At 43.1% G+C, this 72,089-nt stretch overlaps 1 protein-coding gene and 2 long non-coding RNA genes across 6 annotated transcripts; 2 read left to right on the top strand and 1 right to left on the bottom strand.

Annotated features, from left to right (window-relative positions):
• Positions 1–2,499: 2,499 nt before the first annotated feature.
• LOC117548912 lies at positions 2,500–10,023 on the top strand. Its single transcript, XR_004569394.1, has 2 exons — positions 2,500–2,782; positions 8,781–10,023. It is a non-coding gene; the product is annotated as an uncharacterized LOC117548912 (long non-coding RNA).
• Positions 10,024–18,391: 8,368 nt separating this feature from the next.
• Positions 18,392–20,282, bottom strand: LOC117548922. The gene is made up of 2 exons (XR_004569397.1): positions 18,992–20,282; positions 18,392–18,432 (listed from the first exon to the last, which is right to left on the bottom strand). It is a non-coding gene; the product is annotated as an uncharacterized LOC117548922 (long non-coding RNA).
• Positions 20,283–20,430: 148 nt separating this feature from the next.
• Positions 20,431–49,236, top strand: LOC117548917 (calmodulin-regulated spectrin-associated protein 3-like). Of its 4 annotated transcripts, XM_034220448.1 has the most exons (19): positions 20,431–20,591; positions 27,394–27,668; positions 28,251–28,391; positions 28,625–28,705; positions 28,953–28,988; positions 32,218–32,265; positions 33,415–33,553; positions 33,932–34,071; positions 36,511–36,604; positions 36,687–36,738; positions 37,155–37,216; positions 37,356–37,386; positions 38,556–40,899; positions 41,524–41,645; positions 42,042–42,298; positions 42,456–42,549; positions 43,015–43,112; positions 43,200–43,318; positions 43,875–49,236. In XM_034220448.1, the coding sequence occupies exons 1-19, from the start codon at positions 20,456–20,458 to the stop codon at positions 44,238–44,240; spliced, it is 4,635 nt and encodes a 1,544-aa protein (XP_034076339.1). In that variant the 5' UTR covers positions 20,431–20,455; the 3' UTR covers positions 44,241–49,236. The 4 variants fall into 4 exon arrangements, with proteins under 4 accessions (XP_034076339.1, XP_034076340.1, XP_034076341.1 ...); XM_034220449.1 differs by lacking the exon at positions 28,953–28,988; XM_034220450.1 differs by lacking the exon at positions 32,218–32,265.
• Positions 49,237–72,089: the final 22,853 nt, after the last annotated feature.

Raw genomic sequence — 72,089 nt, 5'->3', positions numbered from 1 at the left:
ACCTAATCACATCCTACCTCACCGTACCGTACCGTATCTAATCACATCCTACCTCACCGTAACGTACCTAATCACATCCTACCTCACCGTACTGTACCGTATCTAATCATCCTACCACCTCACCGTACCTACCCATAAAACAGGGAAAAGTACCCAAAACTTCAAAATTGCAAGAGTAACCCCCCCCCTGCACAAAAAGGGCAGCAAATTGGACCCAGGCAACTACCGCCCTGTTTCTATACTTACCTCCATCTCGAAAGTCATGGAAGAAATAGTATATGAACAGGTCGAAAAGTACCTCGCGGAAAAGAAACTAATCTATGAATTTCAATCTGGCTTTAGAACATCCCACTTCCACTGACCACATGCCTTCTTTATTTGAGCGACCACCATCAAACAAGAGGTGGACGAGGGCAAGTACTGCGGCATGGTGATGCTGGACCTACAAAAGGCTTTCGACACTGTCAATCACCCCATTCTGATTGACAAGCTAAAAAGCAATTGGTTTTGATAAACTATCGGTGAGCTGGATGCAATCCCACCTGGAGGGGAGAGAACAGATGGTGGAGGTAAACGGTACTCTGTCCCCCCCCCTCCCAGTGAGCTGTGGTGTTCCACAAGGAAGCATATTGGGTCCGTTACTGTTCCTAATTTATGTAAATGACATGTCATCAGCATGTGACTGCAACTTGTTCCTGTTCGAGGACGACTCAGCCCTGCTGGTCTCTGACAGGAGCAGATTGCAGGTTGAAAAAAACCCTCAGCTCCGAGCTCGGCAGAATCTGCACCTGGCTCGCCGATAATAAATGATCATTACACCTGGGTAAAACAGAGTCCATTCTCTTCGGTTCGAAAACATAATCTCAGCAAATCCGACGACTTCTCAGTTGCAGTGGGCGACATTATTGTCACAAGTAAGAAGGAAATTACATACCTAGGATCTATTCTTGAGGCAAACCTCTCCTGTGACAAAATGGCATCCAATGTAATAAAAAAAGTCAATCAAAGAACTAGATTCCTATACCGAATCCTCCTCTCTGGTAAACAAGAACCACCCTGAAGACTCTGGCAGGAGCACTCATTCAAGGGTACTATGACTATGCTTGCACGTCATGGTACCATAGCACCTCCAAGGCGCTACAAATAAAACTTCAAACATCGCAAAATAACTGGTCAGACTAACTGCTTGGACCTTTCATCTAGAACCCACCTCACCTCTGCCCACTTTGACAACCTAGGATGGCTTAGAGTAGACGACAGAGTACAGCTACTTGCAATGGGCCTGGGTCTACAAGATCCACTCACCTCTATGGTACCATGTACATGTCAAAACTCTTCCCAAATAGGTCAAGGAATACCATGATCATAACACCAGAGGAGCTCCCACAAATCATGTGAAACCCAGATTTGGCACAAAAAAGGGGGAATACACGTTTCGCAATTATGCCACATCAAGGTGGAACGCTCTTCCCACAACTGTAAAGGAAAGTAAAACTATTACTTACCTTACCTTCAAAACCTCTCTTAAAGAGCACTTCGGGGGAGAGCATTGCAAAAAACTGGCCCCGGGTAATGGTACACATCTCAACCTGTCGTTCAATGGACAGCTTCCCCCCCCCATCTATGTATATACTCGCATTTTAGACTCTGTTACTAACTGTATATCCTGTAGACTTGGTATGTCTTAAATGTCCGCTGTTAGGATGTATTAGAACGAAATCTAAAATGGAAAATTGTAAACAAGCAATCTGTATGTAAAAAACCACCTGTATGTAAATTGTAATAAGCCATCTGTATGTCAAATATGTCTTATATGTCTTAAATGACATGATGAATTGGAAATGGGGGACCCTGATGTAAACAAGACGAAAGTCTTTCTCTGGTCTGCATCCCCTTAACAATTGTTATGTTTTGAGCTGTACTGTACTGTACCCAATATACAAGCTGTTATAAACTTTTCAATCAATCAATCAATCAAACCGTATCTAATCACATCCTACCTCACTGTACCGTACCGTATCTAATCACATCCTACCTCACCGTACCTTATCGTACCTAACAGTTCCTCTGTGTCCCGGTTTAAATCGTCCTCCTGTACCTCCTGAGCACTAACAAGTTCCTCTGTGTCCCGGTTTAAAGCGTCCTCCTGTACCTCTGAGCACTAACAGTTCCTCTGTGTCCCAGTTTTTAAAGCGTCCTACTGTACCTCCTGAGCACTAACAGTTCCTCTGTGATCCCGGTTATAAAGCGTCCTCCTGTACCTCCTGAGCACTAACAGTTCTTCTGTGTCGCGTGGTTTAACAGCGTCCTCCTGTACCTCCTGAGCACTAACAGTTCTTCTGTGTCCCGGTTTTAAAGCGTCCTCCTGTACCTCCTGAGCACTAACAGTTCTTCTGTGGTCCCAGGTTTTAAAGCGTCCTCCTGTACCTCCTGAGCACTAACAGTTCTTCGTGTCCCGGTTTTTCAAGCGTCCTCCTGTACCTCCTGAGCACTAACAGTTCCTCTGTGTCTCCGCAGGGTGCTTTGTGATGTGCTGGACTCCGGCCCTGGTGGTTCTGCTTCTGGACGGCCTGGGCTGCGAAAGATGTAAAGTTCTGCGCTACGAGAAGTACTGCCTGGTTTCTGGCCGAGTGCAACTCCTTCGTCAACCCCATCATCTACTCCTTCAGGGACAAGGACATGAGACGGACCTTCAAGGAGATCCTGTGCTTCCTGTGCCGCAGACGAGACGAAGACAAGATCCCCTCCTCGGGGGTGCACTTTAAACACGATGGAGCACGAGGTACTGTCCGAGAGTAACGGAGAGAAAACACGCACGCCCCTGAACGCACCACCCCGCTAAACAGATGATCTGCTCCGAAGCTGCGACTCTCTTAGAGGTTGCATTCAGGGCCACTCTGTACCTTTACCTATCACAAGAAATACCCCCAGAAAGTCACGGTTTAAAACCTTGCGGTGCTAATCTGATTAAAACAGGGTCAAACTCTACCACTCTGTCCCTTTTTGGGCTTTTATAGGGATATTTTCACAATAACACGGGTCCGCTGCTACACACTAAATGTTGCATTTCAATTGGACTCGTTATTAAAGAAAATCATGGTTCATTTTTTTTTTTTAATATATCTTCTTCAAAAAACACCCAGGTGCAAATCCGATAAAACGGGGTTCATTTAAAAATAAATAAAATCGAACTACCCTTAAAGCATATAGCTGATATTTTCACAATAAAACACTGACAAACTAAAGGTTTAGTTATTTAAAAAACCGGGGTGCCCACAGGGTTCATCTCGACCACAGAATAATCTGATATGTTTGTCCTTAGTTCCCTTAAAGCAGGGGTGGGGAACCTTTTTCCTCTCAAGGGCCATTTCAATGTTGACAACATCCTCCGGGGGCCGTGCAAATGGTTGACCTCTGCTTCCATCCATCCATCTTCTCCCGCTTATCCGTGGTCGGGTCGCGGGGGTAGCAGTTCCAGCAGAGAGCCCCAAACTTTCTTTTCCCTGGCGACATCAACCAGCTCTGACTGGGGGATCCCAAGGCGTCCTCCCAGGCCAGCGAAGAGATATAATCCCTTCCACCTGGTCCTAGGTCTACCCCTTGGTCTCTTCCCAGCTGGACGTGCCTGGAATCACCTCCCTAGGGAGGCGCCCAGGTGGCACCTCCTAACTAGGTGCCCGAACCACCTCAAACTGGGCTCCTTTCGACGCGAAGGAGGAGCGGCTCAACTCCGAGTCCCTCCCTGATGACCGAACTTCTCACCTTATCCCTAAGGGAGACACCAGCCACCCTGCGGAGAAAACCCATCTCGGCCGCTTGTATCCGCGTTGACCTCTGCTTAAAAAACTAAAATCACAGCCCATTCATTTGGCCTTTCTTTCATGCTGTGCAAAGAAAAAGCAACCTCTGAATCCAGATATCTCACCATGACTCGTGCATGCACGTGCACGGTGTGGCTTGACCACCAAAACAGAAAGATATGGACACAATATGTTTGCAAATTTATTTAGTTTCCTATCCATGTGGACATGATTTAAGTGGGGGGGGGGTCCTAACCTCCTCTAGGGGGGTCCGGGGGCATGCTCCCCCGGGAAGATCTTTTTGAATATTGAAGTTAAAAGCATCAATCAAAAGCAAAAATAATTGGCGTGTGTTTTATAAATGACCTCGAAGGCCGTATCAAATGTCCCGCGGCCTTTATACGGCCCGCGGGCCGGAGGTTCCCCACCCCTGCCTTAAAGCATAGTTGAATATTTCACAATAAAACCGGTTTCTACACACTGACTAAGTAATGGATGCATTTCAATGGGGCTCATTGTTATTTTCCCATTTACTTTTCACTCAAAAAAAATGTATGTGAAAATCAGATGAAAAAATAAAGAGGCTAACGAGTCCGCGCTTCACTTTTGAAACGTGAGACGTTAGCGAGCAGGTTTGCGGCCGATGGGATGCTGTGCGAACAGACGCTCACTTCCTGTCTCACAGTCGTTTATGACCTGAAACTAGAACGGGCTTTAAGGAGGACTTCCTGTGACTGTTCTGCAGAGAGAAGACGGAGACTCTGCAAACCTTTTCACCGTTTGTGGCTTTTATGTTTTTCACTTTCAAATGTGTTGCATTGCGGTTTGTGTCTGGGCAGTGCACGTGACATTTTTAAACGTGCACGTGACATTTTAAACTGCATGTGACATTTTAAACGTGCATGTGACATTTTAAACCGTGCATGTGACATTTTAAACGTTTGCGCACAAAACAATAAATGTTTGTCGTGAAATGTTGATTTTATTGTTTGCCAAATCTAAACCTTGCACAGTTTTGCTCAGTGTGACTCCAGCTTCCTCACGTCTGCGGCCGTGCGCTCCACTCACCAAACACGCTTAATGTTGCGGGTGCGTTGTCTGCGGCCGTGCGCTCCACTCACCAAACAACGCTTAATGTGCGGTGCGTTGTCCTGCGGCCGTGCGCTCCACTCACCAACACGCTTAATGTGCGGTGCGTGTCTGCGGCCGTGCGCTCCACTCACCAAACACGCTTAATGTGCGGTGCGTTGTCTGCGGCCGTGCGCTCCTACTCACCAAACACGCTTAATGTGCGGTGCGTTGTCTGCGGCCGTGCGCTCCACTCACCAAACACGCTTAATGTGCGGTGCGTTGTCTGCGGCCGTGCGCTTCCACTCACCAAACACGCTTAATGTGCGGTGCGTTGTCTGCGGCCGTGCGCTCCTACTCACCAAACACGCTTAATGTGCGGTGCGTTGTCTGCGGCCGTGCGCTCCACTCACCAAACACGCTTAATGTGCGGTGCGTTGTCTGCGGCCGTTGCGCTCCACTCACCAAACACGCTTAATGTGCGGTGCGTTGTCTGCGGCCGTGCGCTCCTACTCACCAAACACGCTTAATGTGCGGTGGCGTTGTCTGCGGCCGTGCGCTCCCACTCACCAAACACGCTTAATGTGCGGTGCGTTGTCTGCGGCCGTGCGCTCCACTCACCAAACACGCTTAATGTGCGGTGCGTTGTCTGCGGCCGTGCGCTCCTACTCACCAAACACGCTTAATGTGCGGTGCGTTGTCTGCGGCCGTGCGCTCCCACTCACCAAACACGCTTAATGTGCGGTGCGTTGTCTGCGGCCGTGCGCTCCTACTCACCAAACACGCTTAATGTGCGGTGCGTTGTCGGCGGCCGTGCGCTCCACTCACCAAACACGCTTAATGTGCGGTGCGTTGTCTGCGGCCGTGCGCTCCACTCACCCAAACACGCTTAATGTGCGGTGCGTTGTCTGCGGCCGTGCGCCTCCACTCACCAAACACGCTTAATGTGCGGTGCGTTGTCTGCGGCCGTGCGCTCCTACTCACCAAACAACGCTTAATGTGCGGTGCGTTGTCTGCGGCCGTGCACTCCACTCACCAAACACGCTTAATGTGCGGTGCGTTGTCCTGCGGCCGTGCACTCCACTCACCAAACACTCTTAATGTGCGGTGCGTTGTCTGCGGCCGTGCGCTCCTACTCACCAAACACTCAGTAAAACGGTGAAACCATTAACAAATATAAAAACTCTAAATAAATCACAAAGCACAAGAAATATAAATAAACAATGCAGTGTATAAAGAATAGGGGTTTCCTTTAAACACACTCAAAACTTGAAATCACAATTGTGTTAAAGTGAGACAAAGGTTAAAGAATAGGTGCACAGTTTTAAGAGTGAAAGCGTCTCTTTTATCAGAGGGCTGTTTAAAGCACTCATCCAGGTGCATGGGGGGGGTTAGGGTTATATATATATACGGTTATATATACAGTCTATGGTTATCCCATTGGACTACCTGATGCTGCCTTCAGGGACCAACACAAACACAATACAATGTAATATATGTTAAAGCATAAAGTGACACTCGTCCAATCCGCTCTCAGAGATCAGACACATGTATGATTGCATGAGAATGACAGGATGTGAAAGGTGTGTGTGTGTGTGTGTGTGTGTGTGTGTGTGTGTGTGTGTGTGTGTGTGTGTGTGTGTGTGTGTGTGTGTGTGTGTGTGTGTGTGTGTGTGTGTGTGTGTGTGTGTGTGTGTGTGTGTGTGTGTGTGTGTGTGTGTGGTGTGTGTGTGTGTGTGTGTGTGTGTGTGTGTGTGTGTGTGTGTGTGTGTGGTGTGTGTGTGTGTGTGTGTGTGTGTGTGTGTGTGTGTGTGTGTGGTGTGTGTGTGTGTGTGTGTGTGTGTGTGTGTGTGTGGTGTGTGTGTGGTGTGTGTGTGTGTGTGTGTGTGGTGTGTGTGTGTGTGTGGTGTGTGTGTGTGTGTGTGTGTGTGTTGTGTGTGTGTGGTGTGTGTGTGTGTGTGTGTGTGTGTGTGTGTTGTCTTAAAGCAGTCCAGATGTGTGTGTGGTTACACTGGGTCATGATCCTCGCCACATTTCCTCTGACTTGTTACTCTGGTATGTGTGTATGTTGCGCTTTATCTCCCACACACACACACACACACATGCAGCCTGTTATAGCAGGAAGTGTGTGTGCGGTGTGTTGTTCCCATGGTTTTTTGGGTTACATTTGAACGGAGACAATGTGGACTCTTAAAGGGACAGGCGCGCATTTTAAAGTGATGACTTTATATATTCAGTCTTTATTTTATATGTGTCCAGACTTCCATTCGATCAGCGGTTTGTTTTTCACATTCTAGGTTTGCTTTTTCAAAACATTTATTTGGGTTTATTTTTGTACAAAGATTGTTTAAAGTTTGATGAATAAATGTTTGAACCTGCTGCTGTGCGTCCGCTCCGTGTGCTTTGTTGTCCTTCTGTGTTTTTATTTGCATTTTATTTTGGTAGTGTGTGTTCCTCACTTCCTGGCCTCTGATTTGAATTAGTCTTTAAGGTGTTTTCAGGTCCTTTACTTCAGTACAAGTACTCATACAACACCGCTCATACTACATTATATATTTACTCTATATTATATATATATTAGCGTCTCGCTCTCATGCTTTTGAATAGCTTGGATTGCCGCCTGGAGGAGCCATTTCCATGTCAGTGTACTTTATTTATAATGCAATATAATTTAGAACACTAGGTGGCGACGATTAGCTGCACCGGGTGTATACACATATAAATCGGTCCAAACTGTTTTTGCTAAATGTATAACCTAATATATTTTATAACTCTGGGCTATATAAATAAACATTGATTTACTAAAAATAGTAATTAAAATTGGGGTCCTCAAACTACGGCCCATTTCTAAATGTCCCTCAGCTCACACCTGAAGCCTGCTTCTCTTGTACTTATATGTAAACAGATATGACAGAGCAGTATTCATGTGTCAATGAGTCCACTTTTTAGATACATTCAGTCAATTAAAACGCTTTCTAACAGATCTTAGTTGGTAAGAGAAAAGCCCAATAACTTATTCACATAACCAGCTTTAAATAAACCTTCATATTTCCCCTTCAGTCAATCTGAGGGTCTGTGTAAGGGATGAGCTGCAACAGGAGAAAGTAGACCCTCTGGAGAGCTGGGATGTTTCTCAAAGCTTTCAAGACTCATTGACCTACATTTGATTGGTTTGCTGAATTATGAGGCGATATACCCCCCCTCTAGTGGGGGTCCGGCCCCTCAGATGTTTCTCTGTGTGTGGCCCTCAGTGAGAACAGTTTGGACCCTCTTGATGTACATTATACAAGTTTAAATACGAGGTAAAGTGTGAATCCAGTATTTAAAGTTTAAAGTGGCATGAGAAGAAAATACTGTAGAACAAATATGTCACATTTGCATTTAAGTACAATATTGTTTCCTTGACTTCGTATTTAAACACATGATGTTATTATAATTCTGCGTCTATTTGGGTTTTTACTGATGCATTATTTCAGATTTAGCCCACGTTGCTGCCCGGTTGATATTAACCCGTACCTGAAGTACACGCTCGGGTTAAGGACTATTTCTCCTCGATGCTAACGGGTAATAAACATTAGATTCCTCTGGCTTTTAATTGGCTCTTCACTCAGGCACTTCACGTTACATTTAGGTATCTCGGATACGTTTTTATTTGCCAGAACGTGTCATCATTAAAACCCATTGTTTTGCATTCATTCAACCCGTTTAATATCGTACAGCCGATAACACTTCAGTACAATGCTTACAAATAAATGTGCTTTGAATGTGTATATACAGTATTCATTATAATCCCCACTCGTATCTGTATGACACCCTGCTCCTGTGGTACACCTCATCCTGTTGTTGTTGTTGTTGTTGTTGTTGTTGTTGTTGTTGTTGTGTGTTAACCCCCACTGTCTCCTCTGTCTGTAGAACTATAAGTCTCGTACTGCAGACCCCAAACTGAGCAGCACCAACGGGACGCCTCTAATCCATCGACAGGAAGCCCCGCCCCCTTCAGAGACCTGAGGAGGAAGAGGAGGAAGAAGAGGAAGACAGAAGCATTTTGAATCAGTTGTTAGAGTCCCGTTTCCTGTCTCTAAAAGGGGTTTTATTCCACGTTAAAGTGAACATCTTTGAACTCTGAGACCCTGTGATTGGTCCAGAGGACAGTCTGTGGACTCAGATCCTGTGATTGGTCCAGAGGACAGTCTGTGGACTCAGAGACCCTGTGATTGGTCCAGAGGTCTAGTGGAGGGTCTCCAGTCCTCCTCTGTTTACCTGCAGAACAAACAGGGACATGTTTCTATATTTTCCGACAGGAATGAAAGGCGTCCTGTGGGTTGCCAGGTTGGAAGGATGTGCAAACTGCTCTGTTTTCTTTGCAGAGCTGCATCCAGTCTTTCCTTATTGTTTAAAGCTTTGGTCCAGTCTCTACCGTTTTGTAATTAACATGTTTTTATTTTATTTTAAATTGCCTCCACTTTTGTGCGTCCTTCTCATCGTCCTGTTTATAGTGCGATCATGTTCCTGCATTTCTTGGATTGTAGTTTAACTTTCTGATTTAAAGACATATTGCAGATTGATAAAGATTAAAGTGTTTCTTCCCCTGCCAACATTAATACCATGTTTTAAATGTGTGTTTTATTCGCACACAGATGAGCAGTTTGTGGGTGAATTATTTTTGTTTTTTTAAACCTGTGACTAAAACAAAACTCTGAAACACCAAATCAAACCTGGCAACCCGTTCTCATTAACAGCTGATCTGAAAAGCCTTAATTATCATCCTGTTCAAACTGTAATAAGCTGCTTCATGAGACCATTTTAATTGATGTGTTTATAATTAGTTTTTACCTTTTTATTTTAATAATCATTTTTACAAAAATGCTCTGAAATTTCCTCCAAAATGTTTCCTGTAAATTCAATTTTTGCACTTTTTTTTTGACAATTGGAAATTAAGCTTTTATTTTAATTTTGTTGTGGCTGTTTGCATCTTTATGAAGAATATTTTTGTAAATTGTGATATAAAAGGATATTTATAATGTACAGTCTGTGGTGCGACTCAAAGCAAAGCTTTAAAGGTGTTCTCACTTTAAAGGGAAATAATGCAGCAGCTTTATTTTAATAATGAAAATTAAAGATGTTTTTAATATTGAACATTAAAGATGTTTTTTGACTCGTGCTTCAGTGTCCGTCCATGATCATCAGAGAACACATAATCTATCATTATATTTAATTAATTATTAATGCTTCTCTCAGATCTGGAGATCCTTTCTCTGTTTTAAACCTCTGACCAAATGTTAGAGGCAAGGCCGGATTAGTAAGGGAAGTGAGGAAGTGAAAAGTTCCTACTAGCGTCTCGCGCTCATGCTTTTAATTAACTTGGATTACCATAGGAGCCATTTCATGGGTGTTGTTGGCATGTCAGTTTACTTTATTTATATTTATAATGCAATATTATTTAGAACACTTTGTGGCGGGGGTTAGCTGCACCGGGGTGTATAAAGGGGGTCAAAGGTCACGGGAAGAGCGAGGACACAGGAGGAAGAGCACACCGATCTAACCAGCGAATGAACAGCCCGGCAGATGCTTAACATACTACAACCATTCATCAGTCATGTTCTGTATGTACAGCTACCTGAGGACATTATACGCAGGGTCCTTATCCTCGTTGTGCTTGAGGACGGGGATCCTGCCATCTGCACGCTTGCCCTAAGCTGCAAACAAATCAGTGACACTGTGAGCCAGCAGTCCTTTCAAGAGGAGGCCCACTTCAGCTGGCTGGACAGTCAGTTCTATAAGTGTCTCTCCCCCCCGTAATGTGTGTGACAAGATAATACTCCTTGGAGTGACTTAGTGGACTGAAAAGGTCATTGACTAAGACTGAGATCAGCTCAGTTGAAGTTCTGTGCATTTTCTGTCTGAATCATATTTGTCTTTTGACACTTCAATGCAGGCGTGGTGAACTGGAGAAACACTTCAGATGAGCACAAAGGGAAACACAGGAGGGCCTACAACATGTCAATGTGCAGCAGACTACAGTGCAGCAGTCTGCATGAAGACTGTGGAGCAGGCTACCGAGGAAGAGGACGAAGAGGAATCCTTCAGGGCTTCTACTTTGAGGACCACTTCCCCGGGTTCTGCAGCTGGTGACGGAGACACAAGTCTGAGAGGGGATGGAGTGGAGACACAAGTCTGAGAGGTGATGGAGACACAAGTCTGAGAGGTGACGGAGACACAAGTCTGAGAGGTGACGGAGACACAAGTCTGAGAAGTGATGGAGTGGAGACACAAGTCTGAGAGGTGACGGAGACACAAGTCTGAGAGGTGACGGAGACACAAGTCTGAGAGGTGATGGAGTGGAGACACAAGTCTGAGAGGTGACGGAGACACAAGTCTGAGAGGTGATGGAGTGGAGACACAAGTCTGAGAGGTGATGGAGTGGAGACACAAGTCTGAGAGGTGATGGAGTGGAGACACAAGTCTGAGAGGTGATGGAGTGGAGACACAAGTCTGAGAGGTGACGGAGACACAAGTCTGAGAGGTGATGGAGTGGAGACACAAGTCTGAGAGGTGATGGAGTGGAGACACAAGTCTGAGAGGTGATGGAGTGGAGACACAAGATCTGAGAGGTGACGGAGACACAAGTCTGAGAGGTGATGGATGTGAGACACAAAGTCTGAGAGGTGACGGAGACAGAAGTCTGAGAGGTGACGGAGACACAAGTCTGAGAGGTGATGGAGTGGAGACACAAGTCTGAGAGGTGATGGAGTGGAGACACAAGTCTGAGAGGTGACGGAGACACAAGTCTGAGAGGTGATGGAGTGGAGACACAAGTCTGAGAGGTGATGGAGTGGAGACACAAGTCTGAGAGGTGATGGAGTGGAGACACAAGTCTGAGTGGTGACGGAGACACAAGTCTGAGTGATGACGGAGACACAAAGTCTGAGAGGTGACGGAGACACAAGTCTGTGAGGTGACGGAGACACAAGTCTGAGAGGTGATGAGTGGAGACACAAGTCTGAGAGGTGACGGAGACACAAGTCTGAGAGGTGACGGAGACACAAGTCTGAGTGATGACGGAGACACAAGTCTGAGAGGTGACGGAGACACAAGTCTGAGTGGTGACGGAGACAAAAGTCTGAGAGGTGATGGAGTGGAGACACAAGTCTGAGAGGTGATGGAGTGGAGACACAAGTCTGAGAGGTGATGGAGTGGAGACACAAGTCTGAGAGGTGACGGAGACACAAGTCTGAGAGGTGACGGAGACACAAGTCTGTGAGGTGACGGAGACACAAGTCTGAGAGGTGACGGAGACACAAGTCTGTGAGGTGACGGAGACACAAGTCTGTGAGGTGACGGAGACACAAGTCTGAGAGGTGACGGAGACACAAGTCTGAGTGGTGACGGAGACACAAGTCTGAGTGGTGACGGAGACACAAGTCTGAGAGGTGACGGAGACACAAGTCTGTGAGGTGATGGAGACACAAGTCTGAGTGGTGATGGAGACACAAGTCTGAGAGGTGACGGAGACACAAGTCTGAGAGGTGACGGAGACACAAGTCTGAGAGGTGATGGAGTGGAGACACAAGTCTGAGTGGTGACGGAGACACAAGTCTGTGAGGTGACGGAGACACAAGTCTGTGAGGTGATGGAGACACAAGTCTGAGTGGTGATGGAGACACAAGTCTGAGAGGTGACGGAGACACAAGTCTGTGAGGTGATGGAGACACAAGTCTGAGTGGTGATGGAGACACAAGTCTGAGAGGTGACGGAGACACAAGTCTGAGAGGTGACGGAGACACAAGTCTGAGTGGTGATGGAGTGGAGACACAAGTCTGAGTGGTGACGGAGACACAAGTCTGTGAGGTGACGGAGACACAAGTCTGTGAGGTGATGGAGACACAAGTCTGAGTGGTGATGGAGACACAAGTCTAAGAGGTGACGGAGACACAAGTCTGAGAGGTGACGGAGACACAAGTCTGAGAGGTGACAGAGACACAAGTCTGAGTGGTGACGGAGACACAAGTCTGAGAGGTGACGGAGACACAAGTCTGAGTGGTGACGGAGACACAAGTCTGAGTGGTGATGGAGTGGAGACACAAGTCTGAGTGGTGACGGAGACACAAGTCTGTGAGGTGATGGAGACACAAGTCTGAGTGGTGATGGAGACACAAGTCTGAGAGGTGACGGAGACACAAGTCTGAGAGGTGACGGAGACACAAGTCTGAGAGGTGACGGAGACACAAGTCTGAGTGGTGACGGAGACACAAGTCTGAGAGGTGACGGAGACACAAGTCTGAGAGGTGACGGAGACACAAGTCTGAGAGGTGACGGAGACACAAGTCTGAGAGGTGACGGAGACACAAGTCTGTGAGGTGACGGAGACACAAGTCTGTGAGGTGACGGAGACACAAGTCTGAGAGGTGACGGAGACACAAGTCTGTGAGGTGACGGAGACACAAGTCTGTGAGGTGACGGAGACACAAGTCTGAGAGGTGACGGAGACACAAGTCTGAGAGGTGACAGAGACACAAGTCTGAGAGGTGATGGAGTGGAGACACAAGTCTGAGTGGTGACGGAGACACAAGTCTGTGAGGTGACGGAGACACAAGTCTGAGTGGTGACGGAGACACAAGTCTGAGTGGTGGAGACACAAGTCTGAGTGGTGACGGAGACACAAGTCTGAGTGGTGATGGAGTGGAGACACAAGTCTGAGTGGTGACGGAGACACAAGTCTGTGAGGTGACGGAGACACAAGTCTGTGAGGTGATGGAGACACAAGTATGAGTGGTGATGGAGACACAAGTCTGAGAGGTGACGGAGACGCAAGTCTGAGAGGGTGACGGAGACACAAGTCTGAGAGGTGACAGAGACACAAGTCTGAGTGGTGACGGAGACACAAGTCTGAGAGGTGACGGAGACACAAGTCTGAGTGGTGACGGAGACACAAGTCTGAGTGGTGATGGAGTGGAGACACAAGTCTGAGTGGTGATGGAGTGGAGACACAAGTCTGAGTGGTGACGGAGACACAAGTCTGTGAGGTGACGGAGACACAAGTCTGTGAGGTGATGGAGACACAAGTCTGAGTGGTGATGGAGACACAAGTCTGAGAGGTGACGGAGACACAAGTCTGAGAGGTGGACAGAGACACAAGTCTGAGAGGTGACGGAGACACAAGTCTGAGAGGTGACGGAGACACAAGTCTGAGTGGTGACGGAGACACAAGTCTGAGTGGTGATGGAGTGGAGACACAAGTCTGAGTGGTGATGGAGTGGAGACACAAGTCTGAGAGGTGACGGAGACACAAGTCTGAGAAGTGACGGAGACACAAGTATGAGAGGTGACGGAGACACAAGTCTGAGTGGTGACGGAGACACAAGTCTGAGAGGTGACGGAGACACAAGTCTGAGAGGTGGATGGAGAGGAGACACAAGTCTGAGTGGTGATGGAGAGGAGACACAAGTCTGAGAGGTGACGGAGACACAAGTCTGAGAGGTGATGGAGAGGAGACACAAGTCTGAGAGGTGACGGAGACACAAGTCTGAGAAGTGACGGAGACACAAGTATGAGAGGTGACGGAGACACAAGTCTGAGAGGTGACGGAGACACAAGTCTGAGAGGTGATGGAGTGGAGACACAAGTCTGAGAGGTGACGGAGACACAAGTCTGAGAGGTGACGGAGACACAAGTCTGAGAGGTGACGGAGACACAAGTCTGAGTGGTGACAGAGACACAAGTCTCCATCATCAGTTAAGCTTGGTACTGCACACTGAATCGCGTGGTACTTGTACAATGACAATAAAGATATCTTATCCTTCCCTACATATAAACAATGCATGTCAACTCATCATCCTGTCACCTTCTGCAGCATATAGTCACATCACTTTGTATTGCTATCAGTGAGTGCATGAGCTCTGTTATCAGTCTGTCATTATAATGTCATAGTACTGGGATGATATATACTAATACAATATATACAACTCATGCTAATGTCATAGTACTGGGATGATATATACTAATACAATATATACAACTCATGCTAATGTCATAGTACTGGGATGATATATACTAATACAATATATACAACTCATGCTAATGTCATAGTACTGCGGCACTCGCCCTACGGCCAAATCACAACCGTGAGGATATATCCTTTACCAACCCCACTCTCACCCGTGCCATATGCTGAAATATATTATTCATGTATTCAATTATATTTCCCTATGAATGTTATGTGTTCTGAGAGTTGATGGGTTGGGTTGACAGTGAGGGTTAGGGTGATGCTCAGCAGGGCCCAACAACCATAGTGGGGAGAGCCCTTCAGCAGTTTGGTCATAACGTCATTTTATTTGTAAAAACTGTTGTCTGGTATCTTCATGCCAATGCATCGAAACCAAGTGATTTCCATTCGTTAATAACTCAAATCTATTTAAATAGACTCTAGCATTAAGATGTCTTTAAACTAGTTGTTTGTGGTTGCTACGGCAACGTAATTTCCTGTAAAGTCCGCCATTTTGCCAGCGTCACTAGAGCTCCAGAGAGGCGGAGCTAGAGCTCCAGAGAGAGAGGTGGAGCTAGAGGTTATGGCTCTGCAGTGAGCACCACTTGACAGATCAATCAATCAATGTTTATTTATAGCCCAATATCACACATTTTACATTTGTCTCAGTGGACTTCACGGTTTGTACAGAATATCAGTATGACAATACGACACCCTCTGTCCTTAGACCCTCTGTCCTTGGACCCTCTGTCCTTAGACCCTCTGTCCTCAGACCCTCTGTCCTCAGACCCTCTGTCCTTAGACCCTCACATCGTACAAGGAAAAACTTCCGGAGAAAACCCACAGTTTAAAGGGAACATGGGAGAAACCTCAGGGAGAGCAACAGAGGAGGGATCCCTCTCCCAGGACGGACAGACGTGCAATAGATGCCGTGTGGAAATTGAAGAGATAATACATTTATAACATAGGTAGACCAAATGTTAGGAAATGCATGTGTCTGTAATAAGAATACGAATCCACGAGGATGTCAACAATCCTGTGGGAGCCATCAGGGAAGTAGTATGGTGAGAGTCTGGCAGGACCGCAGAGACAGGTTCAGCCACGACTCGAAGTCCAGGACTCAGATCCAGTGCTCAGGATAGAGGATCCAGGACACACGACCACAGCAACAGGATCAGCCTCGACTCAGGATCCCGGCGTATATATGGACAGAAAAAAGAGATTTGGGGGAAGCTGGGTTAATCGGAACATGAGAGTACACAGGTACAGACAGCCAGAAGGAAGAAGTAAGGTGTCCCCGACAGTCTAAGCCTATAGCAGCTAAACTAATGTGTCTACGTACATGCACTCCCTTAGGATAGGGTGAGGGAAAAGAGTAGGAACTAAGATGTATGCGTCACATCTATACCATGAACGCATTGCTCCTAAAAAGTTTTTTGGCACTGACACCAAGCAACAGTTGTGCGTCGACTCGGCAGGGATCAAGGCACGTGTATGCCTCTCCCTGCTTCCACTGTCTACACACACAACCAATTTACATCTATACCATCAGTAAGGAAGAAGAGTAAGAACTAAGATGTATAGGTGAAGAGGCACAACGTATCTACGTCAATGCACTCTTATAGATTATTTTATCACTATAAGCTTTATCAAAAAGGAAGGTCTTAAGCGCACTCTTAAAAACGGATAGGGTGTCTGCCGCCCGAACACAAACTGGAAGCTGATTCCACAAATGTGGAGCTTGATAAGAAAAGGCTCTGGCTCCCATTGTACTTTTAGAGACTCTAGAAACAACCAACAACCCTGCATTCTTGGAACGCAATGCCCTAGTAGGACAGTAGGGTATAATTAGTTCTTTACGGTAAGATGGTGCCTGCCCATTAAGGGCTTTGTAGGCGAGAAGAATAATTTTAAATGATATCCTGTGTTCTATAGGGAGCCAGTGTAAGGCAGCCAGAACAGGAGTAATGTGGTCCCTTTTCCTAACTCTGGTTAGTACACGAGCTGCAGCATTTTGAATCAGCTGAAGCGACTTGACTGACTTCTTGGTACACCCTGATAATAAAGAGTTACAATAATCCAGCCTTGAAGTAACAAATGCATGGAATAGTTTCTCTGCATCGTTTTGAGGCAAGATATGCCTAATTTTGGCAATGTTACGTAGATGGAAGTAGGCGGTCCTTGAAATTGATTTTATGTGGGCGTTAAAGGATAAATCCTGATCAAATATAACACCAAGATTCCTTACAGTCTCACTGGAGGCCAAATTAATGCCATCCATAGTTAGTATATCTTTAGATAGTTTGTTTCGTAGATTCTTCGGGCCGAGTACAATAACTTCAATTTTGGTCATGTTTAACATCAAAAAGTTTAAGGTCATCCACGTTTTTAAGTCCTTAAGGCAGTCTTGAATTTTATTTAGGTGATTGGTTTCATCAGGCTTGATTGATAAATATAGTTGAGTATCATCCGCATAACAATGAAAGTGTACAGAATGATTCCTTATAATATTGCCTAACGGAAGCATATATAATGTGAACACAATAGGTCCGAGCACTGAGCCCTGTGGCACTCCATGGCTAACTTTGGTTTGCGTGGAAGATTCATCGTTAACACGTACAAACTGAGAGCGTTCAGATAGATAGGACAAGCTGCCCTGCAGTATACAAAGTCATTCAAACTAGCTGCACCTTTACCAGCTTTGAGAACACTTTAATGATCAATCATTATAAAACATATCATATATATTATTCTGAAATGGACCAATCTGCACAACGACTACTTTTATGATGCACAATGATGTCGGATGATAGAGGATTTGAAAATGTAAAACGTCCTGCCGATAAAATGATGCTTTAAAGCTGTTTCTGTGATGCAGAAGAGTTTAAATGAGAAGGTGGCGCCCCCTGCTGTGCACCGACCTGCAGGACAGAGCTGTTTCTGTTTCAGCCGGAAAACAGTTTCAGATTTATTCAGATATTTTGTTTGTTATTGAGACCATCAGGCCCATTGAGTCCCTTTGGACGCCACCACTTTTATATATACATTATTGAGAGTTTACACACACGCACGCACGCACGCACGCACGCACGCACGCACACACACACACACACACACACACACACACACACACACACACACACACACACACACACACACACCTCTCATTCTGTGAGAAATTGTTTTTTTACATCAGTGCGTAAACAAAGCAATGCATACAATAAAATACTAAATAAAATGTAATATAAAGAAATATAATAGATAGAATGGGAATGGGGCGTCTCTCATATCTTGCAAGCCTTTATTATGGTGCATCCCTACTTCCTGTTTCCTGTTGTAGTCTCTTTACTCTCGCCTAGTTTGCTCACCCACAGAGAGGGTCTCTTCTCTCTCTCTTCCCCCCTTCCTCCCCCCTGCTGAGGGACTTCTTCTTCTCCTTCACACTCAATTTGTTCAGAGACAGCTTCTTCTTCTTTGGTTTTATGAACGGCAGCCCCCCCCTCAGCTGCTTCCAGGTGCTGCTCAGAGACTTCTTCTTCTGCCAAATAAAGGTACGCTTGGAGGAGGCGGCCCCAATACCTGCTGGAACAACAACAACGACAAGATTAAAGGGGCCGTCTCCGGCTGAGGTTCAGGTGTATATTTACAGGTGCAATACTTTAGTACTTTTACTTGTACTCTGGTACTTTCAGTTTTACTGAGATCTGAGTACTTGGGTTTAAAAACATGTGATATGAAAATAAAACCAGATAAAGCTAAAAAACATATTTTTAAACACAATAAAATACGATCTTAACATTTGTTTTACTAGCATCACTTAGAAAATAAATGTTTCTGTTGTCTTACTCTTTAGTTTTAAACATCTTCAGTCTTAACTAATTCTGTTTTAAACCAGCAGGTTCTTACACAGTGCCAGCGATAAACAAAGGGCGTATATCTTTACTTCATGAAACAGTAGAGAAGCATTGTTGAAATAAATGGCACAAAATAGTTAGTAGACTCAAAAGTAAACTACTCTAAAATAACTCCTTAAATGTTAAAGATAAATGAAGTTTGAATACCAGCAGGTCCGAGCAAAGTGTAGAAAAATATGAGTCAAAGTACAGCATAATTTCTCCTCAGCACACACAGATACACACACCTGATTTCCTCTCTTCAGTGTGTGTCCAGAAACAGAAGCCGGGTCCTTCTTTATCATCGTTTATATTATCAATGATTTCCTGTTCAACATCTCTGACAGAAGTGTTGCCCTCTTCCTGATTCTCTAAACAGGTTCAGTCACATTCTGAGAGGCCGACGCTGCGTTTGAAGACTCAGGCAAAAAGACCTAGAAACTATAAAAAAAACACTACACCCTAAAAAATACCGCCCAAAAAGTACACCCTAACAAGTACACCCTCAAAAATACGCCCCAAAAAGTACACCCTCAAAATTACACCCTAAGAAATACGACCTCAAAAAGTACACCCTAAAAATTGCGCCACAAAAGTACACCCCTAAAAAATACGGCATAAAATAATGCCCTATAAAGTACAGCTTATAAAGTACACCTTATAAAGTACGCCCTCAAAAGTATGTGGTAAAAAATACTACATGAAAATGTCATGAAAGTACGCCCTAAACCCTAAAAAGGATGCCATCAAAAGTAGACCCTAAAAACTATGGACTAAGAAATACGTTGTAACATTTTTAAATAAAAAGAGTTGTGCAGGAAAAATAAAATATAAGCAAGTAAAACATATTATGTTTCTGTTGTCCCGCATTAATAACTGGCAGCAACTAACCAGCATACCCTAAAAAGTGTACCCTGAAAAATATGCCAATAAAGTCCACCCATAAAGAGTGCTCAAGAAAGTACCCTCTAAACGTACAACTTAAAATGTATGCCTTCAAATATATGTCCTAAAACAGGGTTGTCAAACTCAAGGCCCGCGGGACAAATCCGGCCCGCGACTTCATTTTCTGTGGCCCCGCAAGAGTTTGCAAAGAATATAATGCGTTTATTATACGGTTACATGCCGATTTACAGGAGCAGGTTGCCCATAAACTACATGTCCCACAATGCATCTCATCTCATTACATCTCAATGCATCTCATTTTGTGACATGCACGCTGAAGAGTCTTGCAATTATTTGCCCTAGACTTCTGCTTTCAGATGGAGTTAATTATGAAGTTATTACCCTATCTGATAATAATCCAAATTAGCGGCAATAATGTAATATAATACATTATTTTATATATATTATATATTTATATATGTATATTTATATAGTCTTAAAATTACGACCGTCCCTTTGAGTGCATACATTTTTTCAAATAATTTTATGTTGGAATTTTGTATTGACATTAGCCCCCCAGTAACATCAGTCTAGATCCGCCCCTGCAGAATCTGCATCACAGGGTGGGTCCTCTCTCTCTCTCTCTCTCTCTCTCTCTCTCTCTCTCTCTCTCTCTCTCTCATCTCTCGCTCTCGTCTCTCTCTCTAGCTCTCTCTCTCTCTCTCTCTCTCTCTCTCTCTCTCTCTCTCTCTCTCTTCTCTCTCTCTCTCTCTCTCTCCTCTCTCTCTCTCTCCCTCCCCCCCCTCTCCTCCTCTTCTCTCCCGGTCATGGTGGATTCTCCCGGTGCGATGAAGAAGAGCCTCCCGGTTCCGGAGCTCCAGCCTCTGGACCGGTACGACCTCAGCCGGGCGAAAACCTCCGCGAGTGTCCGCTGGCTGCTGAACAAAGCGTACGGATCTGCAGGTAACCTTCCTCCTCCAGGCTCCTCTTCCTCCGCTCTCTCCCCGCTCTGAGGCTCCTCTGGGTGGGGCTCCGTCCTGCATCCTCCCGCTAAAGCTCCTGCAGCCTCAGCACCGCTCGGATCCTTCCGCGGTTTCAGGCTGCAGGATAACAAAAACGTGTTTAAAATCATATAAATGTGACGGTGCATGTGGGTGTCGTCGTCGTCGTCGTCGTCGTCGTCCCTGCATGCTGTCATTGCTGCGGCGCAACAAAGCCTTCTGTCGGGGAGGAGGGGGGGTGTGTTCGGCCTGCGGAGTCTCCAGCAGCGGAACAACACCTTTCATATTCACAGAAATATAAAGCTATTGGGCCATTTGGCCTTTATTCTATCTCAATCTCAAGCTGGACTCGAACCTCTGCAGCTGGTGCCCGATCCCAGCCTGACATCACATTAATATGGATATTATGGGAAGTGGATTGACTGTAAAGGGTCTCAGTGTGTGTCAGCAGAGGGAGAAAACACCTGGAGTATTAAGAGCTATTTTATTTAAGCTACTGGACTATTTCCATTTTATTTTACTTTATATTTTTACTGCCCTACATTTATCTGAAACTTTATTTATTTTATTTATTTATTTTTGCATTTTAAGAAATTATTATGTTACAGGGTATGCACAAACAAATGAAATACATTTAAAACTATAATACAAATATTTCTATATGTTGAAAATACTGTGTTGATTACATTTCATTCATTAAAGTCTATAACTAAAGGTATTAAATAAACGTAATGGAGTAAAAGTACACCATTTACCTCTGAACTGATTAGAAGTACAACGAAGCATAACATTTAAATACTCAATTAGAGATACCTCAAAATTAATTAAGTAGAGAACTTGAGTAAATGTACTCTGTTACTTTCTGCAGTTCTACAAAAGTGTCCTAGTTTATGTAATAATTCAGATTCCTGTTATATTAGTGTCTCAGCTTCACTGGAAAAAGCCCTCAGTGCCTCATTTAATATGAATGTTCACCCTTAAGAAAGAGTCCTCTCCTGCTGATGTTCAGGTGTATATCAGTATGTAGTGTCTCTACTTTAAAGAGTCCTCTCCTGCTGATGTTCAGGTGTATATCAGTATGTAGTGTCTCTACTTTAAAGAGTCCTCTCCTGCTGATGTTCAGGTGTATATCAGTATGTAGTGTCTCTACTTTAAAGAGTCCTCTCCTGCTGATGTTCAGGTGTATATCAGTATGTAGTGTCTCTACTTTAAAGAGTCCTCTCCTGCTGATGTTCAGGTGTATATCAGTATGTAGTGTCTCTACTTTAAAGAGTCCTCTCCTGCTGATGTTCAGGTGTATATCAGTATGTAGTGTCTCTACTTTAAAGAGTCATCTCCTGCTGATGTTCAGGTGTATATCAGTATGTAGTGTCTCTACTTTAAAGAGTCCTCTCCTGCTGATGTTCAGGTGTATATCAGTATGTAGTGTCTCTACTTTAAAGAGTCCTCTCCTGCTGATGTTCAGGTGTATATCAGTATGTAGTGTCTCTACTTTAAAGAGTCCTCTCCTGCTGATGTTCAGGTGTATATCAGTATGTAGTGTCTCTACTTTAAAGAGTCCTCTCCTGCTGATGTTCAGGTGTATATCAGTATGTAGTGTCTCTGCTTTAAAGAGTCCTCTCCTGCTGATGTTCAGGTGTATATCAGTATGTAGTGTCTCTACTTTAAAGAGTCCTCTCCTGCTGATGTTCAGGTGTATATCAGTATGTAGTGTCTCTACTTTAAAGAGTCCTCTCCTGCTGATGTTCAGGTGTATATCAGTATGTAGTGTCTCTGCTTTAAAGAGTCCTCTCCTGCTGATGTTCAGGTGTATATCAGTATGTAGTGTCTCTACTTTAAAGAGTCCTCTCCTGCTGATGTTCAGGTGTATATCAGTATGTAGTGTCTCTACTTTAAAGAGTCCTCTCCTGCTGATGTTCAGGTGTATATCAGTATGTAGTGTCTCTACTTTAAAGAGTCCTCTCCTGCTGATGATCAGGTGTATATCAGTATGTAGTGTCTCTACTTTAAAGAGTCCTCTCCTGCTGATGTTCAGGTGTATATCAGTATGTAGCATCTCTACTTTAAAGAGTCCTCTCCTGCTGATGTTCAGGTGTATATCAGTATGTAGCATCTCTACTTTAAAGAGTCCTCTCCTGCTGACCAAGTTAAATCTTCCTACTTTGACCTAAATCATAACAACTATTACGTTATTGCATTCGTTTTCAACCCTTTAATGGATTGAATTCTTTATGATAACCAACAACATTCATTTGACCTGATTTTAGTTTCTTCCTAATGTGGTTCTCTTTGATGGAGGAGTTCAACCCTCAGCTGGTTCCTGCTCTGCAGTCCAGTCTCATCCACTCTCCCATTATTCCCATGCTTCCCATTATCCTCCCTGGTGACGACAGCCTCTTCCTGCAGAGCTGCAGAGCGTTTAACCCCTAACAGTGTGTGTTACTGCAGGAGTGTGTGTTATTACACTGACTCAGAGAGTGTGTTTAATGTGGGTGTTGGAGCTATATATTGCTTTATAGTATTTAATAGTTAAAACATTATGTTCTTTCTTTTATCGTTTATAGTAAATGTATTCTTAGTTATTGTTGTTATTGCAAGTTAAAATAGTTTCTATGCTTTTATTTTGATGGCATGTTTGGGCACCTGGTGTAATTGTAAACATTGGAGACAGGTGGAGAAGGGAGTAGAGCACTAGGAGGCACATGGTTCTTTTTACCAGGGTGTTTCAAGCCACAAGAAGGAAAGCTAAAGGAAAGAAATATAGGAAACCTGTTCTTTGTAAATGATATTGGATCATTGCCCTGCGTCAGATTTGCTAACTGGTGCCTCAGCGTCAGTGTTACTTTAAAGGGGACCTATCATGCAAAATGCACTCTTGTACGTCTTTTATACGTGAAGATGTGTCCCCGGTGTTCCAGGGACCTCACCAAGTGTCAGAAAACACAACCCTCTCTCTTTTCCTCCATACCCAAATCTCTAAAAAAGGGGCTGCAACGGATCTGATACAGACTGATCCAGATTTGAACACTGTCCTGACGTCAGGACGGTGGTGCTACGGCTATTGGTCAATTCTCCACCTATCAGGGGAATGAGAGGTTGGGCCACGGCCGGCCATTGCCGCTCGAAAGCGCTGGAGACGCTGTAGTACATATGCCAGGCCTGTAAGTGGCGCTGTAGTCTGCCACAAAAGCAGTGAAGAAGACTTCCCTTGCATGGTTGCCATGGTTGCCCTTCTGTTTATTCTCCGCTGTGGCTTTTTTCTCCCTCCCCGAGGCAAGCGGTTGCGCCTGCTTTAAAACAAATGAATAATGACTCTATATAATCATATGTAAGGGATAATGTGCAGCGACGCGGTCATTATGGGGAGAAGAACACCGACAGGCTGATCAGGAGCCCGACGCGAGGCGGAGGGATCTAGATCGGCATGAAGGCACATTATGCAATGTGCACGTTATCCCGCTTATTACACGGCCACATTCTCAACAAAATAACGACATGACTCCCAATATTAATTGAAATGCTTTTATGGATTTAGAAAATGATTTTATTGATTTAAAAAATAGTTGTATTGATTTAAACAGCGCTGGAAAGAGCAAATAGAGCTAAATGAGGCATGGCTAAAATGCAGGACCTGTTTGGTATTTTGAAAAAAAAACTATATTTATATACTTTATATAGGTATGGCCCTACAATATATTGTTCAAATATAGCATGATATGTCCCCTTTAAGTTAATTATCTGTTTTATTTATATATGTATGATTTTGGCCGCTACAGTGGGAGTCAGAGGACCTGAGTTAAGGTGTTTTAGAGATGTTTGTGGGAGTACAGTTTGTTTATCATCAGAACAGTTTGTGCTGTGTTTTCACCACGCTGGGTCACAGAGAGAGAAGTCATTAGAGTCTCAGTGAGATGTGATAATCGTTCAGACCTCCAGAGAACCACTGCAGACTCTGGTCTCTGAGAAGTCCTCCCACATCTCCAGGATTATCCTCCTGCTCTGGAATATGGGTCAGCCAATGGAGTGTGTGTTTCTGTGTCCACAGTAGATGTACACACACACACACACACACACACACACACACACACACACACACACACACACACACACACACACACACACACACACACACACACACACACACACACACACACACACACACACACACACACACACACACACACTTGTTCATGCAGAAGAGGACATTATCTCGTCCTGTAGGCTCTCTGCTGTCACTTCCTGTCAGAGACTTTTTAAGACTTGCAGACCATAATGACCTGAGACTTGGTTTTGAAGAGACGAGGATTTAAAAAGGTTTACTGTTGGTAATGTGGACAACCCAGAGTCTGAAGGAGTCTCCCCTGTCTTATTCATTTATTCAATACACTCAATTAAAACGGATAGAAATCAACATTCATGTTTTTTTGTTTTATGTCTAATCCACGCTAACAACACGGCTGACAGTCAGTTTCGTACCGTAACACACCGTTTCGTAACACACCGTTTCGTATCACACCGTTTCGTATCATACCGTATCGTATCGTACATTATCTTATCGTATCGCACTGTATCTTACCTTTATCGTAAAGTATTGTTTAGTTTAATATCGATGTCTTTAGTTTTTATATCGTTTCTTCTTGAATCGTATTCTACTGTAGTGTATCATATGGTATCAATGTTGTATCACGTTACATCGTCCTGTATCTTATTGACTTGTATCATTTTGTATCGTCTTGTATCGCAGCGTTGTGTACTGTATCCTATCATATTTTTGAATCGTTGTGTACCATATTGTATCATATCGTATCTTACTGTTTTGTATCGTATAGTATTGTATCCTTTCTTATCTTATAGTTTCACAGTGGATTGTATCGTACTATAGTATGGTGTGGTATTGTATCATTCTCGTTTCATATGTTATCGTATCTAATCGTAAAGTATTTTATCTCATTGTGTGGTATAGTACCTCATTGTGTGGTATAGTACCTCATTGTGTGGTATTTTATCTCATTGTGTGGTATAGTATCTCATTGTGTGGTATAGTATCTCATTGTGTGGTATAGTATCTCATTGTGTGGTATAGTACCCCATTGTGTGGTATAGTACCTCATTGTGTGGTATAGTACCTCATTGTGTGGTATAGTATTTCATTGTGTGGTATAGTATCTCATTGTGTGGTATAGTACCTCATTGTGTGGTATAGTACCTCATTGTGTGGTATTTTATCTCATTGTGTGGTATAGTATCTCATTGTGTGGTATAGTACCTCATTGTGTGGTATAGTATAGTACCTCATTGTGTGGTATAGTACCTCATTGTGTGGTATAGTATCTCATTGTGTGGTATAGTATCTCATTGTGTGGTATAGTATCTCATTGTGTGGTATAGTATCTCATTGTGTGGTATAGTACCTCATTGTGTGGTATAGTACCTCATTGTGTGGTATAGTACCTCATTGTGTGGTATAGTATAGTACCTCATTGTGTGGTATAGTACCCCATTGTGTGGTATAGTATCTCATTGTGTGGTATATTATCTCATTGTGTGGTATAGTACCTCATTGTGTGGTATAGTATCTCATTGTGTGGTATAGTACCTCATTGTGTGGTATAGTACCTCATTGTGTGGTATAGTACCTCATTATGTGGTATACAGAGTTGGGTGTAACGCGTTACTGTAATAATATTACTTTTGTCGGTAACAGAGTAGTGTAACGCGCTACTTTTATAATTCAGTAATCACACTACAGTTACTAACATTGCCCCAACACGCGTTACTTCGTTACTTACTAAAATCAGTCATAATCACACTGACAGACAAGAGGGGTTTCTGCCGCAGGTTTATATGTACGTAATCTGTGCGACTTGCGCGTCCACATCTCCATGTGCAGGGCTGCATAAACATGGCTGAGTCAGCGATAACTTTCGAGGGGGGGAGGTATGCCCATTACTTTGAGTTCGTCCGAAGAATAGACAGGAATGTGACAGTGAGGTGCAAACTGTGTCCAGGACAGAAGCTGTTATCCACTGCTGTAAACACCACGTCAAACCTCAACAAACACCTGCAAAGAACACATGCTAAGGTGAAGCTAATTGCTAAGGACCCCCGAACCCAGAGTGAGGATGTTGTGAGTGCGCCGCCGACCCCGAAGCAACACAAATTAGAATTTGGAGGACCGGAAACCAAAGCAGAGATGGACAGGCTTGTAGCATCCTTCATAGTAGAGGAAATGTTGCCCATTTGCACAGTGGAATCACCATCGTTCAGAGATATACTTCTCAAAATACAGATAGCAGGAGACAGAGGACAGCCACTGTCAGATAGGAAAACATTCATGAGCTATCTGGATCAGTCTTATGCGACAATTGAAACTGAACTAAAGAGAACATTTGAAACTTTAGCAGTCTGCGTGATCTGCCTGCAGGGAAGGGCGGGCCGGCCCTGCGAGTGAAGTAATGAGTAAAGTAACGAGTAAAGTAACGAGTTACTTTATGTAGAGAGTAACAAAGTTGTGTAATATATTACTTTTTTTTAGTAACGACCCCATCTCTGGTGGTATAGTATAGTACCTCATTGTGTGGTATAGTATCTCATTGTGTGGTACAGTATAGTATTGTTGTGTATCCTTTCTTATGTTCTCATATCGGATCGAATCGTTTTGAATCACCGAGTATATTTCCATATCATTTTGAATCGTGTTGTTAATTAAATCCTCTTGCATTATATCTTTAATAATATTCTCGTTTCCCTTTGCTTTTCCCCAGAGAATGTTCCGGTGGAGTATAGGGAGCCGTGTTACCGGGACCAGTACCTGCAGCAGCACCTGAAGCCGGCGCTGGCCCAGCTGCTGGTCTCTCCTGAGATCTACTGCCGGGCCCGGGCGCTGCAGCAGGCGGAGCACGGGGTCTCCCAGCCCGCGGCGCAGGGGCAGGCAGATAACGGCGCCCTGCTGCAGCTGCTCGTTAAGAAAGGCTTCGGTCCAAAGGTCCAGGATGTAGACGTCACAGAGGACGACCTCAGCGCTGTGCCCATCAACACGGTGATTAATTTGACTGTTCATTCTGTCTTATTGTTTCCAATAGTGAAGTCATGTGACCGTGCTGTAGTTCCTTTATAGCCCAACAATAGCCTCCTTTAGCTTAGCGGTGGTGACGTGAAGTCATGTGACCGTGCTGTAGTTCCTTTATAACCCAACATTAGCCTCCTTTAGCTTAGCGGTGGTGACGTGAAGTCATGTGACCGTGCTGTAGTTCCTTTATAGCCCAACATTAGCCTGCTTTAGCTTAGCGGTGGTGACGTGAAGTCATGTGACCGTGCTGTAGTTCCTTTATAGCCCAACATTAGCTTCCTTTAGCTTAGCGGTGGTGAGGTGAAGTCATGTGACCGTGCTGTAGTTCCTTTATAGCCCAACAATAGCCTCCTTTAGCTTAGCGGTGGTGACGTGAAGTCATGTGACCGTGCTGTAGTTCCTTTATAGCCCAACAATAGCCTCCTTTAGCTTAGCGGTGGTGACGTGAAGTCATGTGACCGTGCCGTAGTTCCTTTATAATTCATTGTTACCGTACTGATTGATCACGATGTACTGATGTGTCAATGTGTGCTCCTGCTGTGATTGGTGCAGAAGGCCCATCTGGCTCTGATTGACGGCCTGATGTCATTGGCTGCTAACGAGGCGGTGGGTCGGGTGAAGATGGCGGCGGAGGCGGAGCTAACGGGTGCCGGCGCTCCGTGGGAGAACGCCCTGCTGTTCTGGGTCAACAGGGTGCGACGCACGCTCAGAAACCATATCTCATTTTGTCTTTCTTGTTTTTTCAACGTTATGAAAAATAGTTATACTTTTTCTTTGCATTGTGATTTCTTGCTGGTTTTTCACTTTAATATTATGTTTATCATCTTTGACACTCATAAACAAGTTATTTTCAGCCAAGAAAACAAAAAACAAACAGTGAATATATTTATTTATTTACTATAATGATGTCTTTTATCTTCTCATAGCTGAACCAGAAGTTGAGAGAAACCACAGAAGAAGAAGAGCCCAGCAAGACATGCACAGACCTGCAGACTGCTCAGGACTCGGTAACACACACACACACACACACACACACACACACACACACACACACACACACACACACGCACGCACGCACGCACACACACACACACACACACACACACACACACACACACACACACACACACACACACACACACACACACACACACACCATGTTTTGCAGCCGTCTTTCATTCTGTGTGTTTGTTGCTTCTAACATCGACAATGCTTCTCCCCCCCCCCCCCCACTAATGCCTTGCTCTCGGGCAGTGTCAATCCAACCGTTGGTACTGGAAACTTGTCCCCGTAAGTGTCTCTTCCTCTCTGACTCAAACACATCCATTATTTAAAGTGCTGCCTTCAGGCTGCGTTCACACTGCAGGCAGGAAGTGGCTCAATTATAATTTATATATGTGACTTAGTTCAGAGGGTCCACACTGGACTCGTCACGTTTAAAAAACAAAAACAGATCTGAGTTATAAATCTGAATTATGCACGAAGACTTGCCGTGTGAACGTCACCTCAGTGTGTTAAATATCTGCTAACCTTTTTCTCAACTGTTTATCATGTTAATGCTGGGGGTTGTTAATGAAGTTTTTACATCCAGTCATCAGTTTAATCTCAATCTGCCCTGAGTATCAGAGCCAGGGGGGAAAGAGGGGAGGGAGATGACATTTATCCCCGGCTGATTATTAAAGATGCAATGTGTGGTACCTAAAACTCAAATTAACTGCGGAAACTCTGAGACACAAACAAAAAATACAAAACTGCTCTGCCATCTTGTAAACTTCAGCTGCAGGAATGAGTCTCTCTGACATGGCTCAGCATTATAAGACGACTAAACGTCAACATTAGCAGCCTGTATCTTAGCGGTGGTGACGTGAAGTCATGTGACCGTGCTGTTGTTCCTCTATAGCCCAACATTAGCCTCCTTTAGCTTAGCGGTGGTGACGTGGAGTCATGTGACCGTGCTGTAGTTCCTTTATAGCCCAACATTAGCCACCTTTAGCTTAGCGGTCGTGAAGTCATGTGACCGTGCTGTAGTTCCTTTATAGCCCAACATTAGCCACCTTTAGCTTAGCGGTGGTGACGTGGAGTCATGTGACCGTGCTGTAGTTCCTCTATAGCCCAACATTAGCCTCCTTTAGCTTAGCGGTGGTGACGTGAAGTCATGTGACCGTGCTGTAGTTCCTTTATAGCCCAACATTAGCCTCCTTTAGCTTAGCGGTGGTGACGTGGAGTCATGTGACCGTGCTGTAGTTCCTTTATAGCCCAACATTAGCCTCCTTTAGCTTAGCGGTGGTGACGTGAAGTCATGTGACCGTGCTGTAGTTCCTTTATAGCCCAACATTAGCCTCCTTTAGCTTAGCGGTGGTGACGTGAAGTCATGTGACCGTGCTGTAGTTCCTTTATAGCCCAACATTAGCCGCATTTAGCTTAGCGATGGTGACGTGAAGTCATGTGACCGTGCTGTAGTTCCTTTATAGCCCAACATTAGCCTCCTTTAGCTTAGCGGTGGTGACGTGAAGTCATGTGACCGTGCTGTAGTTCCTTTATAGCCCAACATTAGCCGCATTTAGCTTAGCGATGGTGACGTGAAGTCATGTGACCGTACTATAGTTCCTCTATAGCCCAATATTAGCCTCCTTTAGCTTAGCGGTGGTGATGTGAAGTCATGTGACCGTGCTATAGTTCCTTTATAGCCCAACATTAGCCACCTTTAGCTTAGCGGTGGTGAAGTCATGTGACCGTGCTGTAGTTCCTATATAGCCCAACATTAGCCACCTTTAGCTTAGCGGTGGTGACGTGAAGTCATGTGACCGTGCTGTACTTCCTGTATAGCCCAACATTAGCCTCCTTTAGCTTAGCGGTGGTGACGTGAAGTCATGTGACCGTGCTGTAGTTCCTTTATAGCCCAACATTAGCCTCCTTTAGCTTAGCGGTGGTGTCGTGGAGTCATGTGACCGTGCTGTAGTTCCTTTATAGCCCAACATTAGCCTCCTTTAGCTTAGCGGTGGTGACGTGAAGTCATGTGACCGTGCTGTAGTTTCTTTATAGCCCAACATTAGCCACCTTTAGCTTAGCGGTGGTGACGTGAAGTCATGTGACCGTGCTGTAGTTCCTTTATAGCCCAACATTAGCCTCCTTTAGCTTAGCGGTGGTGACGTGAAGTCATGTGACCGTGCTGTAGTTCCTTTATAGCCCAACAATAGGCCCCCTTTAGCTTAGCGATCGTGACATGAAGTCATGTGACCGTGCTGTAGTTCCTTTATAGCCCAACATTAGCCACCTTTAGCTTAGCGGTGATGACGTGAAGTCATGTGACCGTGCTGTAGTTCCTCTATAGCCCAACATTAGCCTCCTTTAGCTTAGCGGTGGTGACGTGAAGTCATGTGACCTCGCTGTAGTTCCTTTATAGCCCAACATTAGCCGCCTTTAGCTTAGCGGTGGTGACGTGAAGTCATGTGACCGTGCTGTAGTTCCTTTATAGCCCAACATTAGCCGCCTTTAGCTTAGCGGTGGTGACGTGAAGTCATGTGACCGTGCTGTAGTTCCTTTATAGCCCAACAATAGGCCCCCTTTAGCTTAGCGATCGTGACATGAAGTCATGTGACCGTGCTGTAGTTCCTTTATAGCCCAACATTAGCCACCTTTAGCTTAGCGGTGATGACGTGAAGTCATGTGACCGTGCTGTAGTTCCTCTATAGCCCAACATTAGCCTCCTTTAGCTTAGCGGTGGTGACGTGAAGTCATGTGACCTCGCTGTAGTTCCTTTATAGCCCAACATTAGCCGCCTTTAGCTTAGCGGTGGTGACGTGAAGTCATGTGACCGTGCTGTAGTTCCTTTATAGCCCAACATTAGCCGCCTTTAGCTTAGCGGTGGTGACGTGAAGTCATGTGACCGTGCTGTAGTTCCTTTATAGCCCAACAATAGGCCCCCTTTAGCTTAGCGATCGTGACATGAAGTCATGTGACCGTGCTGTAGTTCCTTTATAGCCCAACATTAGCCACCTTTAGCTTAGCGGTGATGACGTGAAGTCATGTGACCGTGCTGTAGTTCCTCTATAGCCCAACATTAGCCTCCTTTAGCTTAGCGGTGGTGACGTGAAGTCATGTGACCTCGCTGTAGTTCCTTTATAGCCCAACATTAGCCGCCTTTAGCTTAGCGGTGGTGACGTGAAGTCATGTGACCGTGCTGTAGTTCCTTTATAGCCCAACATTAGCCGCCTTTAGCTTAGTATGTTTCGTGCCTTCATCCAAAATATATAACAAATTAGAAGGAAAAAAATTGGGAAACCGTGTTGGTGAACACGAATCAATAGATTACATTTTGTGACTATAACACAAAATGCCGTGAGACTGGGTTGCAACATTAGCCTCCTTTAGCTTAGCGGTGCTGACGTGAAGTCATGTTCTTACACATTGCACCTTTAAACCCCCCAGTTTTCCCCCTCTCCCCTCTTAGCTGTCCCTTTGTGGTCTCCAGATGACGCCCCCTCTCATTTATATCCCTCTATCTGCCTCCCCCGTCCAGCATGCTATCGCTTTTTGTTTGAAGGAGTCGGGGAATAAGCCTCCAGTGGTAACGTATAACCCCTCGCTCTTTACCCCACTCCCCCCCACGTGTGGTTGACCAATCGCCACGCTTGTACCCCCGCCGTCAACCAATGACTGAGCGGCTCACTAATCTCTCGTCCAACCCCGAGGCTGGATGGTTTATTAGATATTAACAGAACTTATCCACATTGTACTGCTCTGCTTTAAAGAGCGTTACACAGCCGAGTCTCAGGAGGAGTAAAGGCAGCCTGAATTTAGAAAATGTAATTCCTTTCCAAGTCTAACAGCTATGGACTTGAGATTTAGAATACTTTTCAGGTTGTTAACCTTTATAAATTGGCAATATAAACTGCTTAAAGTGTACATGTTGTTTTATATTCAATGAGTGAAAAAAAAAAAAATGAAAAAAATAATATTAGTAATTAGCCACAATTCGGCCATTATTAACATTTTTATACTTTTTGCATTAAAAACATTGAAATAAATGAATTAATTGTGATTAATGATTTCTAAAATGATCATGAATCACAATGAAATAGCTAGCTAGATAGCTAACATTCACTAGCTAGCTTGCTGTATGGGTAGATAGCATCTTTAGCCAACTTCATTAATTGATAAATATATATATTTATTTTTATAATTGTCAACACTGTGGACATAAATGCAGTGATGAAGCATTGAGTCTTCTGAGATGGTCCTCCTCTGATTGGCTGTGTAATCCTGCAGTGTGTTTCTGTCTCAGTGACACAGTGTTCGTTTCCTTTGGATAAACGTCTCTGTTTATTTTCTGATTTCTGACGTGATCAGAGCTCTGCTGCATGGACTCCGGAGGGCCGAGGCCTCCATCACCTTAGCCTCACTTCATTTTCTGTTTGACACCTTTGCACTGCACCTTCTGGTGTGTGGGTGTGTGTGTGTGTCTGTGTGTGTGTGTGTGTGTTTATAGTAGCATCACTGGTCTTGCGCTTTGTTTCTGTGGGTTTTCTTTCTATCTGCAGTTTTCCTGGAGTTTGGCTGCCGTCATAGTTCAGACTCGATGGTTTTAATCTTTATTTTCATTTCTTATTATCCCCCTCTCTTCCCCTCACTCGTCCATTTGTTGTTTCTGTTTCCTGGCACAACTCTCCCTCCTCTCACCCTCCTCTGTCTCCCCCTCCCCTCTTGTCTCCCTCAGATCCGCTACAGGAAGGACCGGGTTCAGTCCAAGCTGACGCCCACCTTCCCGGTAGTGACCGGAGTCAAAGACCTGTCCAACGGCTGCGCCATCGCTGCAGCGCTGCACTACTACTGCCCCCAGCTGCTGCCTCTAGAGGGTACACACACACACACACACGCACACACACACACACGCACACACGCACGCATGCACACACGCAGGCATGCACACACGCACGCATGCACACACACACACACACACACACACACACACACACACACACACACACACACACACACATGCATGAATGTGCACATCACACGATTAAATATGTATCTTTAGCTGATGTCTGTAAAAGGTTTCCATTACGGTGGGAGAGCATCTCTGTTTCCTGTCCGTCTTCTTCTGCTGTTCCCTTTACCAAACTTTAATTTTCAAAGTATTTCACGTTTAATTTGCTGATCTCTACAAATAACTCAGTAAAGTGTTTGAAGAACACTAAATGCATATTAATGTGTGTTTGTTGTGTCTCCAGATGTGTGTCTGAAGGACACCATGTCGCTGGCCGACAGTCTCTACAACCTGCAGCTGATCAGGGAGTTCACTGAGAGCAGTCTGCAGAGCTGCTGCCCCCTGGCTGTGGAGGACCTGCTCTACGCCCCCCCCACCTTGCACGTACGCATCAACACTCTCCAACTGCATTAATATACTGTAACCTGATATTAAAGGTCCCCTATTATCCTCTTCTTCATCAATATATTACAGGTCTCAGATATATCCAGAGCATGTCTCTGATTGGCTGAAACACCAAACAGATCATTGCAGCATTCCATAATCCCCTCTGTTTCAGCCCTGTTCCAAAAGTGCTGATTCTGTGTCTGTAGCTTTAAATGCTAATGAGCTGCTGCTGGCCACGCCCCTCTGAGAGATGATTGGTTTAAAAAAACACAATGGTGCTCTAGGACAGCGGTTACCAAACGTTTTGTCTTGTGTAACCCTTGAGCTGGTCTCCATTATAACAGGGTGTCCGCGGGGTCTTAAAAAGTATTAAAAGTTGATAAATCAATTTAGCGAAAATTAAGGCTATTAAAAAGTATTAAAAAGTATTAAAGGGCATTTTCCAAGGTATTAAGAAGGTCCACAGCAACGACAAAATGAAACACCCTTTAATTTACTGAAACAATATGTCGGGAAACCCCCTCAAGGTGGCCCCATGCATAGCGTGCCATAAAAAGCTGCTTCTTATTTTAAGTTTCGTTGCCTTGCTCCGCTCCGTGGGGGGGGGGGGGGGGGGTTATCTGCTGGTGGACTCCCTGAGAGATATACAGCAGGAGAACACGCCGTCCACCGCGGAGAGTAAACAGAAGGGCCACCATGACAACCATGCTCTGGGGTCTTCTTCGCTGCTTTTGGTGTATTTGGTGGCGGCAGCAGCGCCACTTACAGGCCTGGCATATGTACTACAGCGTTTCCAGCATTTCCATCGGTCTAGTGTGAACGGACACGTTAATGAATCGAATGCGTGTGAACGGAATACTTTTTTGCGTTTGCGTATGCGTTTTACTGTATGCGTCCTCGTGGGGCCGGGGTCTAAGCCAAACTATATCCCGTCACAGAGATCTGCTATTTTAAAGTGAGGTCAACACATATTGACCCTAAATATAGTCTATATTAAGAACGAGAAAAGTCTTAACATATATATCGTTTTTTGTAAACATATGACAAATGTGCCGGGCTTAGCCCCGGACAGCCCCAGCCCAATTGAACCCCTGGGTATTTGTGAGGGAGCTCCTATATGGCATTACCCCGCTGAAGCTCACCAAAGTTTCATATATTTCATAGTTCAAAGTTTTGTCAATTGTTTTGTTTATTGGTCAAATCCTGGTTTCTACTGGTTTCTGAGGAGTTTGACTGGAATGAAAGAGCACAGAGTACAGAAGCAACAAAGCAGCATCCTGCATTAACCCTGACCTTCACAGAGAGGTTGAAGTTCATGTGGAGAGGAGGCTTCAGTCGTCTGTCTGCACTCTGTTTAGTTGTGCTATCTTACAATCAATATAGTCAATGTGAGGTAAAGTGTCGCCAATGTAACCGGTTAGAACTCAAAGTTGCGATGAGGTCTTAAAATGTATGGAAAGGGTCTTAAAAAAGGTCTTAAAAGGTCTTACATTTGACTTCAGGATTCCTGCAGATACCCTGTATAAGAACCCCCTCACTCATCTGAGATGATTTGCCAACATTCTTTCTTGTATTTAAACCCCTTGTAATAATCCAACTGCTCCTTGGATGAAAATCACTTGCATAACTCACCCTTAATACAAATGCATTTAAACTTGACATTGATACTTATTGTCAGTGAAAATTATTATATTAAGACTCACTTCTAGCAGTTTCAACAACATTAGTTAAGCCTAGAGCTTTTAAAGACACGCTTGTCTTTCATAAGCTTTGATAGTTCTGGGGGCGGGACACCAGGCTTATGAAAATTGATTTAAAAAAAGGTTCTGTGTGAAAATATATTGCAATCCCTAATCTTTCTACGCAAGCCTCTCAAATACCCCTAGGGGTCCCCGTACCCCGGGTTGGGAACCACTGCTCTAGGAGGAGATTCAGGTGATAAGGTGGGGGGGGGGTTACCTTGGTTGGTTATTGGCTAATGGTTACACAACCCAAAAAAACATAATGACATCACAAAAAGACCAAATTCTGATCTGCTGATTTTCAGACAGGTTTTTATAAAGATGGATCAGGACAAAAAGAGAGGGTCTTTGTTCCTGAAAGAGTCTCTGAACACAGAGGGGACACATGTTGATGTGGAAGAGACATGTGAATTTAGATTAGGTGACCTTTAATATACTGTAACCCGATATGAATATACTGCACACTGATATACTTTTATACTGCAGATGCATTAGTACAGTGTGTGGGAAGCAATATGAAAGGAAGGCATGCAAAACTGTGGACCTGTCACTATGTTTTTTTAATTGCGTATCCGTAACAACTCGTTTGCAATCTTATCTAATCTTTTTGCGACTCTCTTTGTAACGAGCCCACAGTCATGGTTTTTGTGTGTGTCCTTTATAATACCTCCACCTGGTGTCTCCTGTTCCTCAGCTGAACATCCTGAGCTTCATAGCTGAGCTGCTCGACTGGTTCGAGGTGAAAAAGCCTGAGTTTGTGCAGCCGGTGACACCCATCGACCTCACAGGTCTCTGTGTGGCGGTAAAACACTTCTATTTCTCCAACGATAAATATCGCCGTCCTCTAAAACTGCAGTTTCTGTCTTTCAGATGTCTCCGGGTTGCTGGACTGCACTAGCCCTATGGGCGGGAACAGAAACAGGTAGACCATCCCACCAACACACCCTAAATCAGGCAGGAGCGCTCTCTGATGGGATGTCCTAAATCAATCCTGACCTTTACTACTGCAGTATTCATTTAGCCGAAAGCAGATACAAATCTAAAGAACTTGAGAAATGAAGGGGAACTAGTTTCAGGTTCAGTGTCTCGTTTTAGTTATTTCATAAACTATGGGTGGCTTCAAACTGAATTGAATTAAAGAGACAGCATACAGTCTGATGGAAATCTGCCGCAAAGGTTACAGACTCTCTGGAATAAAGTGATGCCGTGATGACGTGTTTCAGTGTTGGACCAAAAACACATTCAGACAACCATTGACCTCCAGACCAGCGGACAGCAAGTTTTTTTTTTGTGGAGAGTTGTAAATAAACATAACTTTACTGTGTTTCTCTGTTTCAGTGGTTCTCCTGCCTTCATCTTCAAACAACCCTTTGTACCCATCAGCTCCCCGGTGTCACCAGGTAATACATACCTAGTAGTGGAGTACAAGCTCTCAAGACCTCGGACAATGTTCTTAGTTAATCTCTATCATTAATGTAAGCAACACATTCTTTCATAGACTTTTTTAACTTGAGATCTTTTCTTTTTGTGTCCTTCCAGAAAATAAAAGTTGGACAAAGAAACAAATCAGGTAGTTATTCTTCAAAGTAAGGCTGGGCGATATGGAGAAAAAATCAAATATCACAATATTTGTTCTCGAGTGAGGGAACAATGGAGCGTGAGATGGGCCGGAGAATCGGAGCAGCGGGAGCGGTACTGCAGTCGCTTTACCGCACCGTTGTGACGAAAAGGGAGCTGAGCCAGAAGGCAAAGCTCTCTGTCTACCGGGCCATTTTCGTTCCTACCCTCACCTATGGTCATGAAGGATGGGTCATGACCGAAAGAACGAGATCGCGGATACAAGCGGCCGAGATGGGTTTTCTCCGCAGGGTGGCTGGTGTCTCCCTTAGGGATAAGGTGAGAAGTTCGGTCATCAGGGAGGGACTCGGAGTTGAGCCGCTCCTCCTTCGCGTCGAAAGGAGCCAGTTGAGGTGGTTCGGGCACCTAGTTAGGATGCCACCTGGGCGCCTCCCTAGGGAGGTGTTCCAGGCACGTCCAGCTGGGAAGAGACCAAGGGGTAGACCTAGGACCAGGTGGAGGGATTATATCTCTTCGCTGGCCTGGGAGCGCCTTGGGATCCCCCAGTCAGAGCTGGTTGATGTCGCCAGGGAAAATAAAGTTTGGGGCTCTCTGCTGGAACTGCTACCCCCGCGACCCGACCACGGATAAGCGGGAGAAGATGGATGGATGGATGGACAATATTTCTGATCAAGTACCTCAAAATTGGGATGAAATAATAATAATTTGGATTATCCGTAGATAAATGAAGAAGGGGGTGAAAGCAAATTATTGGTAGAAACAGATAGGAAGACAATCAATCGATCAACCAATCAATCGATCAATCAACCAATCAATCAACCAACCAATCAATCACTCCATCAAAATACTTGATTTACCCCAGCGGGGGGTAAGGTTTAGTGACAGTTGCACCATATAAGTATAAAATAAATACTTATTCATAGAAACATAAACATTTGCAATAAAAGATCAGAAACTGAATGAATGCGATGTTAAGAAATCCTCATATATAACTACCTTAATACGGTATTAATATATCGCCCAGCCCTACTTTAGATCTCCATGCAGTTTGTACAGTAAATGTTGTACATTCATATGTTATCTTAATTTCTTTAATTCTTACTTTGGCTTTCATTGTCTCTGCTTTTCTTGTTTTCACAACCCATCCGTTCGTCCTTGCAGTCGTCCTCTGTCCGCCGTGACGTTCAGCATCCCATTCGGGCTGGACAGTGATGTAGACATTGTGATGGGAAACCCCATAGATGCTGTCTTTCGCTCTGTCAGCAACGACAGCCTCTCCACCGGCATCCCAGCGATGACCACCTCTGTGACGGGGAAGCCTTGTGTCCCGTACGGTCCTCCAGAGGAACTGAGCCACCTGGTCAGCGCTTCAGCCCCATCGCAGCGCTCGTCCTGGGGCCCTTACGCCCACACAACGCCCCTGGGAGAACTGCCCACCATCGAGGAGGCCCTGCAGGTGGTGCAGACCCCCAAGAAGGGAAGGACACCAGAGAAAAGTGGAAAAGGAGTGTTGGGATCGAGACCTGAGCCAAGGTTACGTCCTGAAGGAGCCCCGGCTGGTTTCTTCCTGCACTCCCCCGAGGAGGATCAGCTCAGCAGCTCCGCTCCCTGTCGCTCCGGAGTCCTCCATCGGCCGGTTGGTGGGGAAGCGGGAGGCAATGAAAGGCGAGGAAGAGGAGAGAGGAAGGAGAGGTCAGGACGAACCTCCGATATGTCCCGTGATGACGACTCTGTTCTGCGAGATGGCAGCGTTGACTCCTCTGAAGCGTCCGATGATACGCCCAGAAACGCCCCGGGGAACATGCGACCAGGCGGCGGACGGCAGCGAAACAGCAGCAACAGCAACAGTCCACGCATGACAAGCTTTGCAGAGCGCCGGGATCACAGAAGAAGACAGCCTGCTGCTGCTGGAGAGGAGTCGGCCTCTGCTCCAACAACACCAGGGACTCCACACACACCCTCCACCCCAGCAGGGGCACTGGGACACCAGGACAGCCCCGGCTCCAGAGGCCCTGAACTGGGCTCTGAGGCCTGGGAGTTAGGCGCTCGTCTGGAGGAAAAACGCAAAAGCATTGAAGCCCAAAAAAGACGCATCGAAGCCATCTTTGCCAAGCACAGACAGAGGCTCGGAAAAACTGCCTTTTTGCAACTGAAAAGAGAGCAAGGAGAGGGGGGAGGGGCGGGAGCCGAGGAGGCTAGTCTCACCCTGGAGGAGAGCCTCACTTGTATGGAGGCGCAACTGAAACAGGAGGAGGAGAGGGAAGAGAAGGAGAAAGAGAAGCCGTCTGCATCCAACCCTCCTCGGTTAGAGAAGCAGGTCACATTCTCCATTGAGAATAAGAAGGTTCCAGAGAAGGTCGGAGAAGCTGCTTTTGTGGAGTGCAACGAGGTGGTGCAGAAACTGAGTGAAGCTCTGCAGTCTCTACAGAAGGACATGCAGAAACTCACAGAACAGCAGCAGCAGCTCATGAGCAACCAAAGACCCACAACCACATCCAGAACCGCGTCCAAATCTACACCTAGAAGTACCCCCAAAACACCCCCTCACACCCCGACAAAGACACCTCCAAGAACCCCAACCAAGTCTTCTTCAAGGAGCATAAGCAAGGCCTGGGTGATCCCTGATGCCGGTGCTGCCGACTCCCCGTCCCGGCGCTCTCACCTTCTTCCCCTCTCCGCCTCCCCAAAGACTATCATGTCGTCCTCCTGCCCGAATCCCCGCACAAAGATCCAGTCCTCATCGTCTCACCGCAGCCCGAAGCACCACCCTCGTGCCCAAAATCCGCCTCACCCAAGACCCTCCGAACTAAAGTTTCCCACATACAACCGGGCCTTGGCACCGACACACAACGTGGACACCCTCCCCCATTTGAGGCGGGTATCCCCCAGCAAGTATCAGGATCAGTCATCCTCTTCCTTCCGAATCGGCGGGCCTCGGACGCCTGAAGACTCTCTGCAGGGTGTCCAGCAGCCGCAACACGACGGAAACACCTCGGACACGGCCTCCAGTGAGACCCCGACTCAGTTCAGCATTGAGCTGGAAGACATGGAGGCTGTGGGAGGGCTGCCGGTCTTACCTCGACACGACCGCCAGACAGGTAGAAGCAGCTCCGGAGCGCCCTCCGAGTGCTCGTTTGAGAGCGAGTCCTTGTCTCTATCTGCTGCTTTAGGCGCAGTAGGCGCAGGGAAAAGATGCAGCATGATTGAGGTGTCGCGGTCCTCTCTCGGAGGGCCGGAGGGGGGCAGCGACGTGCCGACCGATGAAGGGCAGGAGTTTTCTTCTGATTCTATGAGCGACCACACAGAGTCTGGGGTGGAACCTGCTGGAGGACTCGCTGCTGAACCTCTGGACCCCGTAGAACAGCAGCTGGACCTGGCAGCAGCAGGAGGTGGTTGTTTGCCCGAACAGGAAGCTGAAACTGAAGCAGAACCGACGGAAACTTTGGAAGAAAGTATTGAGCAGAATGAGCCCGGGCCGAGAGGAGGGATCGGATTCTTCTTTCAGGTGAGTGATGGCGAAACAACATAGAGGTGAACAAAGATTTAATTACAGCAGGGGTGAAGGGATCAAGGGATGAAGGAAGGGAAGAACGAAGGGCTAAAGGTATCAAGGGATGTACGGACGGAGGGAGGAAGGGATGAAGGCATTAATTCATGTAGCTAGGGTTTAAGGGATATAGGTATCAAGATATTTAGGGAAGGAGGGATAAATGTATGAGGAGATGTAGGAAGGGAGGGATGAAGGGATGTAGGGATGAATTGATCAGTGGAGGAAGGAAAGTAGGGTGGAAGGGATGAAGGGAGGGAGGCATACATTGATAAAGAGAAGTAGGACTAAAGGTAATAAGGAAAGGATGAAGGGATCATGGGAGTGAGGGATGTAGGAATGAAGGGATGAATTGATGAAGGGATGTAGCTAGGGAGCTATAAAGGGAGGTAGGGAAGATGGGAGAGAGGGATGAAAGTATGTAGTAGGGAAGGGATATATGAATTAAGGGATGTAGGAATATTCATAACCTCAGTTAACTGCCATGACAGTCGATATATGATGCTGTTTGTGTGTTTGTGTGGTTGTGTTTGTGATGCTGGTTGTGTGGTTGTGTTTGTGATGCTGGTTGTGTGTTTGCAGGGAGATGTGCACAGTGAGGAGGAGATGGCCCAGCGCAGAGCTCTGCTGCTGGAGAAACAGCAGAGGAGAGCGGAGGAGCTCAGGAAGAGGAGGCAGGAGAACGAGCAGGAGAGGGAGAACAGGTAACACCATCCTCGTTGTAGATTAATGTGGTGCGGTGGTAAAGTTACCAGTTTCAAGGTCCAAGGCTTTATTGTCATGAGCTCAGCAGCTACAGTGATATGGCAATGAAAAACAGAAGTCCTCTTCCAACAGAGCAACATGAATATATATAGGACATAGAACAAATAAAACAGATCAAATAGTGCAAGAGAATGTTTTGAGATGTGCAAGTTAATACAAATAAAATAGAATATAATAGAAATAGTGCAAGAAGAGTCTATATACAAGTAAATGGAATGATTTATTAGATAGATAATTTGCTAAATACAAACAGATGAATGTTTATGGATGTTCTTTAAAAAGTTCAGGTGTTTAGTAGTCTTATGTAAAAGTAACCCCACTGCTCTTTGTTTCAGACCCTCCTCCACCCCCCCTGCAGGCCACACCTCCCCCTCCCCCACTCCTCCAGATACACCTTTCAGGCGGGGAAACTTCACGAGACTGGAGTACGATCGGCGGCATCAGCTCAAGATCATGGACAACTTTGACAAAATGCTCCAGGAGAAGCTGAGCAGTTATGGCCGATCCTCCGGGAAGAAGACCAGGTCCCGTCCCCGCAGTATGACCCGCGAGGAGACCAAGCTGTCTCTGAGTCCAGCCAAGGGAACCACGGGTACTGAAACCATCGTTTTTAGGAATGTAGTTCAGGAAAGGGGAAACCCAAAAAGATGATTAGGGCCTCTCCGTCCTCAAAAACAATTGAGCGACCAATCAGAATCAAGTTTTCCACTAAGCCAGGTTTTCATTTCTTATTATGTCTGTTTCTCCAGGCGCTAAGTTGACCAAAGTCCACTCCAACCCCTCCCTCAACCTGACCGCGACGGACGACCCCGGGAACAGAACCCCCCCCAAGAAAGCCCCAAGGTAAACTGCTGCAGAGATTTTATATACTTTACTTCCATTAACACCGCAGCACAGCCGAAGGGATGGGAGTGTCTTTATAGCTCAATTGTTAAGTGGAATATCTCTCCTAACATTGAATGGATTGCCATGATGTTTGTACAAAAGCTCCTGTATTACCATTGTGTAGCACCTGAGTGTAGAGCATGGTAGATGAATGATCTACTAATGCTAAAATGCTATGCTATGTCATCATATAACAACACTTTTCTAAATGTAAATACAATTCTTTCTAGGTAGTGTCTGAAGAATTTAAATGATGTATTTTCAAATTGCAATTAAGAAAGAAGTCCCGTTGCATGATCATTTTATATATTACAGATATGTATGCATGTTATGTCCTGTGTTAACATTAGCAAGATGCTATGTTAACGGTCCCAGGTTAAAGATAGTTGTATCGTTAGCTCTGGTTTGCTTTTCCTCCCCCAGTCGTCCTGACTCGCCCTTAGTTTGTGTGACTCCGAGTAAACTGGTGAATCAGAACGGAGACAAAGACAGTGAGACCTCAGCGACCCCGGAGTACACAGGTGCAGTACTAATACCTGTTATTGAGTATATATATTATCAAAGTACTTGTGTTAGTACTCAGGTCGGAGCCTGTGTTTGTGTCTCAGGTCCCAAACTGTTCAAAGAGCCGAGCTTCAAGTCCAACAAGTTCATCATCCACAACGCCCTGTCGCGCTGCTGCCTCGCAGGGAAGGTCAACGAGACGCAGAAGAACAAGATCGTGGAGGTACAGCATTCATTTTACTCTCAGAGAAACAATATTTAACCCTTAATGTGATTTCCAACATGCATTACAAATCCTGCTCAAAGGTTTCACTTCAGTTGTTTCAATGTGTAAATGTCCTCATAAATACCAGGGGGTTTTCTGTGGTACTGTGTCTCTGATCTTGTTTATAAGATATATCAACATGTCGCCCATAAACAAGATGTCTCCGCGGACGTAAACAACAACGTGACGTCGTAGCTCCATAAAAACAAAGCTGTTCTGACGCTCTGTTAGATACTCAGATTTCTGGAGTCGTGATACAGCCTTTGAGGAACAGACATGTTGTTTTCTGGGTATACTATCTTTACTTGGTTCGCTAAATAAAGTCTGTGATTGTTGTTATGCATTTTATTATATCTTATGCACAGGGAGGAGGGAGTTAGGGTGTTACATTTGTGTGTGGAAAAACAAAATGCCAGAAAAATGTCTCGGGATAGAAATAACAAAATGCACACTAATTAAAGATGAAACACTAAATGCAGATAAAGGTATAATGACGTTGTTGCTCCGCCCTCAGGAGATGGAGAAGAGTCCCGCCCACCACTTCCTGATCCTCTTCAGGGACTCCAGCTGTCAGTTTCGGGGCGTTTACACCCTGAACCCGGACTCTCAGGATCTGGTTCGTCTGACTGGAGTCGGCCCGCGCTCCGTCAGCTCAGCACAGGTGGAGCACATCTACAAATACAGCTCGGACAGGAAGCAGTTCAGCGCCATCCCCTCCAAGACCATGGGCATGAGCGTGGACGCCTTCACCATCCCTGGCAGCCTGTGGCATGGAGGAGGAGGAGGAGGAGGAGGAGGAGGAGGAGCAGGAGCAGGAGGAGCAGGAGGAGCAGGAAGTCGCAGGGCCAGTGTCAACAAGAAGGCCGTCACCTCCAAGTGAGACACTCGGAGAAAACTGTTTCCAATTTATAGGAAGATGAGACGTTATGTGACAGGCCTGCACCATCTGGGGATAATAACTAGCCGTGATTATTTTAAATAATTGTGCAACTGCGATATGATTCTGGATCTAATATGGATTGATCATCTTTAAACCATTTTCAGGTCTGAGCAAAAAGTCAGACAGTTAAGAAAATCTAAATTCAGAGAAAAAAGAATCTAAAATGTGCTACGTCAAAATACTAAAAAGATAATCCCAATTTTAGGACGAAAATCGGTGAAAAATAAAAAACAAAATTCTCACTTTTTTCTCAATACTCAAAAATGATATACTGTTGGTCATGTGACCCCATGTGACTTGTGGCCCTAATACTCATCTGGATACTGAATGATCATGGTGTGATTTTTTTAGAGGATTATAGTCTCCGCTGCTCCACGGTACTCCCCGATACTCCACGGTACTCCCCGATACTCCACGGTACTCCACGATACTCCACGGTACTCCACGATACTCCACGGTACTCCACGGTACTCCACGGTACTCCACGATACTCCACATTCTGATTTGGAGCAGCAGGAGGCGCAGGAAGTCGAAGGGCCAACAAGAAGGCCGTCACCTCCAAGTGAGACACGTGCACGAAGTTTCAGAGAAAACTGTTTCTAAATATGTCGTTTATATGCAGGTAAGACGTTATGTGACAGGGCTGCAGCGTCTGGGGAGGATGACTAGTTGTGGTTACTTTAAATATTTGTGCAACGACGATATGATTCTAGATCTAATATGGATTGATGATTTTTGAAATGTTATTCACAGTATTATTGAGAAATATATTGACAGGAGAGGATAATTGCCACAGGTGAGAAGATGTTGAGGTCTGACCAAAAGCCAATTAAATGTTTAGGTCGGAGAAAAAGTCAGAATTTCGGAGGAAATCTGAATTTTGAGAGAAAAAAATTCAAGTTCTTGAAACAAAATTCTGAGAAAAAAGTCAACATTTGGAGAAAAACGTGTTATGTCACGATTCACGAGAAAAGACATCTGAATTTTGGGACAAAAGTCAACATTTGTAATGTCAGGAAAACGGGCTCTTCTTCTGAATGATCATGGGGGGACTTTTTTGTAAAGGATTTTTGTATTAAGTCTGTAGAATAATCTGCTCCAGGAAACTTCTGATATGTTCACGTATTGAGCCTTTACCAAATATCGCCCTCACTAGGATCAGTTGGAGGATTCCCCACTGATTGTGGATTTCCTAGAAATACAAAACACTATAAAACATCATTTCTACGCCCCGTGTTAATGTGTATGAAATGTCGACAGCTCACTTTTCTGTTGTTAAATTAAAGCAACACTCACACCAGAGTGCGGAGGAATGTTTGTAATATTTGAGAGGTCGCACAAGAAGAAGCACCCTGATGGTACTGATCACATCGCCCTGATGGTACTGATCACATGACCCTGATGGTACTGATCACATGACCCTGATGGTACTGATCACATGACCCTGATGGTACTGATCACATGACCCTGATGCTACTGATCACATGACCCTGATGCTACTGATCACATGGCCCTGATGCTACTGATCACATGACCCTGATGGTACTGATCACATGACCCTGATGCTACTGATCACATGACCCTGATGGTACTGATCACATGGCCCTGATGGTACTGATCACATGGCCCTGATGGTACTGATCACATGGCCCTGATGGTACTGATCACATGGCCCTGATGGTACTGATCACATGGCCCTGATGGTACTGATCACATGGCCCTGATGGTACTGATCACATGACCCTGATGCTACTGGTCACATGGCCCTAATGGTACTGATCACATGGCCCTGATGGTACTGATCACATGGCCCTGATGGTACTGATCACATGACCCTGATGGTACTGATCACATGGCCCTGATGGTACTGATCACATGACCCTGATGGTACTGATCACATGGCCCTGATGGTACTGATCACATGGCCCTGATGCTACTGATCACATGGCCCTGATGGTACTGATCACATGGCCCTGATGGTACTGATCACATGGCCCTGATGGTACTGATCACATGACCCTGATGGTACTGATCACATGACCCTGATGGTACTGATCACATGGCCCTGATGCTACTGATCACATGGCCCTGATGGTACTGATCACATGACCCTGATGCTACTGATCACATGGCCCTGATGGTACTGATCACATGGCCCTGATGGTACTGATCACATGGCCCTGATGGTACTGATCACATGACCCTGATGGTACTGATCACATGACCCTGATGCTACTGATCACATGACCCTGATGCTACTGATCACATGGCCCTGATGGTACTGATCACATGACCCTGATGCTACTGATCACATGACCCTGATGGTACTGATCACATGGCCCTGATGGTACTGATCACATGGCCCTGATGCTACTGATCACATGGCCCTGATGGTACTGATCACATGGCCCTGATGGTACTGATCACATGACCCTGATGCTACTGGTCACATGGCCCTAATGGTACTGATCACATGGCCCTGATGGTACTGATCACATGGCCCTGATGGTACTGATCACATGACCCTGATGGTACTGATCACATGGCCCTGATGGTACTGATCACATGACCCTGATGGTACTGATCACATGGCCCTGATGGTACTGATCACATGGCCCTGATGGTATTGATCACATGGCCCTGATGGTACTGATCACATGGCCCTGATGGTACTGATCACATGGCCCTGATGGTACTGATCACATGACCCTGATGGTACTGATCACATGACCCTGATGGTACTGATCACATGACCCTGATGGTACTGATCACATGGCCCTGATGGTACTGATCACATGGCCCTGATGGTACTGATCACATGGCCCTGATGGTACTGATCACATGACCCTGATGGTACTGATCACATGGCCCTGATGGTACTGATCACATGGCCCTGATGGTACTGATCACATGACCCTGATGGTACTGATCACATGGCCCTGATGGTACTGATCACATGGCCCTGATGGTACTGATCACATGACCCTGATGGTACTGATCACATGACCCTGATGGTACTGATCACATGACCCTGATGGTACTGATCACATGACCCTGATGGTACTGATCACATGGCCCTGATGCTACTGATCACATGGCCCTGATGGTACTGATCACATGACCCTGATGCTACTGATCACATGGCCCTGATGGTACTGATCACATGGCCCTGATGGTACTGATCACATGGCCCTGATGGTACTGATCACATGACCCTGATGGTACTGATCACATGGCCCTGATGCTACTGATCACATGACCCTGATGGTACTGATCACATGGCCCTGATGGTACTGATCACATGGCCCTGATGCTACTGATCACATGACCCTGATGGTACTGATCACATGACCCTGATGGTACTGATCACATGGCCCTGATGGTACTGATCACATGACCCTGATGGTACTGATCACATGGCCCTGATGGTACTGATCACATGGCCCTGATGGTACTGATCACATGGCCCTGATGGTACTGATCACATGACCCTGATGGTACTGATCACATGGCCCTGATGGTACTGATCACATGGCCCTGATGGTACTGATCACATGGCCCTGATGGTACTGATCACATGACCCTGATGGTACTGATCACATGACCCTGATGGTACTGATCACATGACCCTGATGCTACTGATCACATGGCCCTGATGGTACTGATCACATGGCCCTGATGGTACTGATCACATGACCCTGATGGTACTGATCACATGACCCTGATGCTACTGATCACATGGCCCTGATGGTACTGATCACATGGCCCTGATGGTACTGATCCCATGACCCCTGTCTGTCTCCTGAGTTTTATACATCCAGCCAAACAACAGGAAATGCCTTCTGGTGTCAGGACTTTTATTTTTGTCGGATCAAAGCACATTATGCTGCAAGATGAGAGATAAGCGTCTGATGCAGAGGAGATGTGTGAAGCTTCTGCACGGTTCGATGTCAAATGTTTGATTAAGCTGTGTGGGTACGAGCGTCAGATGCCAATTAAACACTGAACTGATATAATGTTAAAGATGTGATAATACTTCGCCTGAGTTGTTGCGCTCTCCGTTGGGATGGTGTCTCATAAGAAACCAGTCCAGTTCTCTGAATGTTAAAGGGATAGTTTGTGTGTATTTGTACACAGATTCCCTGCTTTACCTTCCTGCCCTGTGCCGCCACCAAACTCCATTCACAAAAACACTCGTTCTACAGAACACAGGAGGAGTTTCTGCTGCATGTTGGTTACTTTGGTTTATTGTGTGAGCTTCGGTGTTAAGATGGGTTGGTTTGAAACCACCAAGGTCACATAATATCAAGAACTAACCAGCGACCGACCAGCAGCTCCTCTGTCCTGTGGGGAGGAAATAGCTTGTTCTTTCAATGGAGTCTGGTGGCTCTAAGGAGAGCTAGTTAACAGCTTTAGTTCCTGTCAGAAATATAGAATAAGGCTGACATTACTCTCAATATAGTGTTCATTCAATCTGATATTGCCCACAGACGTACATGGCTTCTCCTGGCGCTGTAGTAATACACTGATACTCTCTAGCCTCTGTCTGGCACCACAGGCCTCTGCTTAAAGGTTCATTTACAAAGGTATCGTGAAGGAGACATGCATGTAGAGAGATGGATTTGTGCAGAATAATTAACGTTATTTCCAGGAAACAAAAAGGTGTTGAGGTTCGGTTGTGTCCGCTAATGTTAACAAATAAACATATTCAACGTCAATGTTAGAACGATATTTAATGGAAATACAGAATTATCTTTAGAGTTGAGAAGAGACCCTGTTGACCCCTGGTTGACCCCTGGTTGACCCCCGTCCCAGCAGCAGAGTGTAATGAGTGGTGCTTCAGCGTTCACGTGTGAAATCAGCTGGATTCAAGTCTTTCAACGGTTTCTGCGTCTCCTTTACTTTCACAGATTAAACATTTTCCAAGAACACACCATACTGTAGTTTCTCTTGTTCTTTTCAACATGCATTTAGAAATATTTATCAAAATACTACACTATGGTTTGTTGGTTCATACTATTGCAAAACATGTAAAACAGAAACATTTCGGCGTCCGCAACTACATCAGCAAGCGCATGTTCCTCTCTAATATCCCAACGTGCTTTTCAATAGCAAAACGTCTTTTGGAAGTAGTTGTTGAGTCTAGACAAGAAGAAGAACAGTGTAAAGAAATATTATTTGAATAAAGTTGATAAATATACTTACAAAACAATGGAAATGGTTTATCAGTAAATGATAACTCTTTAGTAATATCTACATTGTCCATCGAGCCAGCAGTTAGGGATCAGATCGCTTGTTGCAACATCTCTACATTTTGGATTTTTTTGCAGCAAAAATCATGTTACACAAGAAATATTTACAATTCAGGAATTAAGCTGTGAAATACTTAACACAATCTTTACATTTGAGCCATTCAGATGAATAAGAACTAGGCTGAAAACTCATCGCCTCATTCTGGGAGAGGTCCACCCTGAGACATGTATTTAATAAATCCACATCATCCCTGTGTACATAGAAATGTGATCGTAAAAAAACAGAAGTCCTTCAAAGTCAACGCGTGGGGGGTATACTACGAAGCAGGATTTTCGTTTAGCAAGATAACTTCTGGGATTTCCGGTACTACGAAGCTGGTTCGCTTTTTAGCGGGCTAGATCTCCATGGTGACTTATCCTGGAACCTAGTCTGTGCTCCGAAGCCGGATAGGTTCCAGGATAAAAGATCAACTCAGCGAAAGCACCACGCCTGCTGACCAATCAGAGCTCAGTGTGCGGAGGAAATACAGTTTAAACTGCGGTTGCAGGAAAGACAGCCGGCCAAAATCACTGACTGTGTGAACGTGAAAATGAATAGAACATCACCTCCATCTTCAGAGCAATCTGACTATTATACTATTATTATACTATTATGTTAAGAAAGCTTAATTAAATATCTGCCACAACATAAGTAACCGGATCAAAGTAACATTACGTAGCCTACAGTCCGCGGCACTGTGAGTGCAGACGTCGATATGTCCCATTATCATTCATATCACATCATATATGTTACGCCCAGACCTAGGGGAACCTAGGCGCAGCATAAAATGCACTCTCCCCACTTTTCCCACTCCCAAGAACACGGACGCCAAAACAGAGAAAGCGTTTGGTAAATGTATTTACCCAAAATGATTACACACCGGAGTAGCAAAACCACAAAAAAACAAAGAAAGCTTTTAACACAAAATCTTACCTACTCTAATGCAAAAAACAGGAGAAAACGAATTATCCAGAAGGAAAAAAAAGAAAGGGTTTTGCACTCCTAAGCAAAATAAATAAAGCGTGTCTAACAAAGACAGGTTTAGTAGCTTTTCTACACAGTCTCACAACACGAGAGAAAGGACCGGCATACGGTATAAATAAGCCATCAGCGTAACAGGACAGACATTGCAGCGCAGATGTGTGTTGGGAGTAGGAGAAGTCTAGTCGGAGAGAGGCCGAGGAACTGCAGTTAAATATCCTCTCTTCTTCAGGTGGACCAATCAGCAGGTTGAAGGTAGTTCATCAGCTTAACGGGCACCACCTGTTGCTCACACACACACACACACACACACACACACACACACACACACACACACACACACACACACACACACACACACACACACACACACACACACACACACACACAGGAAAACATTTCCACACACATGACCTAACGACCCAGGGTCGTAACATATCACTTCATAATGTATCATCTCCTGATCTGAGTCAGCTGAGCCGTATCTGGCCGTGCAACACTCACAGCGTCACAGACTGGATGCAGAAGGATTATTTGAAGCAACACATTAAGTTGAGGAAACACTGGAGTCAAATGTAATGAAAGTCAGATGGTGTCTTAGACGGCAGTGATATCATAAAGCTGTTAATGTACGCATTCAAACTCTTGTTCTGTTCCCAGCTGTGTTCACCTTGCAGGTGCAGCTCTGTGGCTTTGATCCTGGATCAAGTGTTTAAGTCATGGATGTTTCAAGTTTAACTTCTTCATATTTGACTAGTATTATAGTTTCATTTCACTTTTCATTCAGGAAGTATGACGCTTCTTCTTCTTTCGTGTAACGTTAGAGGTCCAACTCGGTGTCGTGTAGCCATGCCCGCATCTCTGGTCCTAGGTCGAAGAGGCTGGCTTCCGAGGGTGGTCTATATAAGGGGCAGATTGTTATTATATGGACAGCGGTCTGCTCAGGGTCACCGCACTCGCATGCCGCACTGTCCGCCAAGTATGACGCTGCGCTGTCAGTGCGCTTCTCCATGTTTGTGATTGGTCGAATGCTCCAGATACCACCCCTTTCATGTGAACGCGCACCTAACTAGATAGGACACGGCTGGCTTGAGCGAACTAGTTGATAGCCAACGTCGTAGGACAGTTTAGCGAGAGCGGCTTCGTTTTGGATTAGGCCAACCGGATAACTCAAACATATCCAGGATAGGTTGAACTAGATTCATAGTATACCCCCCTGCTGTGTTCAGTGGGTTTAGTTAAAGGTCTTGCAGGTCTCCCTTGAAAAAGAGATCGATGATCTCAAGGGACAATCTGGATAAATAAAGGTTCGAAACGAAATGAAATGATTAGTTGACCGTGCTGTACAATGCAGATGGATCCTCTCCAGGGTCCTGCCCTCTGGTCCTGAGAGACACATGATGAGATTTTAGTGGTAATAATAATGCAAAGGGAATTAAATGATATATGAATAATGTTCCTGTGAGGATCTGCTCACCTCGGGGCAGCACTGCTGAACTGGACAGCAGCGTACTCCGGGACTTCCTGCTGCTCCGTGTGTCTGAGGGGCCGAGCTGCTCTCATGTTGGAGTAAAGAGGGTCCGCCCGGCTGTTGGAGAAGTGAACGCTGGCATACTGAGGGTCATCCTGCTGCTCCGGCTGATCAGGTACACACTGCAGGGAAGAAAACACTTTAAACTACACATGTTTACATTCATAGACATTTACAGAGGAATGGACCCAGGACAGAAAAGGCCAAAGCAACAGCAGCTGTGGTAAGGATGGAAACATATCCCTGCTTCATCAACATGCTAATGTATGACAGAAAAGAGGAAAGGATAACAGGTAGGAAAACCTCTGGATGTACTTGGAATGTGTTAGAGAATAATTCTCCCTTACTCCTAGGTATCTAACCTTTTTGCCCTTTGATGTTTATGACCAACCCTGACTCTGTTATCTGCCTTAAGGAATGGGAGGCTTCAGCTATATGTTGATATTCCCAGTTTATGACCGGGCAACTCTCGGTCACAGATGGTTTATGATTGTGAGGACGCTGGCTTAGAGTCTAAGGGTCAGACAAGTGACTCAGTGTCTCCAGATGTTGGGGCTATCTCCCCCAATATGTTGATTAACTCTCTGTAAACTAGTTAAAAGGTCTATCGAGAGAGAGGCTCTGCAGAATTGACGTGGCAACGCACCGGGCAGTCACAACCTATGGCTCTGTGACTTGTGATGTGAATCCTCCGGCCGATACTTGTAATAAACATCAGTGTTTGACATCAAGGCTCCAACTCTCCTCGTGTCTCTCTGAGTCCTGACTCTCCATTGCTGCAGAAGTTTCCCTTACAGAATGTACTCACGTCTAAGAGGAGAATCAAAGAGATTGTGATAGAAATTCACTTTTTATAGAAGGATGTAAAAAGAGCAGCAAGAGGTCAGATACATTTTCCATATGCACTTAAAGACCACCATCATTACATTGAGAGTAACGTGTTTTCTTTTGTTCTAGATGAATTACATAAGCATCTACTCTCACCTCTTCCCTGGTGTCCGCTCTCTCTTCAGGCTCAGACGAGTCTCTGGACGCCCTCTTTCTTCTGGTCAGGAGAGTTTATGAAGAAAAATAAGATGTTGACACCAGACAAACAGACTTTCAATGATATAACAAACAACGATTAAGATGAACAGATCTGCTCACCTGATCCACAGGGAGACAGAGAGAGATGTGACAGCCAGGAGAACAACAGTGATTGTTGCAGCAGCAGCTGGTAGCTTCCATGATCCTGAGAAACAGCGATCAACAGAGAACAGAGAGTTAACACAGCAGTGTTTCTCTAATCAAGTCAAAGTCGACTTTATTGTGAATCTCAAAATATCTTTGTACACACAGAAAGATCGAAATACTGTTTCCCACAGTCCCGAGGTATAAAATAAAGGATATACAATATATATAAAATATGTATATACATACCTATACCCCAACTTATTTACATAACTATATATACACACACATTAGAATACAAGAACACTCAATAATTACAAAAAAACACAAAATAACTGTTTACTTCACGTGAGCAGGATATATGAAAAGGTGATGTGTGCGAATGAGAGTGCAAACATGTCCATAGCAGCATACAAAGGGACTGGTGCTGGATTTGTTGTGTCTCTGTGTGTGTGGCACATGGGATTTTTAACAAAGGGATGTAACAAACTAATAATAATTATTCTTATTCTTAAAATCAATGTGGTGTAGGTCTTTGACGTGCCTTTAAAAACGCTGGCGGTCTCCAGGTGCTCCTCCAGGTCAGTGTGCAAGAAACTAAATCCACCAACCCCCTGAAAGTGCTGACTGAAGAGTCTCGTCATGCCCACGCAAAGCCAACTCAAAAGCCCCACAAAACTTCAGTTTTTTGGATAAAATATGTCTCTTTTTATCCCCCTCCTCCTTGTGTTTCCTCACCTCCTGTGGCCGTCGTCCAGCTGCGTAGCAGTTGCTTACTTGGGGCGATAAAATAATCGCCGCTCTGGTATTACTTTTGAGGACTCTGATTGGCTACACAGGGGGGTCAAACTCAAATACACAGTGGGCCAAAATTAAAAAATGGGTACAAGTCGAGGGCCGGACTGGTTCAATGTTTATTGCAAAACTTATTGAAATGAACTTATTGCACATATTAAACCTGGAACTAACAAAGCTTCAATTATTGCCCATAAAAACAACATTAAACATTAAATAATCAGCTGCATTCATTTCTTATGGCTCTATCTGCAGCTTTTCAGAGTCATTTCTTATGATTACATTTTCCCACAGGCCAACAACAGCTTCAACAGAACTATCTCCCTCAAAGAGAAACAAACATGCCCTGTTGTCGTGAGAGAAAGTGCAGAAGGAAGCATCCATTGAACTCAGTGTGCTGCTCTGTGATGCTAGCTCAGATACTTGGCATCTCATCTTGGGTGCAAGGTCATCAATGTTTGGGCTCAGGCTCTGAGCGGAGGAGACCCTCAGGATGGAGTGAAGGTGTGTGTGCAATATACCGGAGGGCCAGATCTCATAGTCATTAGAAATGATCCTGCGGGCCGAAATTAAATCCACCAAGGGCCGGATTTGGCCCCCGGGCCTCGAGTTTGACACATGTGGGGGCTACAGTTTATGACATATGTTCATATCTTGAATCAGCAATTGGCTAACCTGCTGCAGAGACTCTGTGGGGCTCCATCGCCCCAGCACTGAACTTCAGACATACAGTGTGTAGGAAAAGCATATTGCGCAAATTATTTTTAAATCATATTTTACACATATTTCTGGGTGCATTCCATATTTTAAACACAAATATTGACAATTTATATAATTAATCAGTATTATTATTATTATTATTATTAATAATAATGTTTTTGTGTGTGGTTTAGGGAGGGCGCGCCCTATCGCTCGCTATGGGCCAGCTGCCACTGTTCATAATAACATTGAAAATCTGAGTACCATGCAGATGATCTGACTGAAACAAACTGGTAGTATATGAATTCACAAAACTTACCTGTGACACCAATCTGATGAAAGGTGGAGTTACTTCGTCCTAACTTGTTCTGGGCTCCATAGGAATAACTCCCACTGTGTTCAGCTCTGAAGTGAGTGATGGTGAAGATCTGTCCTGAAGCTTTTGGAGAGTCTTCATCCTCCTTGTACCAGGTGTAGTTAGCTGCGGGGTTAGCATCACTGCTACAGGTCAGAGTCACTGCCCTCCTCTATCTCAGCAGAGGGACTCACTGACAGGGAGGCTTTGGAGAGTCTGGAGGAGAAGTGTTTAAAGTTATTAACATGGAAGGGTAGATATAATGGCAACTTGCAAATGTCCAGAGGCACGAAGCAGGAACCGTTTCTCACAAACACAACGCAACACATTTTAAAGCTTGGAGCATCTGGAGGAGATAACATGAACACATTTCACATTTAATTCCACGGTGGAAGATATTTTAATGAACAATAGTTTAATAAAACACAGAGTGGGTGGTTCACTTGATTCCATCCTTTATCAGAAATCTAAGCACTTTGAGGGAACGTGTTAATCTTTAAGTCATGGAAGAAGTTTCCTTCATAATTCTCCTTTATTCTTATTTCTTGTAGCATCCCTCGTAGCTAGAGTATATTTTACCTATTTTAAAAACCTAGAGCCCTGGTTCAGTGTCTTTGGACACTGAACCAGGGCTGAACTGAACTAGGTTTTCACTTTGAGGTCTATGTGTGCACGTGCCATGTCTGCTGGCGACCTCTGGTGGGCAAATAGATAAATGAGTGCAATGATGATATATGTTATATTGTATGTAGTGATGGGAGTTACGGCTCTTTGAAGGGAGCCGGATCTTATGGCTCCGTTCCTTTCAAATGCCCCTTTCACACCAGCGCTTTTTCAGCTCCGGCTCGGAGCTGGAGCCTGAAAAGCGCCGGTTTTTCCTGTTCACACCGCAGCGGCGCCGGCTCTTAGCTCCGGAATCCGGTTCACTTCCAGCTCCAAAAAATTGTCGGTCTAGAGGCAAGAGCTTCGGAGCTAAGAGGTGGCGTCGCTTACGTCTCTCTTACGTCGAGGCGTGCAGGAAACTAAACCCACCTCCCCTGAACATGGATCGACTGTCATGCCTGCCTACAAGCAGTAGTGCTTATAAACACACTTTATAAAGTCAGGCAACACTAACCAGGCTTCGTGTGATTCTGTTTATTTGTACCTTACTTTGACCATCCGTTCACTGTTATTGATCATTGTGGAGAGAGGCAGACGTGTTGTTTTGTATTATAGCAGCTATCGGATGGAATCAATACATGGGCTGCACAGGTTGTCGTGTCCGACTATCACAAGTAGAATCATAATACAAATACTCTGGTAAAATGTGCCTGTAGAAAACGGTTTATGCCACAATAGGATAGCAATAGCAAGTAGTCCGTTTAGCTTCGGTTGCTATGCTAACATCACCCATTTTATACCAGAGAAACTTTCATAACAGCGTTGTGATGCCAAACAGCGTCAATTCAGACTGACACACATTCACTTAGGCTAAGGGGAACTGGGGATATGTATCAGCTGCTTGTGTGAGTCGGACAGTGAATACTTTAGAGCGGCCGCTGCAGTGTGAGCTAACCAGGAGCTAACGGAGGAGAATAAACTCCCGTGGAAGAGCAGCCAACACTGCAGCGGTCGGTAAATGCTGCAGAAACACATTAATAAACAATGAACCACGGCACTCTGGAGCAAAGTATAAGGTTGGAGAAGTCGTTATTCAATTTATTCTGGCTTCGTGTGATTAAAAGCAACACGATCATCGACCCGACGCAGTTCCCCGTTGTTGTTGTGAGCGCCGTAACGCCTTTGGGGAGCAAATCAGCGATGTAAACGGTGACGTCATGACGCGGCAGCACCAGTCGGGTGCTCGGCGGTGTGAACAGAGCGGGAGCAGAAAAGGGAAACCGGAGCTGAACCAGAAAAGCTCTAGCTCGGAGCTAGAAAGGGAAAAGCGCTGGTGTGAAAGCCGCAAAAGAGCCGTTGAAAAGAGCCGGTTTTTTAAGGGGGCGGGGTTACAGGTTTATCTGCGAAATAATCACCAGGATAATGATTGACTGTATTGCCAGACCTAATGTCAATAATCTGCATTGTAAATGTTAGAGCCAGTAATTTGATTTGATAAGAAAGGCCACCTAATTGTGACGTCTGCAGTCAACGCACTATAAAGGACTACAATTCCCACGGCGCCTGTGCTAACGCCACAGTGATGGGCAACCTGTTGAGAGACGCCGTCGAGGAACAGTTTTTAACCGTACTCGTAACCGTACATACAAACCGTACAAGTACCCTTTAAGTTGTGAAGATAAGCATTATCAAGAAAGAAAGAATACCTAAGTTGTGTTGTTTTATTTGAGTTTTGCCTATTTCTTTTGAATATTGTAAAGGCCTATTTTTCTTTGTTGCATGTGCAAAAGTTTGTTACTTTATTTTGAGCAAACACATCGCAACATCTTCTAAACCATCGGAGGCCAAGCAACACTTCAAACTGTGAGTACTTTAAGGAAAGAAACGAGTTAGAACCGTCTGTTTCAGGCGTCTAGTGGCTTGGTGGAAAGACAAGGAAGGAAGCGTCGACATTGTTAAAAACTCTCGTGACGGACAAATCCGTGTGGAATTAAATGGTTGCCACCATATTATTATAATGAATGAAATACTCTTGGAAATGAATGGATACGAGCGGATGTGAATCGTGAGTTCACAAATCTGGCTTACTGCCGCGGATCCCAGCCGCACACTAACAAAGCGCAACATTAAAATAAGGACAGCTGTTTACAAGTGGATGTTTAATGACAATAAAGCATAACAATGGCTGAAAAGGAAAATGTGGAAACGAATGAAAGTCCTATGGACCCAAACGGGAATGAACGTGAAGTGCCCGTGGAAAATGCTGACGTCAGACCAAAAAGAACAATAAGACCAACAGAAAAGGCTTTAGAAGATAAGCTGGCGCAGTTCATTAAAAAAAGAACGAAATTGGGTCAAGTCTCAAGGAAAGAAAATGAGATTGATTCACTCATGATTGATTATGGGAATATCATTGAGATGCAAGGTTGTCGTGGGGTTTTTCAAATACTCTCCAAAGAGTTTTCAAACTCACATCACTCAGTGCAAGAAATGCTCTCTGAGCAAGAACAGGAAAGTGATCATGTTGACTGGTATCTCCCAAAAATTGCATATTTCAATGACTTTCAAGATGTGATGAAGAAATGGTTAGCTAGAGCTGCCTCCTTTGAGCATGTGCCTCCTTCTGACCATGGCTCATATACTGCACATACGTCAAGACCACATAAAGCAACATCAGTGGGCATGATAAGCAAAAAAGGTAACATTTCTAGTGGCAGCAATAAATCTTCAACAGCTTCATCAGAAAGAAGAAAGGCAGAGGCAGAAAGAGCTGCGCTCAGATCACACGCTGCTGCCTTATCACAGAAACACTCACTTGAAGAACAAGAAGCTGACCTGGAAGCAATGAAAGCCAATATCAGAGCTGAAATGGAAAAGCTTGAGCTTGAGCTTCAAACTGATATTGATGCTGCAACAGCCAAAATCAAAACATTGGAAGCTTCTGAGGATGATGACTCTGACCCTCGTGTGTGGGGGGGGGGAGCAGTGTGACACGGGTCAGCCAGGTGAAAATGATGATTTCCAGGATGAAGAGAACCAAGGAAAACCTGTGGAGAAGGACAATAAAAAGAGTTTCATATACTCAAAGTCAATGAACTCAAATCATGCAGCCCCTAGTGGTCATGTCCAAGTATTACAACCAGGGCCCACAACAAGGACAGCAGCATCAGCACAGCAGCATCACTCCATCCAAGTCAGACAAAGCTCTCGGACAGAAAGCAATGACTTTATTCAAGTAATGCAGCGGCAAAACGAAATCACTGAAATGCTGATGAAGGAGCAACGCTTAACATTACTCCCATCCAGAGAAATACCCATCTTTAAAGGAGATCCATCACAGTACCTTTCATTCATCAGAATGTTCCAGCATACAATAGAAGATAAAACTGACACAAAGACAGGCTGTTCTTTCTGGAGCAGGACACAGAAGGCCAGGCTGAAGACCATGGATTCTAAAAGGGCTTTTTGGAAGCCAAAAGCCTGCTCCAAGAGAACTATGGACATCAGCTCTTAATCGCAGCAGCTTGTTTGGACAACATGTTGAACTGGAATGCTATAAAGAGTGAAGATAGAAAAGCACTGCATTCTTCTGCTATCTGTCTTCGTGGATGTTGCAACACAATGGAAGAGGTTGAGTTTTTGGATTAAATGAATAGCACATCAAACATGAGGAATGTGATCATGAAACTCCCATTTAAACTGAGGGAAAAGTGGAGAACAAGTGCATATGCATATTATAAACACAATAAAACAAGAGCAACGTTTCCAATATTGGTCGACTTCATTGAAAAGCATGCACGCATTGTATCAGAGCCCATGTTTGGAGACATACAGGATGTCATGCCAAAAAAGGATATTGAAGTGTACAAGTCACGCAGCAATAAGCCTGCTCATGGGTATAAGGGAAGTAGTTGTGTTACTGTAACAAGCCCAGGAGTCAATGAAGAGCAAAAACCTTTCCAAAACATCAACTCAGACCATAAAGGCATTACTGTTTGAAGCGCTGTGTACTTTGTGCAGGAGAACACACCTCTGAAACATGTCAGATGAACAAAACATCTCACAATGAAAAGATCGACTGCTCAAGGAATTTGCTTTGGCCGTCTAACGAAAGGACATCTAAATAAAGACTGTCAGAAAAGAATGAAATGTGAAGTTTGTTCAATGAAACATCCAACAATATCTAAACATCTACAAGAAAAGGATTGAACAAAAAGACAGCTCTGATAAATCCACCCAAGCAGCTTCTGTCAGCATTAGTCTCTTTAGATGGCAGACACCACACTGGGGCCGGTGGGCAACAAACCCTACCAATTATCCCAGTTCAACTCAAGTTGTCAAACTCGACCCAGACTGTGCAGACTTACGCATTTATGGATCAGGGAAGCACTGCACGTTTCTGTACTGAAGCCCTTCAACAACATGTGCATGCCAAAGCCAAGAGAACAAGATCCTCTTAAAAACAATAGGTCAGGAGAAAGTGACACTTCCTTTGTCAAAGGTCTTGAAGTGAGTTGCATCGAAGGCAATGCTTTTTATCAGCTGCCTAAAGTCTACACACAAGAGGAAAGTCCTGCTGGAAAAGAGCACATTCCCAAGAGACCATAAAGCAATGGAAATATCTAAGAGAGATTAAGTGGCCTGAACTGGATTGTGAAATCGGGTCGCTTATAGGAACAAATCAACCAAAGCTAATGGAGCCATGGAAAATAATAAACAGTCCAAATGGAGGACCCTTTGCTGTGAAGACAGTCCTAGGTTGGGTTGTGAATGGACTGAATCAGGAAACCACTGAATCTGAGGATACTTCAGGTGCTGTTGTTAATGGGATATCAGTGACAGATTTAGGTGAGCTGCTGGAGCAGCAATACAATCATGACTTTCCAGAGAAAGGTTGTGATGAGAAGAGAGAGATGTCAGATTCAGCTCAAATCAAAGAGGGACATTATCAGCTTGGACTTCCATTCAAACAGAAGAATATCATGATGCCAAACAATCGCAAACTTGCAGAGCAGAGAATCATTAAAAAGGAAATTCAAAAGGAACAAAGTTTTCCATGATGAATATAAAACATTCTTGGAGGCTGTGAGAGCAAATGGTCGCACTCAGCTACTGCCCCAAGAGCAGCTCAACCCTGAGAGTGGAAAGGTGTGGTGCATACCACATCATGGGGTTCATCACCCAAAGAAGGGCAAGATTCGTGTAGTGTTCGATTGTTCCACATCTTATCAAGGATATTCATTAAATGACTTATTCAGGGTCCCAGTCTTCCCAACACGCTACTTGGTGTGCTCATTCCATTCAGACAAGAACAGATAGCTTTCATGGCTGATGTCGGATGTACCATCAGGTCAAGGTGGCTCCTGCCCATTAAGATTATCTTCGCTTTCTTTGGTGGCCAGAAGGAGATGTCAGTTTACCTCTCGCTGAGTACAGGATGACAGTACATCTATTTGGTGCCACTTCATCAGCAAGTTGTGCAACCTATGCTCTCACTAAAGCCGCTGAAGACAACAAAGATGATTTCTCTGCAGAAGCTGTTGACACTGTCGGAAGAAATTTCTAAGTTGACGACTGCTTAAAATCTGTGGCTTCTGCTGATCAAGCTGTGAAGTTATGTGAAGAACTCAAGGGTCTTTGTGCAAAGGGAGGATTTCATCTGACAAAGTGGACAAGCAACAGTAAAACTGTGCTGGCATCCATCCTAAAGAGTGAAAAACCCAAAGAGGTAAAACACCTGGACTTAGAGACCCAAGACAATCGTCCAATAGAAAGAGCCCTAGGGATACGGTGGCATGTGGAGGAAGATGTTTTCAAGTTTCAAGTCTGCTTAAAATCTCAACCAGCCACAAGGAGAGGCATCCTTTCAACAGTCTGCTCTGTGTATGGCCCACTTGGATTTCTTTCACCATTTATCTTCACTGCAAAGCATGTCTTACAAGAGTTGTGCAAACTCAATTGTGGGTGCGACGAAGACATCCCGGAGGCTCTCAAGAAACAGTGGCAAAGATGGCTCATGGGATTAAAGCAGATAAAGCTTCAAGATTGATCGATGTATCAAACCAAAGAATTATGGACAAATTAAATCTGCACCATTTCAGTGATGCAAGCGAGATTGGATACGGTGTTGTCACCTACCTTAAGATGATAAATGAAGAGGAAGACGTTCACATATCCTTCATGTCAGGAAAGTCACGTGTCGTGCCTCTGAAAAAAGTCACTGTCCCAAGATTGGATCTCACAGCAGCAGTACTGGCAGTACGCATGGACAAGATGATCAGAACCGAGCTGCAAATCTGTCTTCTGGACTGACAGTACATCTGTTCTGAGATACATCATGAATGAAACGCTAAGGTTTCAGACATGTGTAGCCAACAGAATAAGTCTGATCAGAGAAGCAACATCACAGTGGAAATACATCAACACTCCAGCAGATGATGCATCTCGGGGATTGGCAGCAGAATCGTTCTTGAAATGTGAGACTTGGATAAACGGTCCATTGTTCTGAAAGAACCTGAAGACAAATGGCCTGAGTGTCCGGACGCACTTAAAATGGTCAATGACAGCTATCCTGATGATCCAGAGGTGAAGGACACATTCAACGTGAACCCAACCATTGCAACTGACCTGAATGCCACAAGCAAGCTAATGCATCACTACTCTGACTGGAGGAAACTGAAAAGAGCAGTTGCATGGTTCTTTCAAGTAAAACATCTCTTGCTGCTTTCAAGTAAGAAGAGGAAGGAAGTTACTTCTACTCAAGCAAAATAACCAAATCGAATAAAGCGGATTGAGAAGGAGATGAGTGTTTAAAGACTCGATGAGAGGTCTCTCACTCTCTAAGGATAACTTGGATAAGGCTGAAGCAGCATTGTTGTGTTTCTGTCAGAAACAGTCTTTTCCAGAGGAAGTGGAAACTTTGAAAAGGGGAAACCTATCAAAGGAAGTAGCACACTGTATACATTGGATCCAGTGTACGAGAATGAACTGGTAAAGGTTGGAGGAAGGCTACATAAAATGGCAATGCCTGAGGAAGCAAAGCACCCAACCATTCTTGGAAAACACCACCATGTCTCTAAAACCATACTTCGAGATATTCATCAACAAGTTGGTCACAGTGGAAGGAATCATATGTTATCCAGGTTAAGACAAAATACTGGATACCATGTGCCAATGCATTAGCCAGAGAAATAATATCTGAATGTACCGTGTGCAGACGCACGCATGGAAACGCAGGAGAACAAAACATGTCAGATCTGCCAAAAGACAGAGTTACACCAGACCTACCACCATTCACATATGTTGGAGTGGATCACTTTGGCCCACTGGAAGTGAAAAGAGGACGAAGCATTGTGAAACGATATGGAGTTATCTTTACCTGTCTAACAACCAGAGCAGTGCACTTGGAAGTAGCTCATTCGTTAGATACAGATTCATGCATTAATGCCTGCAGACGTTTCATCAGCAGAAGAGGACAAGTATTGGAGATGAGGTCAGACAATGGGACTCATTTCACTGCCACTGAAAGAGAGCTGAAGGAATCTATAAAAGAGTGGAATCTGAGCAGAATAGAACAAGCGCTCCAGCAAAAGGATGTGATATGGATCTTCAGTCCTCCTTACGGAGCACATCATGGAGTATGGGAAAGACTAATCCGGCTTGTAAAGAAAATTCTGCTATCCATCACAAAGCAACAAACACTTGATGACGAAAGCCTTTCAACAGTTCTGTGTGAAGTTGAAGGAATTCTCAACAGCCGACCAATAACTACAAATGACTTGGAACCTCTCACACCAAACCATTTGCTGCAGCTCAAGGTCAAACCTTCGTTGCCCCCAGGCTTATTCCATCAGCAAGATACATACTCAAGACGCCGCTGGCGACAAGTGCAGTACATAGCTAATTTGTTCTGGACCAGATGGATCAAAGAATATCTACCACTTCTGCAAGAAAGACAGCAATGGAATCGCATTAAAAGGAACTTCATACCTGGAGACATCGTATTAATCATGGATTCAAATGCACCGCGTGGATCCTGGTTAATGGCAAGAGTTATGGAGACGCGTCCTGGATCTGGAGGACTGATTCGGAGTGTTCTTCTTAAGACAAAAACCAACACGCTGGAAAGACCAATAAGCAAAATATGCCTACTGGTGCCTGCCTTAGAATAAGGAAATAACTGAAGATGGACATTAAGACACCCTGTCTATCTCAAATAGAATATGAAGACTGACTTTGTCTGGCTCTTTTTGAATTTTGTTTATTGTTATTAAAGATGCCCATAACAATAGGAGCCGGTATGTTAGAGCCAGTAATTTGATTTGATAAGAAAGGCCACCTAATTGTGACGTCTGCAGTCAACGCACTATAAAGGACTACAATTCCCACGGCGCCTGTGCTAACGCCACAGTGATGGGCAACCTGTTGAGAGACGCCGTCGAGGAACAGTTTTTAACCGTACTCAATCGTACTCGTAACCGTACATACAAACCGTACAAGTACCCTTTAAGTTGTGAAGTTACCAAGAAAGAAAGAATACCTAAGTTGTGTTGTTTTATTTGAGTTTTGCCTATTTCCTTTGAATATAAAGGCCTATTTTTCTTTGTTGCATGTGCAAAAGTTTGTTATTTTATTTTGAGCAAACACATCGCAACATCTTCTAAACCATCGGAGGCCAAGCAACACTTCAAACTGTGAGTGATTTAAGGAAAGAAACGAGTTAGAACCGTCTGTTTCAGGCGTCTAGTGGCTTGGTGGAAAAACAAGGAAGGAAGCCACGACAGTAAACATGACACAAGGTGGCGCTGTATCCATGTCATCCTGTCAGTGAATGTACTTTGAATTTACCCTCTGTATGTGTGAAGTAAATAAAGTTGCCTTGCCTTGAATGAAATTCACGCAACTCTTAATATTAGATGCTGTGTTTTTAAGTGGCGATGGAGATTTATTAGTTGACCCTGCTTTAAAGGATATGTTGCCTTTACAAATGGTGCTCTTTATCACTGCCTGGGTTTTGGTTGAAGTGCATCCAAATGCTTTTAGCGTTTGGCTCATTTTCCATCTGAAAAACACGTGGCCTCCTGTCCTGTACCACTTGTTATGACTTCTCTCTCCCGCGTATTCCCTTAAGACCCACCCCATCTCACTCCTCGTGCTGAAACCTACCAATCAGAGTAGAGGCGGGTCGCGAGAGACCAGGAGGAAAAATGGTTATTTAAAAAAAAAAAAAAAGATTAAAAAAAAAAAATCATAATTTGAAAATGTATTGATTCGAAAATAATATGATACAGTACTATTACGTCTGTGTTTCATTAAAGCTCGTGTGTGTGTGTGTGTGTGTGTGTGTGTGTGTGTGTGTGGTGTGTGTGTGTGTGTGTGTGTGTGTGTGTGTGTGTGTGTGTGTGTGTGTGTGTGTGTGTGTGTGTGTGTGTGTGTGTGTGTGTGTGTGTGTGTGTGTGTGTGTGTCGTGTGTGTGTGTGTTGTGTGTGTGTGTGTGTGTGTGTGTGTGTGTGTGTGTGTGTGTGTGTGTGTGTGTGTGTGTGTGTGTGTGTGTGTGTGTGTGTGTGTGTGTGTGTGTGTTGTGGTGTGTTGTGTGTGTGTGTGTGTGTGTGTGACGAGCCATTTTGTGCGAGAGAGCGCACCGGTACTGGAGATCGTTGTTGTTAGCTTCTGGTGCTAGCGAGCTACGCTAACGGATATAAGGAGCTTTTTCAACAACAAGGTGGAGGAGAGTCCTCTCCTGTCAGACTGAGAGACTCAGCTCCCGGGGGGAGCTTGCCCCCGGACCCCCCTATGTGAGGTCGACACACCACCTATAAAAATAGCACTTTACCCCTGCTTACACCTGACATCCGCAACACTGACTCTCTCCCCATTTTCAAATCACGCCTCAAAACATATCTCTTCACACTCGCTTATCCACCCTGATCATTATCCATCACACATCCTCTGTTTTATTTATTTGATTTGTTGCATTGTCTTGTTTATGTTTCTTATGCTGGTGTTAGGTATTGTGTATCTTGTTTTTTATGTGTTTGTACGGCGACCTTGAGAGCCTTGAAAGGCGCCTATATAAAATAAATGAATTATTATTATATGCCGTGAGCCAGAGATGTTCACAAGTCTTTTTTTGCAAGTCCAAGTCAAGTCTCAAGTCTTTGGTCACGAGTCCAAGTCAAGTCTCAAGTCTTTGTGGGGTGAGACTTGATCAAGTCTCAAGTCTTTGGTCACGAGTCCAAGTCAAGTCTCAAGTCTTTGTGGGGTGAGACTTGATCAAGTCTCAAGTCTTTGGTCACGAGTCCAAGTCAAGTCTCAAGTCTCTAAAAAATCAAAGTCTCATGTCTCTTCTGGTTGTAATAAGCCTTCTATTGTCTGCTGCTATCCAGTCTGTTAAGAATACTGCACAGCTATATCTAAGAAAGTCAAAGCATTGACTGTATTATTATCACTCCTATATCTATTAGCATACAGTATCAGTACTGATTAGTTGTTTGTTATATGATCACTTTAAACAGGCTATTGCAATATGAGGACAAACATCACACTTTAGCTAAATGCAAACAACTTATAAGCAAAACACTTCAGAATCAGAAATCAGTATCACAAATACTTTATTAATCCCCCGCAGGGAAACTGTGTTAAAAGTACTTCAAAGTAAACATTTGTTCTGTGCCATTTGTAACTAAAAAACTATTGCTGCAATATTATCTGAAATATACTGAACTGGTGATATTAAAACATGACCTGTTCCAAAAGAGATATCTACCATTAACACCATTTACCAGCCAGATGCTGGTAAATCATGCAAGTGGCTGGTTCTGTATGTTGCACGCACCAGCCAAACATAACAATGGCAATCTATTGAGTGGCTGGTAACATTTCAACATGAGGCTAGGCTAGCCATTTGGCCAGTGGACAAACATGTTAAAATGTGACCTCTGCAACCGTATTGTTTAATTACACTGGGTTCTAATGACATCTTTTAAGTCTACTATAAATAAACATATTCCTCTATCCTCTCACTCAAACCCAGTGTAATGGTAACCTGATAAACCTGTAACATTAACGTTACGTGGTCAACAATAAACCTGTAACCTGCCTATAAACCATTTTTCTAGAACTTGTTGACAATATATACTATCATCTGTTTATATTCAACTATCATCTGTTTATATTCATCTATCATCTGTTTATATTCATCTATCATCTGTTTATATTCATCTATCATCTGTTTATATTCATCTATCATCTGTTTATATTCATCTATCATCTGTTTTATATTCATCTATCATCTGTTTATATTCATCTATCATCTGTTTATATTCAACTATCATCTGTTTATATTCATCTATCATCTGTTTATATTCATCTATCATCTGTTTATATTCATCTATCATCTGTTTATATTCTACTATCATCTGTTTATATTCATCTATCATCTGTTTATATTCATCTATCATCTGTTTATATTCATCTATCATCTGTTTATATTCATCTATCATCTGTTTATATTCAACTATCATCTGTTTATATTCATCTATCATCTGTTTATATTCATCTATCATCTGTTTATATTCATCTATCATCTGTTTTATATTCATCTATCATCTGTTTATATTCATCTATCATCTGTTTATATTCATCTATCATCTGTTTATATTCATCTATCATCTGTTTATATTCATCTATCATCTGTTTATATTCATCTATCATCTGTTTATATTCATCTATCATCTGTTTATATTCAACTATCATCTGTTTATATTCATCTATCATCTGTTTATATTCATCTATCATCTGTTTATATTCATCTATCATCTGTTTATATTCAACTATCATCTGTTTATATTCAACTATCATCTGTTTATATTCATCTATCATCTGTTTTATTCATCTATCATCTGTTTATATTCATCTATCATCTGTTTTATATTCATCTATCATCTGTTTATATTCAACTATCATCTGTTTATATTCATCTATCATCTGTTTATATTCATCTATCATCTGTTTATATTCATCTATCATCTGTTATATCAATCTATCATCTGTTTATATTCAATCTATCATCTGTTTATATTCAACTATCATCTGTTTATATTCTACTATCATCTGTTTTATATTCAACTATCATCTGTTTATATTCATCTATCATCTGTTTATATTCAATCTATCATCTGTTTATATTCATACTATCATCTGTTTATATTCATCTATCATCTGTTTATATCATCTATCATCTGTTTATATTCATCTATCATCTGTTTATATTCAATCTATCATCTGTTTATATTCATCTATCATCTGTTTATATTCATCATTCATCTGTTTATATTCATCTATCACATCTGTTTATATTCTCTATCATCTGTTTATATTCATCTATCATCTGTTTATATGCATCTATCATCTGTTTATATTCATCTATCATCTGTTTATATTCACTATCATCTGTTTATATTCATCTATCATCTGTTTATATTCAACTATCATCTGTTTATATTCATCTATCATCTGTTATAATTCATCTATCTCTGTTTATATTCAGCTATCATCTGTTTATATTCATCTATCATCTGTTTATATTCATCTATCTCTGTTTATATTCATCTACATCTGTTTAATATTCATCTATCATCTGTTTATATTCATCTATCATCTGTTTATATTCAACTATCATCTGTTTATATTCAACTATCATCTGTTTATATTCATCTATCATCTGTTTATATTCTACTATCATCTGTTTCATATTCAATCTTCAGCTATCATCTTTTATATTCATCTATCATCTGTTTATACTTCATCTATCATCTGTTTATATTCAAACTATGCATTCTGTGTATATTCTACTATCATCTGTTTATATTCATCTATCATCTGTTTATATTCATACTATCATCTGTTTATATTCATCTATCATCTGTTTATATTCATCTATCATCTGTTTATATTCATCTATCATCTGTTTTATATTCATCTATCATCTGTTTATATTCATCTATCATCTGTTTATATTCATCTATCATCTGTTTATATTCATCTATCATCTGTTTATATTCATCTATCATCTGTTTATATTCATCTATCATCTGTTTATATTCAACTATCATCTGTTTATATTCATCTATCATCTGTTTATATTCAACTATCATCTGTTTATATTCATCTATCATCTGTTTATATTCATCTATCATCTGTTTATATTCATCTATCATCTGTTTATATTCTATTCATCTATCATCTGTTTATATTCATCTATCATCTGTTTATATTCATCTATCATCTGTTTATATTCATCTATCATCTGTTTATATTCATCTATCATCTGTTTATATTCATCTATCATCTGTTTATATTCATCTATCATCTGTTTATATTCAATCTATCATCTGTTTATATTCAACTATCATCTGTTTATATTCATCTATCATCTGTTTATATTCATCTATCATCTGTTTATATTCATCTATCATCTGTTTATATTCATCTATCATCTGTTTATATTCAACTATCATCTGTTTATATTCATCTATCATCTGTTTATATTCAACTATCATCTGTTTATATTCTACTATCATCTGTTTATATTCATCTATCATCTGTTTATATTCATCTATCATCTGTTTATATTCAACTATCATCTGTTTATATTCATCTATCATCTGTTTATATTCATCTATCATCTGTTTATATTCATCTATCATCTGTTTATATTCATCTATCATCTGTTTATATTCATCTATCATCTGTTTATATTCACTATCATCTGTTTATATTCATCTATCATCTGTTTATATTCAACTATCATCTGTTTATATTCATCTATCATCTGTTTATATTCATCTATCATCTGTTTATATTCTACTATCATCTGTTTATATTCATCTATCATCTGTTTATATTCATCTATCATCTGTTTATATTCATCTATCATCTGTTTATATTCATCTATCATCTGTTTATATTCAATCTATCATCTGTTTATATTCTTCTATCATCTGTTTATATTCATCTATCATCTGTTTATATTCATCTATCATCTGTTTATATTCATCTATCATCTGTTATATTCAATCTATCATCTGTTTATATTCATCTATCATCTGTTTATATTCATCTATCATCTGTTATATTCATCTATCATCTGTTTATATTCATCTATCATCTGTTTATATTCATCTATCATCTGTTTTATATTCATACTATCATCTGTTTATATTCAACTATCATCTGTTTATATTCATCTATCATCTGTTTATATTCATCTATCATCTGTTTTATATTCATCTATCATCTGTTTATATTCATCTATCATCTGTTTATATTCATACTATCATCTGTTTATATTCAATCTATCATCTGTTTATATTCATTTCTATCATCTGTTTATATATCTATAATCTATCATCTGTTTATATTAACTATCATCTGTTTATATTCATCTATCATCTGTTATATTCATCTATCATCTGTTATATTCATCTATCATCTGTTTATATTCATCTATCATCTGTTTATATTCATCTATCATCTGTTATATTCATCTATCATCTGTTTATATTCATCTATCATCGTTTATATTCATCTATATCTGTTATATTCATCTATCATCTGTTTATATTCACTATCATCTGTTTATATTCAACTATCATTGTTTATATTCATCTATCATCTGTTTATATTCATCTATCATCTGTATATTCATCTATCATCTGTTTATATTCAACTATCATCTGTTTATATTCATCTATCATCTGTTTATATTCATCTATCATCTGTTTATATTCATCTATCATCTGTTATATTCATCTCATCTGTTTATATTCAACTATCATCTGTTATATTCATCTATCATCTGTTTATATTCATCTATCATCTGTTTATATTCATCTATCATGTTTATATCATCTATCATCTGTTTATATTCAATCTATCATCTGTTTATATTCATCTATCATCTGTTTATATTCATACTATCATCTGTTTATATTCATCTATCATCTGTTTATATTCATCTATCATCTGTTTATATTCATACTATCATCTGTTTATATTCATCTATCATCTGTTTATATTCATCTATCATCTGTTTATATTCAATCTATCATCTGTTTATATTCATCTATCATCTGTTTATATTCATCTATCATCTGTTTATATTCAACTATCATCTGTTTATATTCAACTATCATCTGTTTATATTCAACTATCATCTGTTTATATTCATCTATCATCTGTTTATATTCATCTATCATCTGTTTATATTCATCTATCATCTGTTTATATTCATCTATCATCTGTTTATATTCAATCTATCATCTGTTTATATTCATCTATCATCTGTTTATATTCATCTATCATCTGTTTATATTCATCTATCATCTGTTTATATTCATCTATCATCTGGTTATATTCATCTATCATCTGTTTATATTCATCTATCATCTGTTTATATTCATCTATCATCTGTTTTTATATTCATCTATCATCTGTTTATATTCATCTATCATCTGTTTATATTCATCTATCATCTGTTTATATTCAACTATCATCTGTTTATATTCATCTATCATCTGTTTATATTCATCTATCATCTGTTTATATTCATCTATCATCTGTTTATATTCATCTATCATCTGTTTATATTCAACTATCATCTGTTTATATTCCTCTATCATCTGTTTATATTCATCGATCATCTGTTTATATTCAACTATCATCTGTTTATATTCAACTATCATCTGTTTATATTCATCTATCATCTGTTTATATTCATCTATCATCTGTTTATATTCACTATATCTGTTATATTCAACTATCATCTGTTTATATTCATCTATCATCTGTTTATATTCTACTATCATCTGTTTATATTCATCTATCATCTGTTTATATTCAACTATCATCTGTTTATATTCATCTATCATCTGTTTATATTCAACTATCATCTGTTTATAATTCATCTATCATCTGTTTATATTCAACTATCATCTGTTTATATTCATACTATCATCTGTTTATATTCAATCTATCATCTGTTTATATTCATCTATCATCTGTTTATATTCATCTATCAATCATCTGTTTATATTCATCTATCATCTGTTTATATTCTACTATCATCTGTTTATATTCAACTATCATCTGTTTATATTCAACTATCATCTGTTTATATTCATCTATCATCTGTTTATATTCATCTATCATCTGTTTATATTCAACTATCATCTGTTTATATTCATCTATCATCTGTTTATATTCAACTATCATCTGTTTATATTCAACTATCATCTGTTTATATTCATCTATCATCTGTTTATATTCATCTATCATCTGTTTATATTCATCTATCATCTGTTTA

The sequence above is a fragment of the Gymnodraco acuticeps genome, unplaced genomic scaffold (genome assembly GCF_902827175.1).
Source record: "Gymnodraco acuticeps unplaced genomic scaffold, fGymAcu1.1, whole genome shotgun sequence".
In the NCBI taxonomy this organism is placed as follows: domain Eukaryota; kingdom Metazoa; phylum Chordata; class Actinopteri; order Perciformes; family Bathydraconidae; genus Gymnodraco; species Gymnodraco acuticeps.
The sequence above is the reverse complement of the archived record's forward strand: the minus strand, read 5'-3'. Positions and strand labels throughout refer to the sequence as shown.

Bases quoted from the DNA above. Each gene is read 5' to 3' on its own strand.
- LOC117548917 (XM_034220448.1), top strand. From the start codon at position 20,456: ATGGTGGATTCTCCCGGTGCGATGAAGAAGAGCCTCCCGGTTCCGGAG. The intron at 36,739-37,154 runs GTAGACCATCCC...TCTCTGTTTCAG, and splicing joins ATGGGCGGGAACAGAAACAG to TGGTTCTCCTGCCTTCATCT. The intron at 42,299-42,455 runs GTACTGAAACCA...CTGTTTCTCCAG, and splicing joins TCCAGCCAAGGGAACCACGG to GCGCTAAGTTGACCAAAGTC.